Raw genomic sequence first — 70,741 nt, 5'->3', positions numbered from 1 at the left:
TCTGTTGAGGCCACTGATGGACATATTAGAGAGTGCCAGTCCCAAGACACAGCTCTGAGGGACAGGGCTTGTCACCAACCTTCACCTGGACACAGAGCCATTGACTGCAGCTCTCCTTTGCAGCAATTCCAGCCAGTTCCTTATCCACCAAATAGTCCAGCTTTCAAATCCATGTTTCTCCAATTTGGACATAAGGATGTTGTGTTTTAAAGGCCTGTTGTGAAAACACAGGGCTAACACACACACACACACACACTCACACACACAGGGTGGCCACCAAGCTGTGATAGATAGCATGAGGGGCATGCTTTCCTGGCCCCACAGCAGTGCTGTTTTGCAGAGTTTGGGTTCTTTAAATGAATTTTAAGCATCCAAAGTGATGGCACCTCTGGAAGGGCACAGCCAGGCTGAATGCCACAGGATTCCACAGTGCTCCACAGCAATTCTTGGCCCTACATGCTGCCTCCAAGTTAGTGGGTGCCTGGGTTGATTCCTTAGCCAGAATATTTGTCTCAGCAGTGTTCAAGAAAAAGAGGACTCCAAGCCAACTCCTACAACAATTAAAGTCTCCAGTATTATACCCAGTAGAATCCACACTGAAACCTCTGCCAAGCCTCATCCAAGTGCTGGCCTAGGAAAGCAAGGGAGACATTCCCTTAGACAGTTTGCAAAAGCTGCAGATTTATCAGAAGAGATGGGAAGTGTGGAGCATACCTTGACTGGCTCTCTCCATGCTGAGCTCCATCACGTGCTGAATTTAAACTGGGCTGGCCACAAACCTTTTGGATGTGAGTGTGGAAACCACTCCATGACAGTGGAAGTCCAGCCAGGGCTTTGGTAGGTTCTGTGTGGTATTTCTGGGACCTGGAGGAAATCATTAAAAACTGTGCTTTTCTACATATGTGCTAAAACCTGAGAAACAGAGCATCTCCATGCTGTAATAGCTGGAGTAATAATTTCATGTTCCAAATAACAAGGTTGTTCCTTCTCTTTCCCCAGAAGCAATGATCAGATACAGAGGTTGAAGGACCAGGAGATCCCCTTCAGCTCCTTTTTCTTGAGTTTGCCTTATATGCCCCTGGGGGAACAGACCCTGAATTAAATCTTTTTAGTGTCCTAGCACATGGCAACTCAGAAACCAGGAGGTTTCCAGGCAACTGCTCCATTCTTCTGAGAAAGCAGCATCTCCAACCTGCTTTGCCCCTAGAAATACTTCACTCAAACCATGCATGGATGGCAGAGATGTATCTGGATGTTCATAGAATAAATGACACAAACAGCTGACATAGCTTAAAGCCTGTTTTCACTATGGTGAGGTGAAATGAAGAGCTTTATTTACTTGCAAAAGAAGATATCTATTATCTATCTATATATATATAAATATATATATAGTTTCTTCCCCTGAATGGTGGAAAAAGTCACTTTCTTCCATAACTGCCTGGTAAGCATTGTGTTCCTCTGAAAACCATGCCCAGACTAAGTCAATTAGAGCCAAGTATTTCCCTTCTATGCAAATCTCTAACGTAGCCAAGAGCAGCTCAGTGTTTCCAAAGACAGAGACCAAGGGTGCTGCTGGCTCCTGCCCCCTGTATGATCCCAGAGCTGTGAGGGTGCCACGGGAGCCATGTGGAGGGGGACAGGAGGGTGCAGGCAGCAGGGAGATGGGGTTAGGGCAGGCAGAGAGCCCCAGTGGGTGAGCACACAGCTACCACTGCAGCACCTTTACAAAAAGTTCTCTGGTTCCTGAGCTGGCCCCATTTTGTGGGCACAAGGTCTTTTCCATATTTCAGGCACCATCTGCTAAGGCACAGCAGGCATCCCAATTTTACAGATGCAGATGCAGCAAACCCCATTACACCTAGACACAGATTTCCTGCAGGGTGGTGGGGAAAGGAGCCCTCACTCCCCCCACATTTTCACTGCTTGATGTGGTCCCTGTGTGCCACCACTGCATCCACATCAACTCACCCACATGGGATGGCTCAGCTGAGTTTGGCTTTTGCAGGAGCAGGTCAGAGGGCTCATTTGAGGATATCCAAACTATTTCAAACATACTGCCCCATTCCTTTGTGCTACAATGGCATAAGAAATGCTGCTCTTTTCTCTACACAGCACAGGAGATGCAGAGCCAGGAGTTTGAACACAGCTTTAACCATTGCTGTAGATGCAGCAGCTCTCCTGGCTTCCCTCGAGTCTCTGCCTCATCGTGTCTCATGCAGCCCCACTCAAAGCAGAGAGAAGGATAAACATCTCAGGCAGTCTGGAAAGGCTGGGTATCCCTCCCCTTTCCGCATGAGCGCCATGGACCTGTCTTCCAGGGTTTCACAGCTCTCCCTGGGCTCGGCTCTTGGTTTCATTGCTCCATGCTTGGCCTCTCCTCTGTCCTCCCCACGACTCCTCGCAGTCGGGGGTCACTGAAGCTGGAGCTGCCGAGCCTCCCCAAGACCCTATCCCTCATTCCCAAGCCATGAGTCACTTCCTCTCCTCAAACCTCACCTTTCAACTTCCATTTTTCATTTGCTTATGATTTTCTCTCCATCTCCATAGGGGTTTTTGCTCCACAGCGTTCAGCTGCAGCCCTGTTGGTGCAGGCAGGAGTGCTACTGGGGCTTCAGCAGCAAATGGAGAGGGGTGAAGACATCACACAAACACAAGGGGCTAAATCTTCCCTCCATGCAACACAGTGCCAGTTCCTGTGGGGATAACCTGACTTGCATCTGCTGAAAATCTAAGCTGTGTTGCTGCAATCACTTGAAGTTTCTTTTCTCTCAAGAAAACAACATCATCTCTCAAAAACAAAAAAACAAATCCATCTGAAAAAGAAAATAATTTTTTTTTTACATTATTTGAAACTGACACCTTTTTATGATATTTCATTGGTATTTTGTGTTGAAATTATTGTTATTTTTGGAAGCCATCAGAAATATGGCTTTTGGTAGGAAAATGTAATATCTGGCCAATAAAATAATTACTATCAATTACTACCAATTGCTATTCAAGTAGCACACTGAAAAATCACCTCTAATTTAAAAAGAAGTATGAAAATATAATAAGTGATAATTTAGTTTTACACATTTTCATTTTAAAAGAGGTTTTAAAAATCCCCTTCTGTCTATGAAGCATCACAAACTTTTCACTCATTGTAACACCATGCAGGCTGAGGTTTGGGTTTTGCCATCCTCAGCCCATGGCAGGCAGTAGCAAAGGGACTTCTGAACAGCAGGGTCTGTCTTGGACTTCTGGCTCAGTGGTCTCTGATGGACACATCCTTTATGGTTCTGTCTCACATAAGCATCTGTGGTTAAGCAATCCTTATTCTTTTACTGCATCAGCTATGAATAGGAAATCCTCTGTGGAAAAAGTGGCTGTTCAACCAAAATGGCCAGGCCTGGGATTTTAGGATGTGCAATAAGCTGTACCTGTGGTCAGAACAAAGTAAATTCAGTAGCCACTATGGCCCCTTTCAAAATGTCACTCCAACTTTGGCATCCTCCTCCCCTTGCACCCTCACTAATGCTCAGTGACAGTCAGTGCCATTTCCTCAAGGACCTGCCAGCTGAGCACTCTCCCTGCTCACTGAGGTGGTGTAATTGTCCAAACAATGTTCTTCTTCATGGAGTTTCCTATGAAGGTCCCCAGCCCCAGCCCAGACCTCTCCAGCCATTTCTTTTCTTCAAAAAAACCACTGGGCAGAGATATCTCTAGGAACTCATGAAACAGGTGTGGTAAATCCACAACCACCCCAGGAGAGAAGAGCATCCTTGTTAATTTATGCCACCTTCTGACAGCAAGCTCAGCCCCTCCAAGGGCTCAGGTCTGAGCCTGCCCAAATCCACCAGTCCTTGCCCAAAAATCCCAGGCTGTGCTGTGCTCTGGGCTTGCCTCTCTGGTTTACTGCTGGCTCATGTAAATCCCAGTTTTCTCCTCCTTCTTGTTACACAGAACTCAAATGCACCTTTCCAGCACCTTCCCTAATGCAAAGTCCAACACTTTGCCAGGGTTTGTCACTGCTGGAATAGTGACAGATGCAAACCAGGGAGGGAAGAGTGAGCCCTGCCAGGGACAGGGGACTGCCCTCCATGGATGGCCCCCCTCAATTGCTGGTGACCAGGGATGTGGCAAGGGGGGAATGTGGGTGTGCAGCCAACAAGGGACAGACAGGGCTTGGGAAGGTGCTCTGCACTCACCTCAGGGAAGCCTGGTGGTGCTAGAGGATCTTCCACATCCCCAGATCAGCGAGCCAGAGATGAATTACTGGGGACAGCTGACACAGGAGGCAAATGGCATCACACTGAGGCCCAACAAGGCCTGTGACTGTGCGCTGTGGGATCCTAAATATTTGGAGAGCAAAGGTCAGGAGAACGGGACACTTCTCAGGGATAATTTTCTTCCCACCCCGGCAGGGACATGGAACTGCTATGCCTGGAATGACCCTGGGTGTTAGCCAGAGGCAGCGCCCCCATGGGTCAGTGAGGTCCAGTGGTACCCGCAGGCAGCTCTGTGATCTCTGGGTTTTGGTGCCACCAGGGCCCAGCACGATGTGACCCTGTGCCTGCCCAGTGTGTGTGGCAGACCTGATGTGCTGCAGGCAGGAGAAAGGAGCCCTCTGACCAAGCCACATCCTCCTGGGGCACGGCAGGAGCTGTGCTGGTGGCTGATCCTCCTTGCCATGAAGGACTGTGTCCCCCGTGCCTGCTGGCCAGGCCCCCAGCTGTCTCCAAAATAAACACTTGGGCATGACAGCGCTGACATTTGCGTTCCACAAACAGGCGCTGGGAGAAGGAGGCTGTTCCTTCTTGCAGGCTGGTCACGAGGCACAGACAGCCTGCTCATGGCAGGGAGTCATGTGCCACACACCATCCGTCCCTCCCTGGAAAAAGCATCCCCCCACCACAGTCACAGCTTTTCCTGATGGCCCACGCCTGGCTGCTGGCTGTAGGCAGGTTGGTGAGCTGGGATTTCACCTGCTGGCTCTTTTCATGCTGGAAGAGGTTAAAAAGGCATCTGGAGGGAGGTTAGAAGGGTGGAGAAGTTGAGCGAAGGATTCTGCCATAGATGTGGACACAGAGGATCCCAAGGGTCACCACAGCTCAGCCCACCCACAGGAACAAGCATCTGTCAGTGCCCTGATGGAGAAGGGTGCATTGGGGCATCACAGGTGGCAGGGAGAGGTTTCAATAAGGACACCCACCTCAGGGTGCCCTCCAGTGCTTCAGCCTTTCTGACCTGTCTCAATTCCTATTCCCATTTGGGAATCACGTGAGACTGAGTACTAGCATCCCTGGGATTTCCCCTGGAGGGAGGGCTGGGGACAGAGGGCAGTCCCTGGGAATGTGGTGCCAGTCAATTTTATTCTGGGAGAGATGCCAAAGCTGAGCACAGCTCCCGAAACAGGGGCTTTCCTCACGACAGGCTGCCCTCCTGCTGCCCCTGCCCTTGGCTGGATGCTGTGGGGAAAGTGGGGAGAGATTGTACATCCCTGTTCTGTACCCCAAACCCCCCCTGCAGGGGGGAGAGGCATCAACACCCCACAGCCACAGTCCCAAACTCTCACACTGGAGCTGTGTGAGCATTGTTCTCATGCTCACTCATTACCCAGATAATTCAGCTCAGTGAGAAATGAAGGGATTTATTTTTCTGGTTATTGCTTCAGCCAGGTTAAGGCATCTGGAAACAACTCCCACATCTTCAAGCTGAATATTGAAGGACAAGTTGCAGTGACAAAAGGTCAGGCTGTTAAATTGCATGTCTGTAATTAACACTCCCTGCCCATTACAAAAATGATGAGGAATCACAGGGCGGACCAGGGAAACTGAGGCACAGAGCAGCAAAGCAGCATCCCCAGGAGCAGCTCATAGCTCTACCTCATCCCCAGCGCCATCCTGATCTCCCTTGATGGAAAGGCTGGATAGAACCCTGGCTGATCCAGACCCAGGTCCCATCCCCTGCAAAGCAGTTTTGGGGGATATTGAGGGCACACAGCCCCCAGGGTCTGTGCGAACGGTGTGGGTGAATTCCTCCAAGCTGCTGGATGCTTCTCGCAGCTGCAGAACAAATTCAATAACAATACTCTGAGCAATGCCTTTTTAATAGGCACGAGGTGAAAAGAACCCGACGAGTCAATATTTGCGGATGAAAACAAAATAAGCCGAGCTGTTAGCACAGAGGAATGCGAGGGCGGCCGGAGGCGGCTGGGGTAATTATTATTTCATCTGCCAGACAGCCGTGGTCCTGCCCGCTGCCTCCTTCCCCTGTGCCCACGCTGGCTGTGCCGCAGGGAGGGCAGGGGGAGCTGCGGACGGGGCAGAAAAAAGCAAATTTTGGTGCGGCTGGGGCTGGCTCAGCGCTGCCGGAGGGTGAGCGCTGCCCTGGCCCGAGGATTCAATGTCAGCGCCTGGAATGTGCTTAACACAACATTTTACAAGGGAACTTTAGTCAGGCATCTGCTCTGACAGAGCGGGTCACGATAAGGAGCCGGTGCATGGGAGCTGCGGGGACACAGCTCTTGTTTCAGCTGAGGAGGGCGAGCCTTGCAGAGGCGGTGCCAGGGCAGGCTGAGCGGGACAGGAGGAGCCGGGCTGCCCTGCTGTGGGTCTAGCTGTCCCGACAAGCATCACACGGGAGGGAAAGTGCCACAGTGACAAGCGGGGTCCTGCTTCACTCCTCCAGTTATTGCCTGTGGAGCCCTCCTCCAAACCTCCTGCAAGGTGAGATTTGGGAAACCTGCCCAAAAGCCACTGCCTGCCACATGCCCTTGTTAGCAGGAGTGCTGGTGCTTGGCTGTCCGTGGGTGGGAGCTTTCTCATGACACATCTCAGGCTTTGCTCCCTTGCCACGGGGTCTCTTGAGAGAGCAGCTTCCCCCTGAGCCAGCACTGTCAGGCCATGGCAAGAAGCATCCATCCCTAATCAGCAGGAGCAAGATGTGCCTGGAAATCACCCAGAAATCAGGTCAGTGAAACATTAGTCAGCTTTGCCTGTGACCTGAAAACAGCACTTCCCTCCATCTATTCCTGGAGCTATCCCTGTTCATTAGCCTTCTTGGCCCCTAGGCTTAAAAAAATCACCCAGTGTCATGACTCTTTAATAAGATGTCATCTTCAGCCATGACAAACACGAGCACTCAATAAATAATAGCCCTGCCATGTAATGTCATGCCTCTGCCATCTGTTGTAGCAATGACTGTGCCTCGCTCACCTGCCACCCTCTCCCGGCTGCTGTGTGTGAGCAGCAAGAGAGCCAGGCCAGGGCTGGGCCATCCACCCCTCTGACAGCTGCCAGGCTCAGCTCTGGGGTGGGCAGGGCAGCCAGCACTTCTGTGGGGCAGGGAACATGCTGGGACACAGGTGGAGATGTGTGATCCAGGGCGGGAGAGAGGGATCATGGCCCCCAGCACCTGTCTGCTATGGGAGATGCAAAGAGGCTTCCTCACTTTCCTCCCTCTCCTCATTCTCACCTTTTTTCTGAGTTCATTATTCTCCTTTTCCTTAATATCTTTCTCCTTCTCTCTGTTTTGCTTTCCTTTCCCCTCTCCTTTTCTATTTCCTTTAATCTCTGCCACACTCCCACATCTCTGTGCTGGTTTCCTGATGGCCTGTTTGAGCACAGTCTCTCTGCTTTTGCTGCAAACTCTCAGAGCAAAGCTGAAGGCATTTGAAAACTCACCTCAGCAGTTTTGGAATGATTTCCCTTGCCCTTCCCATCCTCTACCACTAACAAGCTTAAACCCTTTGTGCCTCAATTTACCTATCTGCAGATCTGGGATTAATGACCCAGGGCAAACCTGTTGTCATGGGGCAGGTTTTTCACACTGGTTGGCTGTGGACACTTAACTCTGCTCCCCAGCATAACACCTCTCCAAGCCACAAAGAGGAGGCTGCACTACAGAGCAGCTGCTGCTCCTCACTGCTCAAGCAGCTCCTGTTTCCCTTCTCCACACCCCATTCCCATTCCCATTCCCATTCCCACCCCTCGGTACAGCCCCTTCCCAGGGCTGGAGCGACACAGGCATCAGGTGGGAGTTGCAGAGCCAGGAGGCAATTGTTGGTACCAATTTAAAAAAATTTAAAACAATATATTAAATGGTACAGGTTCATGAAAGATGGTTCTGAGAGGGATTCAAGTGTGCAGTGCCCTGGGTCTGCCTTTCAAGATGCCTTTTTGCCCCCTCCCTTTCCTGTGAAACTTGGGTTACACCGAGTGCAGAAAGGATTGCAGGACGTGGCAGTGCTGTTTGCCATGAAAACTAATAGGGCCATGCCTGCTTTCATCAGGAGTGTAACCAGAGCCACGGATAATGTTTTAAAAGGCACAGCAGCTTCAAGTGCAAGCAGGGATTTATTAATGAAATCGAAACCACGCTCGAGGCTTTGCGAGTCTTATTTTAAGAGTCTGAAGGAGAAAGGAGCAGGCTGCCTGGCTGGGTGGGCAGGGAGGCAAGGTGGCCAGGGCTCTGACACTGAGCAGTGGTGACAAGCAGCAGTGACAAGGACTCACAGCCCTGCTGGGCTGCTGCTCCTACTGTGCCACAGGTTCTCTGCCCAACCCTGCTCGTGTCACTTGGCCTCTCTGTGCTCAGCCTGCACAAGGGTGTGAATCACCCCTACAACACCTTTAGAGAGAGATTGTACTTCTGAATAAATAAGGATCATGCTCCAAGGATGCCTCCTGTCTCTGCCTGTTTTTTGGGCCTCTAAAGGACCTAAGGAAGTAGCCAAGGGTTCCCACAGAATCAGAGGGCAGCTCTGGGACCTTTTGCCATTCTGGCACTGCTGTGGGACAGGACAGCCATGCATGTGGGGACAGAATGAGACAGGTTAAAAATGTCCCAGGAGATGGGTAGACCAAGCAAATAGATCTCCAGACTCCAAGGGTCCCTGGTCCTGCTACAGACACAAAGTCCATTCATGCTTGAGGCCCGTTTCAGCTACTTTGAAACAGAGGCAGAGCAGTGGCCACTGCTGGAAGGTTGAATTCCCAGTTTTGGCCAGCTTTCAGTGCTCCTGATGCTACTCAATAGATTTAAATAACTCCTGTGTGCTGATGGATGTGTTACCAGTCCTCAATCAGGCTGCAGGAGGCAGCAAACACAGTCTGCTCCTTCTGATTCAGGAGAGAGCTGAGTATGACCTACAAGTGCATCTGAAAGCTGAATTTGGTGCTAGGGGAAAAAGGGACTGTGCTCCTGAGAGCATGTCTTGGTTTAACTCCAGCAGACAACTAAGTACCATGAAGATTCTTGCTCAGTCCCCCTCACCCCAGTGGGGTAGGGATGAGAATTAGAAAAAAAAGTAAAATCCATGGGCTGAGAACAGTTTAATAACTGAAATTAGTTACAATATAATATTAAATAATTAATAATAGTAAGGGAGTTAACAAAAAGAGAGAGTACTAAAACCCAAGAAAAACAAGTGGTGCACAATACAATTGCTCAGCATCGCATCCCCAAGCAGTGGTAAGTGGCTCCTGGCCAGCTCCCCCTGTTTGTGTACCAAGTATGATGATCTATGGTATGGATTATCCCTTCAGTCACTTCGGGTCAGCTCCCCTGGCCATGCTCCCTCACAGCTTCTCGTGCACCTCCAAGCTGGCAGAGCATGGGAAAGAAAAAAGTCCTTGACTTAGGGTAAGCACTACTTAGCAACAGCTAAAACAGCAGTGTGTTATCAACATTATTCTCATACTAAATCCAAAACACAGCACTGTACCAGCTACTAGGAACAAAATTAACTCTATCCCAGCTGAAGCCAGGACAGAGCATGATATGGGTTTAGGGTCTATTTCTCCATCCTGAGGACAGTGTGGCTGGTTAGCAAGTGTGAATTGTGCAGAACAGATATTCCTGCATCTATTTATCTCCTTTTAAAGGAGGGAAAACCATGTAAAGTAACATTTCTGTTTGGAAAAAGCCTGTTGGAAAGGCTTTCTTAGCCTCAGATGCCCTTGCCATCTGCACACATAAGAAACCCTTCATAAGGTTCTCATTTCCTCTTTACCTTTTTTATATAGCCCATAATAAGATCCCTAATTTTAATGGACTGTATGGAACTCACTAGCAGGGAATGGCTCTAGCAGAGAGGCTTTAACCCTCTGTTTCAGCAGGATCAGCAATGGAGCTTTTGGTCCACTGCAGGTGCTGGTAGGATTTCTGCAGCCTCCTGCACCAAACCCTCCCTTCCTGCTGGGAGATGCTCAGATGGACATGGCCCATGTAGTGTTTGTGAGAACTTGCCCCTCTCCCTAAAATGAAGCTGTACAAGGAAAATTAGCAGTACTTTGCCAAGGTGGAAGATGTGGAGAAAGATGGGTTTATTCAGTTAAAGAAGACAATGGACCCACCATCCTCCTGGAAGCAAAAGGTACAGCAAGGGAAATTCTACCTAAATATTCAGAAAACAATTCCTGGTGAGACTAGTGACAAGAGAGTTATAAAAGCATGTGAAAGTGACTTCTCTGGACTGATCCTCTAGGGAAAAAAGGACCCTAAAGATATGACCCCAGGGGAATGCAAATGGTCACAGCAGGGCACCACACCAGACATGGGTCTGTGTTAAAACCCTCTCACTGGCTTGGTGAGATTCAGGGCAAAAGATGTTTTGTTTGGTACCCCTTGCTTGGGGCACTGCTCTACTTGGGTGTCAGGAGCTTGGCTGGGATCTCACTTGGGAAAAGGGAGCTGATGGAGCTGTTACAGCAGATGGGTGAAGGCAGTGCCAGGAAGCAGGATTCACAGAGCACGTGCCAGCAGATCTGGCTGGTTCCTGGGTTTCTGACAGCTCCTTTCTCCCAGAGCTCCTGGACAGGAGACAAAACGTGATTTCTTGCTCCTTCCACTCAAAGACGGCTGTGAAAGTCTGATTTATGCTGAACACTGGAAAAGAAGAAAGCTTGGCTGTAGAACCAAGTTCAGCTCCCAGCCAGGAGAACCTTGTATGGGATCAGCAAATTTTAACCATGCAAATCGAATTTGAATCCAAACAGAGCCCTGTTTCATGACTTCTGCCTCTCCTTTTCTCACTGCCCAGGGTCAAGCTACCTTTTTCCTGAACAAGCCCTCACATCCATTCATAAGATCAGGGATAGGCTGGGATGTTGTAGACAACTTTTTTCCTTTTTGTCTTTTCTCTTTTGTTTTTCCTTTTTTTTATTTAATTTTTTTTTTCCTGCTCTCCTGCAAGGCACAGCCAAACACGTCACAGCTCTGTCTTTCTCTGAGATGATTCCCAGCTGCCAAAATGCACTGGAAGAAGTCCACCTGTCTGTGAGCCTGTCACCAAAAGCTGTGTCTGAGCATGGCCTCATGCTGTGTGACCCCAGGCAGTCTGGAGGAGTGCTCGGGGCACTGGGGTGAAGGAATTTCTTGGCTCAGTTGCCAGCCATGAAGGTGAACAGGTGACCTTTATTACCCATGCCTTTGTTTCCCCAGGTGGATGCAGCAGGCCAAAGGCCACCATGTGTCCTTTTTCTCCAGACCCACCACCTCCTGGATGATCCTGAAAGTGGGTTATGGGAGTGATGTTTGGTTGCTGCTTGGGAAGTCTGCAGTCACAGTAACAACCTGGTTTACAAGGGAGGTACAAGAGGCCCTGAATGGGTCCTGGTGAACCTGGACATCTCCCTGGTCACACACAGACATGGGAGGAGAGGCCACAAATGCAAGCTGCAGAAGGGAAAGCTTGGATTAGGTATTGGGGAAAAATTTACCCTGAAGATGGTTCAACACAGAGGACCAGAGGTATGGGGGATCTCCATCCTTGGGGACATTCAGAACTTCACTGGACAAATCCCTGGGCTATCTGATCTAAGCTGAATTTGCTTTGGGGCTGTTGGACCGGACATCTTCAGAGGTTCCCAATAACTTGAATTATCCTGTAACCTACATCTGAAGCACTACCCAAGATTTTCTTGCATCATCTGGAGTTCAGTGATTCCATCTGGTTTTCTGTTTCTAAATCAGCAGGATCCTAATTCTCCCTTATGGTTTAATCCCTTAATTCATTTGCCGTAATCCTGTAGTATGTGGCTGGAGGAAAAAGAAACAGAAAAGCAAAGAAGAGAGAGAAATTCAACAAGTGCCCCTGAGATTAGTATATTACTCCTCTTCTTTCCTGTTTGCCTTCCTGCTGTTCTGCTTCCATGAAAATTTGTGGGATTTCATCCAAAGCTCCAGAATCTCCTCTCCAGCAGTGTCTAGGGATGGATGCTTAGAAAGAAAATATAAGAAACAGTGAGCACAGAATGTTTCTCTCCCTGCTACTCTCTGCCAACCTTGGGCAGCTGTAGCCTGAAGGACACCTGAAGTTTAAGGCCACATCCAGACTTGATCCCCTGGTAGTTACCACCTGAGAACCTGCCAGCAGAGCGAGAGCCATGACAGAGTTTTACAGGATAACCCTGGGAAAAGTATTTCCTCTTTATGTGAAACAGGCTGTCCAATTCTCTCACTGGACACCTCCCTGTGCCCTCTTACCTCACCAGTGCTGCAAAGTTCATTTGAAACGTGGCTTTCTGGGGAGCTGGATGGTGTGTCCAAATACCCTGTGTTTCTTCAGAGGTGGGAGTGAGCTCAGGCACAGCTTTATGGAGGAAAATCATCTACACACATACTCACTGCTTTTGTCTACCAATGAAGCACGTGGTGGTGGTAGGAATTCCCCCTCCATGGCATTTTGGGGTAGTCAAAGTTCATAGAGCTGCAAGAGGAGACAGAGGGGATGCCTCGCCTGCCCCCATGCTGACACCCAGGGCTGGCTTCGAAAAGATGTCAGTGGAGTTTGGAAAAGAAGCAGAAATATGTATTTCCCTAATAAGCTGAAAACTTCAATAAATGTTTTCCCTCAGTAGGATGTAGCTGAGGAATCTGGGGACCATTGCTGGAGCCAGCCTCTCTGAGAGGAGAAAGTGAAAAGCCAGTCCAAGTGCAACAAATGCCTGGACAATAAAGGGATCTGAAGGGGTTCAAGGGTAGGAGGGAGTTTTTTGTCTCTCTGTTGTTGTTTCTTGATTAATATTTACATGTCAGAACCAGCAAAGCACACCTCCAGATCACACACGGGATCTTTTTCTCCTTACTTGGGCAACAGAGCATGTGGGCAGGACAATTGTGCAAACAAAGATGTGTGCCAAGCCCACCGCACCGAAGGGAAGAAATAAAAATACCAGTTATTTAAAACACGTGTATTAACAGAGGGGCTGACCTCTCCCCTGCCTTCCTGCTCTGCTGAAATCCAGGAGGGAGATGGAAAACCTTCCTGGAGCATCAGACTGGCCCCAGCCCCCAGGGGTGAGGGGCTTTGCTGCACTGGCCCATGGACTCTCTGGGTCACCCACTGGCACCTGCTCCATCTCTCACTGTCCCTCCTGATGTCACAGGCACCTCCCCACCCCAGCAAGGTCCTGGGGAGCAGAACACAGCTGCAGGAGAAGCTGGCTGAAATTCCCAGCCCTTCTCTAGCAGGGAGAAGTACAGCTTTGGTTCAAACAGAGGGGCAAGGCAAGTGGCTGCAGTGCTGTGATACCTGTGAGATGCTTCTTGCATGTCCAAGCCTCATCTGCGTGTCATTACAGCATCTCCTGGTATGGTGACAGGATTCAGACAAATCAACTTCACACCAGCAAGGCTGTAGCTCTTTCTTCTTCTCATGCCCCTCTCTGCACCCTTCTCTCCTGCCTCCCCTCTTCAAATGCATCCAAAAGATTCCATCCCAAATGTTCCAAATTTAGGGATGAACAGCATTCCCAGCATTTTTGCTTTGTAAGAGGGATAGAGAGATACAGAATAGCTGTCACCCAGCTCCCTGCCATTGCCCAGATTTGCACCAGGTCTCCAAACCCTGAAGAGAAGTGCCAGATCCTGGCTGGGGGTCCTCCACTCCCTGAGCAATTACACCAACCTGATCTGGGTGAGCATCGGGTGAGGAGGATGTGGTGCCCTCGGGAAGACAATGGGAGTCAGAAGGCCAGAATGTCTTACCAACTTACTCGGAAGCAGAGCCAAACCCTTCAAATGAAAGCTCTTGAGAGAGAGGAGATGATCTCCCTCAAGCATCAGGCACATTCCAGCAGTTTAGAAACACCACTGTCCTCTCTCCACCAAACTCAGCCTCGCAGCACCGGCTGTGACACCAACCCCGGACCTGGTTCTGGCAGAGCTGAGCACCTGTGCTTGGTTCAGACAGGGGGAGCCGGGATCAGGCCTCAGGTGTGTGTTTCCAGAGGCACTTTCTGCTGCCATTTCTTGGTTCAGCCTTGGCAGGTTTGAACTCTGTGTTTTTCCCTATACAGACCAAAGAAGGGGTTAAACCGAGCTTACCTTTTCAGGATCAGGACAAGACAGTTACTTGGCTGGGAAGGGAGCAAGATCCAGCCCCCTTCTCTCCCCCTTCCATCCCATTCCTCTTGCCACCTTGCATGTCCCACTGCAAAGCTGCTCTGGCCGCTCAGTGGAGCTGTTAAAGCTGATGACAGGAGAGGGGACAACATCCTGCTGTCCTGCTCATCCCTCCCAGATCCTGACACCTGTCAAGGGCAGGAGGGAAGGAACTGAATACAGCTGATTTCCCCCCACCCTGCTGCAAGGCACCTAGGACTGAGGCCACTGGCTTTCAGTGAGATTCCAGGTCTGTGTTTCCCCTGTATCTACCTCCTGTTTAAAGTGGAGGAGGAATTGTCCCAAGTGATGTGCAGAATTGCTGGTTTTATTCTTCCAGTCCTGAGAACAAAAGGAGCATCCCAAGACAGAGCCTCGGGTCTGCTAAGGCAGTCAGATCCCAACCGGCGATCATGTTTTATCCACGGGAGGAGTTTTGGGATGGGCTCAGCAGAGACACCCAAAGCTACACAAGGGCCGGTGCTGTGGCTGGGCTCCCGGGAGAGCGGCTGGAAGGGGTGAGACGGGAGAATGGATTTGCCAGCTCTGCCTTCTCTCAGGACAGCGGCCAGCCCGCCCCGCGCCGGTTCCTGCCTCTGCCCCCGGCTTTTCCTAACGAGGTTTCCAGCTCGCCTGAAGCCCCGCGTTGCTTCCAGGACCGCAGCCGTGCAGGGCTGAACGGGACCGGGGAGGGAGGTGGGGATAGCCGCTCCCATCCCCCGGTTTCTCTCCTCCACGGTATTGGGGAGGGTTCGGGTTACACCAAACGAACGCGAAAGAGGGGCAAAACTGAGGAGGGGGTGCAGAAAATATCGTCAGTGACTCATGGAAAGGCGGGCGAGGGGGTTATAAACCCTGTGCCGAAGATACCTTTGAAAGGGTCGCCTTGGGGTTGCTTTCGGCGGTGGTCCCTGCGCCCTGTGCAGGAGTTTGTGATGGAAAGCCTGCAAAAGCCATTAGGACTTTTGTGCTGGGGCACTAGAAAAGCAACGCAGACACCACTCACTTTTCTAAATAAACATTAGTCTTAAAAAGTTTGCACTGCTGACCCCCGCAGCTCTGATTACTTGTAATTCTCTGAACCATATTTTAAGGCTTGTAACTATTTATATATATATATTTTTTTTTTTTTTTCGGGGAGGGGGCGGGTTTCGTTGGTTCCTTCCTGCAGCCATGCCACAGATGTACCGTGTGCTCCGGGGCCGGGGGGTCTCTGCCCACCCCCCAAAGCAGGTCCTTATAACACAGCCTTGCAGCCACAGCCCGTCTGCATACTCAACTCTCTCCACGCTACCCCCAATAAGCTTTTTCTTCTTCTGTTTCTTTTATTTCCTTTTTTATTTTTTTTTTCTCTTTTCTTTTAGTGGTTGGGACCACATTCGCGATCCCCATGAAGAGATGCTTTTCTCCTCTCAGTAAGGCGGTGCGGGATGCGGCCCCATTCCCACCGGGCTGCGCCCTGAAACATCCCCAGGAACCCTCCCCAACCCCCCAAAGAGCCACATCGAGGCAGCACGGCCGAGGCAGCTGCACCGAGGTATCATCAGCATAATTGGAAGGGTCACATGTTAAACCCTCGCTGTTGTTCGCGGTAATGTAGCTGTGTCCCCCGGTTGCACATTTACCGATTTCTCGCAAACCAACCATTGTCACAAGGTTCATTCCAGGAGGAGTGAGCCAATGGGTTGCCAAGGCAACTATAATGACATTAAAATAGAGGCGGCAGCCGCCTCCTCCCCTCTTCTCCCTCCTTTAAAAACCGGCAGCAATCCGGCAAAATTCGGCACCTTCCCGTCTGGCAGCCCGGGAAATAGCACGGGTACCCAGCGGAAAATAAAATGTGTCAGGCTGGAGGTTGGTTTGTATAAAACCTTCCCTAAAGCGGCTGGGGAAGCCCCGAAAGGCGGCGGAGTCCCCGCGCCCGCGGGAGGCGAAAATGACCAAAATGCGCGATTTCCAGGCGGGAGCTGGGCAGCGGCATCGAGCCGGGATCCATCCCTGCCCCGAGCACCCGGAGGGAGCGCGAAAAAGGTGCAAACCTAAGGGTTATAAAGCCTTAGAAAAGCACCTGCGGGTTGGGCGGTGAGAGCCTCTCCCTCGGCCCGGCCCCGCGCTGGAAATCCGCTTTGCACCACTTGGTTTTCCGGGAAACGTTCGTTTCCGATTAATTTGCCTTTATCATTTCTCATCGATTCTGTTGCGGTGCTTTCACGTATTTTTATTTTTCCCCACGAATTTTGGGGCCAAAAAAGATGTTTTAAAAAAGGACCCCTGCTTCCGATTATCACAAGACGTCCTTCCCTCTCGATGAATATTTCTCTGCTCTCTGACCCAGGCACATAAATAAATGCGACCAAAGAATATTGTGCGAAAGCAGAAAGAAAATTCTGCGAGTATCGATCATAATATCAGCTGGATCTGGAGGGAGGCTCCAATATGTCTAATTTTCGTATAACAGAGAGTACTGCCCGTTTTTCATCGTGGGCAGCTGATAGCTCCTGAAATCAAACCCTGCAGGATTTCAGTGACGCTTTCTGAATATTTTTCCCCATCTCTCAGTGAGGCCAGTAAACGAATAGATCCTATCAATTTCTCGCCTTTTTTTTTCCCCCATGTGAGCGCCTGGGCGAGGGTTTGCCGAGCGAAGACGGAGTGGAAAGACCCGACAGCTCCACTCAGAGCCGTGGTTTCATTACCTCCACCAAAATGTGCAACACCTGCCTGCGGTTCGGGTAAATCCCCACCCTGGAAAGAAAGGGAAACGTGCCCACTGTTGGCAGCGCCGAAAAATAAAAAAGAAAAAAAGGAGAGGGTAGAGGGGGGAGAATTCTGCACAACCCGAAGCGGCGCCGTCCGCAGCCGGCTCACAGGCGGTTTGCGGCCGCGGAGCGGCTTCCTCCGGCCGGCCCCGACGGCGGAGCTGCCGCAGCGACACTCGCCCCGCGCCGAGCGCCCGCCCGGAGACACGGGCACAGCGGAGGATGCTCCGAACCGCCCCTCGGAGCGCCCGCGGGGCGGGGAAGGGCCGGGGCTGCAGGGTCTGCGGGCACCGCTCGGCCCCGGCCTCCTGAGGGCTGCCCGACCCTCCGGAGCTGCTCCCTCCCCCGCACACAACCTCTGCCCGGGGCGTCCTATTGCCGCCGCCACCCACATCTCAGCAGGGATGGTGAGGGTGGCATGCGGGACCACCCCGCAGCTTGGCCAGAGGTTCCCCAGCCCTGGCTGCCGCTGGAAAACGCGCTCGGGCTCGGGCTCGGGCTGGGTCTGGGCTGCCCAGGGTGGGAGGTTGTGCCAGTCGCTGCTCCCGGGGGGACCCGAGGTGCGGTCTCCCCACAGAAGCTGCGGTGGGGAAAAGCAGCCGAGATGGTGAGAAAGGACCGGCCGGAGCCGCCGGAGAGACGGGGAGGAGGCCGCGGAGGGTGTCCCCTACAGCAGGGCCGAGAGGGGGTCCCTGTCCCCAGACACGTATCCAGCTCCCTGGGGAGCCCCGGCAGAGCAGAGGTTTCTGCAGGGACACAGCCTGGGCTCAGCTCGCTCCCGCTCCAGGGAGGCCAGAAATGTTCTTTTTGACGATCTCCTGAGCTAAAGAGCAGTGAAAAACGTCCCTCTGAAGCGACCCTTTGGCAGGGACTTATTGAAAGACATACACAAAGTAGGAGCATGCCTGAGGAGAGATAGCAGACTCGTGGGACAGGGGAGAAAACGAAATTAAAACCGAGTTAAAAAGATGGATAAAAGAGAGAGGAAGGTGGGAAACCGAAATTAGCCTCCTTGTGAAACGTGTCGGGCTTCTCCGGAGCAATTGCAGAAGGGAGGCCTTTCCACTAGGGTGGATAAATTTACTCGTGTCCCACATGACCGAGGGTGGGGGACCCGGGGCGGGGGGGAAAGAGAAAGGTCATGGGATTGGGATTTGGGTTGTAAGTCACAGAGGAGACGTGGATTTCAGTGCCGCGTTAGGTGGCAGCGGCCTCTGGTTTTGCAAGAAAAGTAATTAAATAGGAGAGGGGAAAGAAAAAAAAAAATTAAATAAGAAAAAAAAATTAAGTGCGGGGAAAGAAAAGAAAAGAGAATTTCAGAAATAATACGGTGAAACCTCAGGGGGTTAGAGGTGAAACGGTGCTTTGGGGGAGCGTCTCTGGGAGACTCTGCTCGCCATGGGAAGGGATTGCGCCCCGCATGTCCCAGAGCCGGCGGTGGGTGCTCGGTTCTGCATCCCGCCCGGCCCCGGCTCTCTCGGCCGAGCCCGGTGCGCTCCTCTTGTTGCCTTTGTGGCCACGTTTCTCTCCTGGAACGAGGAGATCGCAGGGGCTCTGCGGGCCGAAGCGAAGGGGTCGGCACTGATTCCCCAGCGGACTCCCCTCTCTCTCCCCTCGCCCCTACGCACCCCATCAGGACCTGCCGCGTAAGTGGGGGGCCGTCTGGCTGGACCCTGACATTTTTCAGCCCCATGCCCAGAGGGGGAAGTTTTCCTTCTCTGTTTAGTTTGTTTCAATTTAAAGGGTAACGGCGGCACCTCCATCCCGGCCCCCAGCAGGGCTCCGCTCCCACCCGGCTGTGGAGCTCCCCCACACCCGAGGTCTTGTCCTCTGTCCCCCCTTGTCCCTCTGGTGAGGGCTGATGGATGGACATTATGGGGGGCCCCCCAGCTAATCTCGTCCGGGTGGGGGGGAAAAATTCCCACGGACTTTGCAGGGAGTGCAGCTGGAATGAAAGGCGATCGTGTGCCCCGCAGAAGGCTCTCACTGCTGAAGAGTGATTTGCGAGGGCGGGGGGTGAGCGGGGGCTCATCCACGGCTTCCCGAGTGCTCTCCGCTCGCCTCCGGCGGCGAGGGAAAGTGAAGTATCTGGGAATTTTTGTGAGAGTGAAAGGAATCGCCGGTGTTGTTTCAAGCCGTTTCAAACCCGCGGTACTGACGAAAGAGGAATCTAATTTCACTTAAAAGGCGAGCTAAAGCAGGGAAAACGAAATATGAATGAAATGGATAAAGACGCCCCCGAAAAGCGCTTCTCTGCCACCCTGCGTCATGGAGTCCGAGCCTCGATAACCAGAAAGGATTTAGGGTAGGAGAAACACCACTAAACCGATCATTAGGCAGATCCCAAGGCGCCGACACAAAGTGTCTCACAGAGAAACTGACGGACAAACTCATTACACCCCTTGGGTTTCCTTCCCGACCTCTCATCGGGGAGACCGTGTCCTCGCAGGTTTCATCTGCAGTGGCAGGGAGGGATGAGCGCGGTTCACGCCATACCCATGTACCTAATTCACCCGGATCCAGGGAAAGGGATGTGGGCAGCCAGGGCGCTTGGGAAGTGAGGAATCCGCCAGGAAAGGCCGCGGGCTCCAGGCTGCTCGGTACCGGCTGCCCAGTGGGGCCGAGACCCTTCCCGGCCAAAGGAGGGGCGCGTCCCGGTACTGTCCACCCGAGGATATCTTTAGCGTCTGAATGATGAGGAAGGATTAGAAACGCACGGATAAAACCCTGCCTCGTGTAGGTTTTGTGCTGTCCTGGATCTCAGCATCACCTGTTATGCCACGGGCTTGCGGTGCCAATGTACATACCATTTAAGAAATTATTAAAGTGTGAATTGGCCCCGCACAGGCTCCCCCGATGCAGGGGGGAGCGGGCACCGGCACAGCTCAGCCCTGCAACCCCGCATGAGTCCCGCAGCGACCTCCCCGGTAAATGCACCGGTGGAAAGGGGGTGTGGGGCGTGTGCTCCAGGGTCCCCGGATCCAAAAACTCGCCCTGAGCTGCTCCGCAGCCCACCGGGCACAGGCAGGGGAAGCGCTGAGCCCGCAGAGGCGCCCGCCGGAATCGCTCCTGGGTCAAAGGAGGGGATACCCCCCCAAGCTGCGGCCGAGAGAGAAATTCCCGGAGCGGACACAGCTGGAAATCTCCTGGACAGAGTGGGAAACCGGCCCTCGACGAACCCCAGAAGAAGTGGGTGAGGCAGGAGAGACAGACACGGAGAGAAAAGGGAGAAAAAAAGAAAGGGAGAAAGACGAAAAGAAGGCGAAAGAGAGTCGAAGCAAAAGAAATCGACAGGGTAAGAGCAAAAGGAAGAGGAAAAGAAAAAGAGGAAGAGGGAGAAAGACGAAAAAGCAGACAGAGAGAAAAACCAAAATAAATTAAGATAGTTAAAGAGGGGGAAAGGGAAAAACCAAAACACAAAGAAATTTAACAGGTTGGGGAGACAGGAAAGAAGGAAAGAAAAGAAAGAAAAAGAAAGAAGGAAAGAAAAGAAAGAAAAGAAAGAAAGAAAGAAAAGAAAGGAAAGAAAGGAAAGAAAGGAAGAAAGGAAGAAAGGAAGAAAGGAAGAAAGGAAGAAAGGAAGAAAGGAAGAAAGGAAGAAAGGAAGAAAGGAAGAAAGGAAGAAAGGAAGAAAGAAAGAAAGAAAGAAAGAAAGAAAGAAAGAAAGAAAGAAAGAAAGAAAGAAAGAGAAAATGAAAGAAAGAGGAAAATACTTATAGAAAGAGTGAAAGAAGGAAAGAAAGAAAGAAAGAAGATGGGAAATTACAAAGGAGAAATAAAAAGTAAAAAAAGGAGCGGATGAGAAATAAAAGGCGACGAAGAGGAAGAAGGAGAGACGAGCCGTAGTCCAGGAGGTGAGGGGAGAGCGCGGGGCCCCTGCCCCTCTCCTCGCCTGGCAGACGGACACAGGGGCGAGCACAGGTCCCTGACCTACCGCGAACATCTCGAGATTTCAAAACCAACTTAATTTCCAAAGCAATTTTCCCGCTGCTGAGCCGGCTGCGACAGCTCTTCCTGCTCTCTCCAGATTGGAAAACGGGAAATTTTTTTAATTTTTTTTTTTTTTTTTTTTTTTTTTTTTTTTTAAATCTCGTTTCTCTACGTTCTGCTCGGGGAACGAAAGAAACGAAAGAGAGATGGGAAGAGAAAGAAGATGCTGGAGGGCAATGTTTTCAGGTCGGGCACTGGGGCACAGAGAGATTGGACGTTATTATTAAATCCTAAATTCACCGTGAAAACGGGAGTTTTGCGCAGTCACAGGGAAAGGCCAGGGCAGTCCTGGAGGAAGGATCAAACTATTGGAAAAGATGTTCTTGATGTCTCAAGGTGGTTTTTATAATCCAGGATGATTTATTTTTGTTCGGAGCTGCGAGAAAGTAGAAAGAGAAAACAAAAAAACTACCGGAGAAAGGAATAAGATCTTGACCTTTCCTAATTCTCCAAATCAGCAGTAATGGAAAGCAGAAGGTGCCGGGGAAGAGGCAGGAGGCGAGGGCCGGCCGGGCCGGGGTCCCGCACCCACAGCCCGCAGCGGGCGAGGGAAGGGCCACTCGCTTCCCTCCTCGGGATCCGCACCACTTAACACGGGCTTAGTTAAGCGAAAGCAGAAAAAGAAATTACACACACACAGCCCTCCCGCTGTGGTCCCGACGGGGATATTCCGGGGCAGGATCGTTTTATCCCGCCCCGACAAACCCGAGGAGAATCCCCCGTTTTCCGCCTCTCTCGGGCTGCGCACACACGGAAATCCGCCGCGGAGTAACCGCGCAGAGAGCGGCGCGGTTTTGCTACAACCCTTTCATCTGACATATAGAAAGCAGAGGAGTGGGGGCACATTAAAAAAAAAAAAAAAAAGAACTCCATGAATGCGTGACCAAATCCAAAGCAAGGCAGGGGAATCCGCATGCCCACGGACCTACTCGGAAACAGCCGCCGATCCGAAAGGGAGAAGGGAAAAAAAAACCCTCAAACGCGCAGAAAAGGATCGGGCTCCTGGAGGGCTTTGCCCGGGGTTTAGCACTGACAAAACAACCCCCGAAAGCAGCTCCGAGAACCTGGGCTACGGAGCCTACACACGGGAGGGGAGGAAAAGGGAAATGCCAAGTCGCCTTTTTGGCCAGGGACTCCCAAGCAGCGACTGCAACAGCTAATTATTTTCCTTTCAGTGCTCGGTTATTGCTGGTGTCCTCCTCGCCTCCCCTCCAATAAATAAATAAAACCCTCCTTTAGGCAGCGAGGCGTGAAAAATGATCCTCGCTGAACGCTTAAAAATAACGTCCCGTGAAGATCGGGGCCGCGGAGCCAGCCAGCCCCGTAATTAGGGGCCATTATCCGGCCCGCCTAGCCGAGGCAAAATTTCTCGTGAAACCCCCGAACCGAGCCATGGCAGGGCATTCCAGAGCCAGGGGAGACCCCCGGATCGTTCCCCGCCGCCCCCCATTCCGGCGGACGGGGAGAGCCGGTCCCCGGGGCGCTCCCCCGAACCTCCCCGAGCCACGCAGACACTTGCAGGCAGCGTGAGACCCATCGGGGCACGGAACGAGCTGCGGTGCTACAGGGAAATTCAGGGAATGGGGGAAATTCTAATTTTACAGACGCTTGGAACGCTTCCCCCCAAAATAAAACCTCGACGGCGCTTGCACTCGCAGCCCTCGCAGGTCCGAGGCCGACCCTTCCTGCGTGGGTACCACGACTCCCGCTTCAGGAGGGGAATCCCCCCGCTCCCAAAGTCAGTTCAGTTCAATCCTGTCCGACGACCGCGGTTTAAAAATTCACAATGACTCCGCAAGGCAAAAGGAGATGAACGGAGCCGGGGAAAGGTGTCCCGGTCCCAGACACCCCCCCGACCCCCCTCTCCTGAGCGTGTGGGGGCAGGGGGCTCTCCGGGGAAACACCGCTTCCCTGCAGAGGACCCCCCTCCATCCCTTCCAGCCCTGAGACCACCAACTTGGAGATCCCACTGCAGCAGCGGCACTGCAGGGGCCACACGCCTCCTCCATCCCTACGGGCATCCACTGCCATTTCTTATCCGCTCCTGGCACCCTTGGCTCCTTTTCCTCCTGCGCTTCACAAACAAACAAGCCAAAAATTATTAAAAATCGCTACTTTATATTAAAATAACCAGCCCCCCTTCTGCCAGGCACACAACCACCACCCAGCCTCGCTGCACATCGCTTTCTTCCCTCGGATCCCGTCTCCTCAAAGCAGGCTCGGTTTTTAAAAGAGGCTGAACAAAGATAGCCCCGAGAGCAGCTATCAGCGCATTTTAACTTCATCAAAGACTTCAGGGGAGAGGGAGAGGAGGGGTCTGGCACCTTCTAGTAATGAGCTTGTCAGGAACACCCCTGCCAGAGCAATTGAACAATTTGCACACAAGCAAAAGAAAAGGAGAGTGGAGGGAGGGAGGAAGGGGAAATGCTACAAAAGCCCCTTCAATTTCCAACCATGTGCTTGGCAATCTGGAAAATAGATTCATTGGCCTCCTCTTTTCTCCCATGTCGAGTCTTGTAGCCCCTTTTGTAGGAGCTGGACATGAAAGGGAGACAACCAAGTGCCGGACACGAAGATCGCTTTTCAAAAGCAAATGTGTGTGAAGGCGAGATGTGAGACCGCTCGCTGCGGGGAGGCGGCACGTTCAGGAACAACATCAACAAACTGCGCGGAGGTTCGAGGTGGCACAGACAGGGGCAGCGGAGGGGGGATAAAAAAGGGATGGGTGGGAGAAGAGAAAAGAAAAGCCGATCCCCCCCTGCTCCCCGGCGCACACGGCCCGGCTCCTGCTCCTGCCTGAGCCCCGCACAAAGCCCCGCTGCCCGGGGACCGGCTCCGTCCCTGCTCCCTGCCTCGTACGACTCAGCTTTTTTTTTTCCTTTTCTCCTTCAGCTGACTGCCCGGTCAGAAAGGCCTCGATTCTTTCGATCAGGGTCCCTGCCAACAAACAAACCAAAGAGCCACGTTTGGTTCCTGAAATAAATAAATTTGAGGTGGGGGCGGCGAGGCGGGGAGAAGTTTGGAAGAGAAGGGAGCGCTTTAAGATGTTTATTTACTTTGTAAGTTGTTGCAAAATTTAGGCAGAGATCAAGTTTCATTCGGTCATTCAAATACTGCAGGCCCAAGGGGGACGTGTATGCGGGGGGGAAACCCTCCAACTTATTTTCTCATGTGTCAACTTTTCCAAACAAAATAAAAGGAGGTGGGGGAGGAGGGGGTGAATACGGGAGAACCTTTTTTCCCGGCCGCCACCTCCTTCCCCGTGAAAACACGCGGGGTATTTTTTGGAGTTTTTTTGGAGGGAGGAAAAATTTTTTTTTTTTCCCTGGGAGACACCAAAATCCAAGAACTAAAAAATAAAATTAACAACAACCGAAAATAAAAAAATTCTCCGGGGATTTTTTTGCTTGCCGGCCCGTGGACCTACAGCAGGGACCGCCAGGGTGGCCCGGGCCCGCAGCGCTGGGCAGGGGCGGCGCGGAGCAGCCCCGCGCAGGATGCGCCCCCGGCCGCGGAGGGGCCGCTCAGCCCCTGCCCAACACCCGGCAATCGCCGGCCCGAGGCCGGGAGCCTCTCGCTTCCCCGAGGCCCGAGCGGGGCTCTCGGCTCTCAGCGTGACAAAGGACATCGCAAAGAACGATTTGGATTGTTATTTGTTTTTTAACCAGGTCACAAACATTTATTAATTTACACCAACGGTGGACAAAATTCTGTTGCCTTTTCCACATCAAATTATTCACAGATTCTCTCAATAAAATAGATATGACGGATGCACAACCAGTGAAGAGTTAACTGGACTCCGCTCATTAGCTCCCGAATAATCTATATACAAATAATTACCAATACACCAAAAAACCCACGCACGGAGGGGGTGGGAAAACGGGGATTAAAAAAAAAAAATAGTATGGGAATTCTCCAAACTTCCTGACTGATCCGATTTGCTTTTAAACGTGCATTTGAATGTCTAATTGGGAAAAGGGAAAAAAAAAAAAAAAAAAAAAAAAAAGAGAGAGAAAAAAGAAAAAAAAATAAACCGCAGTCCTGAGTTTCACCGACTTTTCTTCTTCTTAAAAACAAAGAAACCTTAAACAGTGCCTTTTAAAACCAAGCCCGAAGCTTCAAAGAAACTAAAAATAAGATCGGACCATTAAAACATTTTCTTTGAGAGCAGGGGAGAGACAGACACACACGGCAAAGCCACCCGGCACAGAGACTTGCAGGAACGAAACCGGCTCGCTGCTACCGGGGCCGTCCGCGACTCCCCTGGCCGCTTTCCCAGGCGATCTGGGGGGACCCCCGCGGAAAACCCGCACCTCTCAAAGGAAACATTTCCGACCCTAAGACCGTTTCGTTCTTCACATGCCCCCCCTCCGCCCCTCACAAGACGTTGCGTGTTCAACCAGCCCAGGTCCCAGCTTATGTTACGGCCACTTTATAAATACGCTTTGGCGCTTGTAGGACCAAATCGTGTTATTCTTTCCCTCCTCCCGCCCTCCCGATTTATTGTTTTTTTTTTTTTTTTTCCCGAGCAAAGGGAGACAAACAAATCTGGATGCCACTGAGGCTGGAAATTAAGTAAAAATTAAAAAAAAAAAAAAAAAAAAAAAAAAAAGGAAATATTTCCTACCTTAAAACACAACAGGAGGAGATGGGGGGGGAGACACGGGGAGAGGGAAGGGGAGCAGTTTCGGAGGAGTGGGGGAGAGCTGGAAAGGGGCCGTTTGCTTCGCGACTCTCCCCCCCATCCCCCTCCCCTTACCCAGTCCCCAGCACACTTTAAAAATGACAGCTGCTGAGGGTTGTGATTTTACTGGAAAAGTTCTGGGCCGGCTGGAGGAGCGGCTCGTGTGCCAGGCTGACCTGGGGCTGTGCCGGGGCCAAGGCGGGGCTGAGCACGGCCAGGACCTGCGCCGGGGGGCCCGCCTGGCCGGCGGGGTAGGGCGCGGCGGGCGCGACGCTGGGGTTGGTGCTGGGCGGCGGGGGCACGGCCCCCCCGATGATGTTGTCTATGGAAAAAGAGGGCCGGGAGGGGTGGTTGGTGCCGCCGCTGCCGCCGCCGCCGCCGGCGGGCGAGGGGTCCGGCTTGAGGGTCTGGAGGAGGGCGGCGGGCAGGGCGGTGGGGCTCAGCTGGGGGTGGTAGAAGGACTTCCTGCAGTTCAGCTCGCCGCCCAGGAAGGAGGGCAGCCCCGAGGCGGCGGAGAAGACGGAGGCTGCGGCGGGAGGCGGCGGAGCCGGTAACGGGCAGTGCGGCGCCGGGAAGGGGAAGGCGCCCGCGGCGCCGCCGCCTCCGCCGCCGGGATGGTGGTGGTGGTGGTGGGGGTAACCCTGCAGCTGCAGGCCGTAGTTGTAGCCGTAGGGTCCGTAGGCGAAGCCGGGCAGGAAGGCGGCGGGGTCGGCGGCCCCGGCCCGCAGCAGCAGCTCGGGGTGCGGCGGGTGCAGCTGCTGCTGCCGCTTGAAGCGCTTCCTCCGGCGCAGGAAGCTCCCGTTGTCGAACATGTCGGCGGACTCGGGGTCCAGCGTCCAGTAGTTGCCCTTGCCCGGGTTGCCGGGCTCCCGGGGAATCTTGACGAAGCAGTCGTTGAGGGAGAGGTTGTGGCGGATGCTGTTCTGCCAGGCGGGGAACTTCTCCCGGTAGTACGGGAAGCGCCCGCTGATGAACTCGCAGATCTCGCTCAGCGTCAGCCGCTTCTTGGGGCTCTGTAGGATGGCCATGGTGATGAGGGCGATGTAGGAGTAGGGCGGCTTCACCAGCGGGTTCTTCCCCCCCGCGCCGCCGCCGCCGCCCGCGGGCGCCTTCTCTCCGGGCGCGGCGCCGCGGGCGCAGGCGGGCTCCGAGCCGCCGCCGGGGGACAGCCGCTCCGGGGACCCCCCCATGCGCGCCTTGGCGGCCCCGCTCCGCGGCAGCGCCAGCCCCAGCGGATCGCCGCCGTCCTCCTCGTCCTCCTCCTCCTCGTCCTCGTCCTCCTCCTCCTCGCTGTACTTGCCCCCATCCTGGGGCGGGCCCACCACGTCGATATCCGCGTCCTCCACCTCGGAGAGCGGCTCTTCCTCCGGGGAGCGCTCGGACATGATCCCGCAGCCGCCGCCGCCGCTGCTGCCCAAAGTCATTGTTGTGCGGCCGGGGCGGCCGGGGCCGGGCTCCCCCCCCCACCTAGCGGCGGCTCCCGGGATGGGCCCGGGGCCGTGCCGGAGGGCTGCGCCCGCCGCTGGGATCCGCGCCCCGGCGCCGCTGCGCTCCGCTCCGCGCCCCGCTCGCCGCGCCGCTGCTGGCGGGGCCGCGCTGCTGCCTGCGGGGTGGTGGCTGCGGAGGGAGGGGCGGCGGAGGGGGCGCGGGGCGGGGGCGGGGGGACGGGGCGCCCGTGGGCTGGGCAGGGCGCTTGGGAGCAGCGATAATAAATAATGGTGATAATGATAATAAAAGGAGAGAAACTGGAGGGGGAAATAAAAAAAGCGGGGGGGAAGCAAGGTTAAAAAAAAGAAAAGTGAGGTTTGCGACGGCTCCTTCTCTGGTTGGGGGGAGGGAGGGGGAGGGGGAAGGGAGGGGCAGGGGAAGAGGGAGGGGGGAGGGCAGAAGTGGGGAAGGCGGCTCCCCCCTCCCCACCCCTCCCGAGCTGGGACCCGGTGGAAACGCTCCCACACTGCGCCGGCTGCCAGCGCTCCCCAGGCCTTTATACGGCCGCCCCGGCATCACGTGGCGGCCGCCGCAGCCCCCAGGGGCACGGTGAGGGACTGCCCGGCCCGGCCCGGCCCCGGGGAGCGTGTCCCCCGCCCGAGATGCTTTCGAGGAAAGGCGATGCCTGCTCCCCTGGCGCTCGGATGCCCCGGGCTTCGTCTGGAGCCGGCTGCTATAGGAGGGGGGCGATGGACGCTGGATAAAGCCCCTCCCCGCCCCAGGCGCCCCGCGGTGCCGGGGGCTCTCAGACCCCATTCCTGCGCGATGCGACATTCGCCTTCCTCGGCCCGGGGGTCCGCGGAGGGTCCCTTCTCCCCCCGAGGGCTGCCCGTCCCCGATGCTGGGGGATGAACTGCAGACCTCGCCGACAGGGACCCTCACTCCGCCAGGACCGAGCCTTCGGCCCCCTTGAGGGGATGTGCGAATTTGGGGATCCCCGCTCCCCTTCTCCGCGCGCTTACGTCACCGACACGTCACCGAGGCAGGAGCACCCAGCCTGGAAACCCGCCTCCTCCGAGGCTCCCGCGGAAGGGATGCTGCGCCCGGCAGGTGCGGGCCGGAGGGCGAGGAGCAGCGCTCTGCCGAGCCGCTCCCCACGAGAGAAATAACCAAAGCAAAGGCTGTGCCTGTCCGCGGGCTGCTGGGACCGCGCCCGAGTCCTGCATCTCCGCCCGACGCGGCCGGCCCGGCCGGGTACCACTTTCCGAGGCGGCCCACCCACAGCCAGGCCCCTGGAGCCCTTCGGAAAGGGGAATATCCTGCGGCCTCGGGATCCCCTGAGTGCCGCTCTCCTGCCTCCGCTGCCCTGTCGGCTGGCAGGAGGGGGTGGTGGGCAGCAGGCACCCACCTTGTCGCGGGCTGCAAGCGAAGCGGCAGAATTTTCTTCTAAACAGAGGCACACGAGGTCCCCGGGAGCCTCCGCAGTGTCCCCGCGGGTGGCAGAGCCCCGCAGCCCCCCTTGCAGCTGCCCTGGCGCAGTCCGCATCTGAAGCTGCCCAGCCCATGTCCCATAGGTGGCTGTGACAACAAGTTGTCCCCATCTCTATCGCGGACACTTTAAACCACGCTCGCACGGTTAGGTTTTGGTTTGGTTTGTTGTTTTTTTCCCTTGGAAGCTCTGCAAACACGTATCTGCTTTCCCATGGGAGGATGCTTGGGGAGGGAGGAAGGGGATGGGTTCCTCCAAGGGGATACCATGAGGAGATGTCCCCCCGCCAGGGCTACGTTCGGCAGTGTGAGAATCCGCGGTGATGAATTGCCAGTCCCTGCCGTTAACAGGTGCGAGCATTTGGTGATAAAATCTCCAGCACTAATACTGGGGAGCCGGGCCAAACAGCTGCGCGGCCCCGCTTCCAAATGCCGGTCACAATTACTCAAGCCCTAACGACTCGGTGCACAGGCTCGGCGAATTCGGGGAGACCCCGACGAGAGGACAGAAGCGGACGTCTCCGTCCGCACATCTCCAGTGGAAGCAAAGATTTCAGAGCCGGAGCCTCTGCGCGGAGTCGGTCGCATCCTCTTTCCTCCAGCGCGGATATCGGGGAGAATTTCTCGATCGGAGGGGAAAAGTAGACGAGAAAACTGTGCTGAGAGTTTCTCGGGAAGGTGGGAAGTCTGTCCCGCGGGCGCGTGTCAGCTCTGGGGGAGCTTTCCTGAGGTTTCGCTTTTATACTTCTCCGATCCTCCTGACCTGTGTCTCCCTCTCATATGTTTGCGTGTATATCTATATTTGACTATACCAATATTTATTTTATTTATTTTCCCAATATTTTTTTCCATATATACATGTATGTATAGTTGTCTAACACGGAGAAATGCCTCGGAGATGCCGCATCTTTCCTACCAACATTGTTTAAACTCTCATTTCATGAGCCCGGTGGAAAGGCGATGGGAAGAACAAATGGAAGAGAGCGGAGAGGGAAAAGACTCGAGCCGCCTTCCATTTTTATTAAGTAAAATAATAGTTATGCCTCCCCTACATAAACGAAAGTGTCATAAAAAATTCCGAAGCAGCTGCCAGAGATTTCGACCACACACACAACGGGGCGATTGAATTTCCACTTGGTGCATTTCATGGCAGCGAGGAACCGCCGGGAGCTGCGTCTTGTGCCTCTGCAGGGCGGCGAAGGGGAGGGCGGGGGTGGGGGGCAGCAAAATGACGCGCTGCGAGCGGCCGGGGGCAGGGGACAGCGCCCGGGGGATGCTCCGGGGGAGAAGATGCTCGGCCGCCCCCCGCCCGCTGGCAGGGCGGCTGCCTCCCGATCGCTCCGTCTGCAGGCTGGTCCCGCACGGCTCGAAGTGAAACAGATGTGGGTGTCTGCTGCCTGCCCACCCCTGCGCCTCTCCCCCTGTCTGGAGAGGTGGGCAGACCTCGGGGGGAGCCCCCGGCGGCGAGGAACTCGGGGGGAGCCGCTTGCTGCTCTACTGATGGTCATGGGGACCCAGAGGAGGTGGAAAATGTACGGGGGAGGCAGAAGGGTTGATGCGAGGCGCTGCTGATGGGATGCGGCCGGTGCCTGGTCCTGCTCCCGCCTGGACCTGGGTCTCCCGCTCAGCATCGCGCACCCCGAGCGCCGCAGCTCGAGAGGCAGCGCGTCCCCATCACCCGGCACCGACACGATTTCTGCCTGCTTCAAGGCACAGTATGGTCCCCGTTTAAGTCGGGGATGACCCACAGTGGAACGAGAGTGAATGATTCCCTCTCTCTCCGTCTCCGAACGGCTTCTGTTCGCCCAGTCGGTCTCAGCCTCGGCTTTGCCACTCATGATCGGCTGCAGAAACAAATCAAAACGAGAAAAAGTACCTAAACTACACCCGTCCCGAGATGATTTAGAAAAGGGAAAACCTGGAATGAAACAAACCAGATGGTCGGATCCCAGAAACGGTGCGCACACACACACACACACACACACACACAAAAAAACTCCCGGCCGTGCATCCACACGCGGAGCGACGGGCGCGTTTTAATGTGCGCCGGGCTAAGAAATTATGAGGTCTCTCGAAAGAAAAACCCTATTGATCTACCCGAAAAGATCGCTTTGCCATCGTCCCACTGAGCCCGGGCAAGCTAGGCTGGGAGGGAAGCATTTTTCCTTGGGCAGATTTTTAATTTTTTTGCTCTCCTCTCTGCAGTATTTCCTTACAGACAGCGTCGCTTCCCGTTTGAACTCAATTCTGCTTTATATTTCACATTAAATTGAGGAATCAAACGTGCGTGGGGATGAGTGCTGCTGGAGTGGAGAGAGGCTCCAGAAAGTCTCAAAAGTAGTGGGAAAAAAAAAAAAAAAAAAAAAAAGGCCATCAACGGATCATTATGATTTTTTTTTTTCTTATTTAAATTGATTTTCACTGTCTTTCCTGCCTGTCTCAATGAGGTGTTTGACCCAGGCGTGTGAGGTCGGTTTTTGATGCCCTGCTGACGGCTTCAGCAGGTGGATCCCCACGGCCGAAGTTTTCCCCGGCTGTCCCAGTGCCTCCTCCCGGGTCGGAGCTCCTGAAAGCCGCAAAACTGGCCACAAAGACCAGGCACCCTTTTTTATTTTTTTCTCACAGGGAAAAACTCTTTTTTTCCCTGATCCTCTTTTCCCTTGACCAGACCGTTGTTCGTGGGGGTGTAGTCGGAGGGCAGGACACGAAGCCCGAAGCGCCGCAGGGCGCGATCGCTGCTCCTGCCCTGGCGCCGCTCATGCCCACGCCTTAGGGAGCCGGTCCTTCCCGGAGCATCTCCTGGCTCGGGGTTTAGCGGGGGGGAACCCCGGGAAATGAACCCTTGGGAATTGTGGAAAGTTCAGCTCCAGCCCAGCCAATGTTGCTCCCAGACCCTTCCAGATGATCTGTTTGGTTTGTGATCCATAATCGTTCTTGTTGCTTCTGCCGAGCAGCATCTAAATTCGTTTATTCTGATGAGAACTGCATCTATAAGTCCCCCAAGGCTCAGTGATGGATTTTTCTTTATTACCTCGTTATCAAGCTTGGCTGACCTCTAACTTCTCTGAAAACATGAACAAGACAGACCTGCTGCTGCCTGGGCTGCCCCAGGGGGCTCTTTTTCCACTTATGTGATTTCCTTTGATATTATTTCTCTTCTTTCCATATCCAAGGCTCAGACCTTCAGTGCTCCCTGCAGTTCAACTCTTTTTCCAGCCCCGCACTGCCAGCTCCCAGCTCGCAAAGATCAGTTTGCAGCCTGCACACCACGAGCTCCCAGCACAGGGAGGTCAGTGGGAATGGTGGTGGCAGATAGTGAGAGATATATGAAATCCCCAGGTTGGAAACCACCGGAGCCGAGTGCCAATATCCATCCCTGCAGCGTTCAGATGTTGGACAGCTCGGGTTTGTTGACTTGACTTTTCAAATGTAGGTGTCTCAAAATCCACACCAAAAAAGGTCTGGATTTCAATGAAGGCTTTTCCCAGGAACCCTATGTGCAGGGCTGAGTACCCACGAAACTTTGGAGCACAATTTTCCCTGTCTTTTCTCCTCCCCAGACAAGTGGGAAATATGTTAAAAACACATTTATTTAAGTGCTATGATCTGAGTTTAGGACCTTCGTTTCATACCATTCTTCAGTGATCTGACATGAAAAGAGATACACACACTTACATGACTCAGAGGAACACAGCATTTTCAAGCCATAAACCACCAGGTGCACTTTTGAGACTCACCAAAGCCAGCTCTCCTGATTGCCATAAAAAACACATTAGCCAAAGGCTGATGTATGTGGAAGGCAATTATGCTCTGGCACATGGCAATGTGTATAGAACAGCCTGGTAACTGTGCCTACCACACAAGGAAAAATATCCCTGTGAAAATAAGCCTGCTAAATCACTTCATTCTTTCCAAAATCCTCTGAAAATAGAAGGAAGGATTTTTAGGGGTTTCCTGGGAGGTGAGGGATATATGTGGGAGCGAATCAGATTTTCCAAAAGTGGGTGCACCAGTACAAGAACCTAAATAAATGGCCAGATCCACAAGGATTTAGAAACTCATGATGAGGTTTCTGAGTCCAGGTTTTCCATGTTAGCATCTGATCATGCCAAACTTGTCCAGGAAATCCCTGAAGCTGAGTTTTCTGCCTTCAGCAGTTCAGCAGCTCATGCCCACCTCACACACTGAGATCACTAAAGTCCACTTCTGCCAAAAGTGCCAGTTGAGGGCCTTCAACTTGGGTGCCAGAAGGAATACAGAGAGGGCCTTCAAAGGAGGAAATGACAGAGAAGGTGGAAAATTACTGGCTTGATCAGTATAAAAACTTTTAGCTTTTTTTTTTCCCCCATGTAGAAGAAGGTAGGAGTCCGTGAGGAAGTATCCAGCAATCTCCAGCTGGGGATCAGATCTAGGTCCATCCGATATATCCTTCTGAAAAATCAGCCCTGCATGTACATGCTGATACCTTTGGAGCTGCCTAACAAAGAACTTCATAAATATATTTTGTCTCCTGACCTTATATAAGATTGCACAGAAATATAGCACAGGGCTCCTTTTCCCTGTTCCCATCTCAAGAAGGAGTTGAATAAAGAGAGAGAAAAATTTGCAACCCAAAGTATGGGAAGAGATGTGAGGCATCTCACACATGTAGAGAGCAGAGGCAGAACCAAACCCCTTAACCCTCTCCCTTTATCTACTGAAGGACTGTCAGGGGGAAAAATTATTAAACTGTACCACTTTAATATTGTGGCTGAATCTGCACAGAAGGGTGAATCTCATCTCCAGACAGGTGTGAAATTCTGTTCCTTTCTTCAAACCACCAGAAGAAATTGCTACCCTGAGCTGCACAGGGGCAAGAGAGGGGAAACCTTGTCAACACACTGATTAAAATTAATCCAGCCATTCTGGGGATGTTGAGGCTTCACATACACACACATCCCCACTTCTTTCACTTACTGCAGGTAAGCCTCTGCTTATTCTTTCTGGGAAGAGGAAAATGGATCACTCACATGGAAGAAGCAACACTGAGGGCTGATGAAGGAAAAGCTGATATTTCACATCTGGCTTTATGTTACTTGGAAATTTCTATGATTTCTTCAAGATGGATATTTAGCATCACCCAGCTAACTGGATCCCAGCAGTGCTCAACATGAAATGCCTTTTCTTATTACCATTTTCCAGGCTTTTGTATAGTCTAGCTATTGAGCATTCAAATTGTGATGTAAGAGGACATAAGTTATCTGTTCCCTGGAAACACATCACTGGGGTCCTGCAGGGATGCAGGCTGGTGGGCTTCCCTCCCAGTGCAGAGATAAGCGTGCCATCTAGAGGAAATCCCTTTTATTGCCAGCACTGGCAACTGAAAATTATCCAATAAAGCATAATTAACCTCTGGCTCCAGAGAAAATCCTCCACCCGTGCCCTGCTGCTCTGAGCTGCTGCACAGGCACGCTGTGGCAGGCTGGTGATGCACTGAGGCATTGGGGTGGTTTGGGAAGGTCCTGAGTGCTTAGGGACTGCTTGAATCTGTTTCCTAGAGGGACCCCATTCAGAGGTTTCCTCCCAAATTTGCCCTGAACCGGGACACACACCCTATATGGGTGTAAAGGAAAAGTGCTACCTACTCCCCAGCAGGTAGCTGTCTTGTAAATATGGGAATCTTTGCAAAAAACAAAAACAGAGATGGAGAAAGAACAGGGAAAATCTCACAGTAGAGAAACCTTATTCTGCAGGAAAAGCAGCTGCATGCCTAAGCAGGGATTATTTGGAGAAGAGCTGTTATTGCATTGATTTGTTCATATTCTGCAAGATTTATATATATCTGCATTTCATCACTTTTACTGAAAATTATCCTCATTTTCCATACCATCTAAGAGGCTCTCCAAGACATTGTTCTTTGGTACACTCAATCAAGCCTGAACTCCAGCAACACTCGCAGCACTTTTTAGGTTTTGATGGTGATTTTTTTTCCATTTTGCAACCTCCTCACCTTCTACCCACACCTGTGGACTCTCAGGCTCCACTCATGGCTTGGAGATGCTGCTCAGTTATTCTCTCCCCCAGCTCCATGGCAGGGAGGGGAGGTGTGGATGTTGCCGTGGCTCACAGCAGGTTTTTGTCACTCACATGGAGCAAAGGGTTTCATGGCAGTGCCCTGGGAGTTTGTGCACTTTATACATCTCTTATTTCCTGTCATTACTGAGAAGAGCCTAGTTGCAATAAAAATCTGGGCTCCAATCCTACAAACACTTATGCCTGAGCTTAACTCTAAGCACGTGAGCCGTCAAAGGGGACTATTCATGTGCTTAAAATTTAAGCATGTTCTTAAGCGCCTGTAGGCCTGGAGTCTGTCAGTGGAGGGATTTGTGCCTTAAGCCCATATTCTGGGTCATTCTCCTTTTCATGTCTTCTCTGCCATCTCAGAAGATGCTTCAACAGGGAATTTTCAAGTTCTTCAATAAACTTTGTCTTCCAGAGCAGACTGGATTCTTGCCTATTCTATGGGGCAATTCTCCTCTGTTGCCTCCCCTCCCCCTGTGAGCGATAATCCTGTGCTATTTCATGCTTGGCCAGACAATTAAGCCCTCTTGCTGCTTGGCTCTGTCTTTGTTATGTATAATTGTTCCAAATAATTAGCCACTATTGCACGCTATTCTGAAACTACTTTGTATTGCAATTATACTTAGAGGGTGAGCATCAGCTCGGGGAGAATCCAAGCAGCAGACAGCCTGGAAAGAAAGGGCTTCGAGCCGGGGGAGGATGGATACGTGCTTAAACCAACACTGGGGAAAACCTAACAATAAGTAACCAGGGAGGAGCAAACGCTGCTTGGAGAGGCTCTGTGGCTGGTGGGGTCTGGGCAGGAGAGCTGAGGGTGGCCCCAGGGTGTGGGTGTCACCTGGCTGCCACCTCGTGGGTGCTGCCCCCAGTGCAGCAGCCAGAACCACACCCTGCTCCCATCGCTGCCATGGTGACCTGGCAGGAGCATCTTGACCAAGTGGCCAGTTTAGCCATCTCTAGGGAGCACAAAGCTCTGCTGGGGTGTGTTTGGGGTCTGGCAAGAAAATGTTCCCTCCTAATTGTGTCTTTGGGATGGCAAAACTTGTGATTTCTTGAGGGTGAAGGGTCTGGTTGAGATTGGTTTGGCAGCCTCCTGCTTTCCTATGGGTAAACACATCTCTGTTACAGAGGAGTGCTGGATGGAATGCTCTTGGGAGGGAGTTAGAGCTTCATATAAGCATCTTTCTGAAACTGAAAATGATGAGGCACAGCAGAGTCCCCTCAGCAATACTCAGACTCCTGTCTTTCAAGCATAGGACATCTGGAAAAGGTATAACCAAGACATGAGTCGGCCTGACCTGCACAGGTAAACTAATTTCTCTTCTGAAACCCATGGCCTGCTCTGAGTGAAGAGCCAGGGTGGTCAGTGAGCTTGGACAATTTTGTGCTTTTTGAGGTCCATTTGCTCCAGCCAGATTAGATCACTTGAAACCTCCTGGAAATCTACAGATTTGATTTGGCTCCCAACACCTGATTAGCAGGAGAGTTCTAAAACCAAGATAAGATGATCCTGGTGCAGATGGAAAGCACCCAAAATGTCTGAGACCATCAGGCCCATTCTCTGCAGAGGTCATACCTTGCTGCCTTTGGCTCAGCAGTTCTGATGCAAATAGAAAATTAACTTTTCCCAGGCACACATGCAAGTGGCTCAGGTGCACTTTTTCTCCATGCAGCACCCCAAGCTGCCAGAAACCAGAGCTGTTTGCTGGTGCTGGGATGGCACAGTTGATTCATTACATTCCTAAACCCAACTGCTGCAGTGTAACCAGTTCAGCAACCACAGTACAAAGGCTGTGAAATGACTGCACCCCAGGTCTCCCCCAAGAGCTTGTAGGTGTTGTGCTGCCAGTGCTCAGGCTCTGCTGATTTGCCTGGCACTTTGGGTGTGTTAAGAGCCAGGCCAGCCCCAGCTCTGCCATTCAACCACCGTGTAGCACATTTCAAACACAAAGTCAGGCTGCCAAGCAGGCTGGCTGCTGCAGAGGAGTGATCTGTCATCACCAACCCCTCCCCTTCCATCCAGGGCATTGATTCTCTGTGCTTCCACTCATTTCCCTATTTTCACTCCAGGGAGAAGAGCTGCTGGGACAGCCAACACAGCCCAATCCTGTATCCTGTGCCCAGCCATGGCTTAGGAGAGGGGTAAAAGAAGGTATAGCCAGAGAAATCTTTGTCACTGTGAGGCTAGGAAGTGGCAAAAGAATACAGCAACATGACTTGTCTTCCAAGCAGCAAGAAGGAGCGAGCAGTTTATTGAAAAGCCATGGCATATATATAAGGGAGATCACAAAAAACAAGGTAGAAAAGACTCACTGGTCAAAGAAGGCAACCCCTCTGAAAACATTCTTTCTGCAAAATATCAAGAGACACTCACACAACTCAGTGATCAACACCAGGTGTCTATCTGTGTTTTCTTTCTACCTTTCCTTGTTTTGTCTCTGAGAAAGATTCCCCCAGCCTAGGAAAGATTCAGGCTGGAGCTGCGAAAAGTCAACAACCTGAGAAAAAACCAGATTAGGTTCCCCACGAGCCTTCAGCAGTGTCCACAAATCTTCTCTTAAAAAAAAAAAAAAAATCTTCCCACAAATAATATCTTCCCTTAAAGGTGTTTTAAGCCAGCAGGTTGTATCCAGCCCAGCGTGTTTCATAACCACCCTCCCCGCTGTCCTGATGCCTGCCAGCCGTGAGCAGGACCTCAAGGGCCGGGATGCTGCCGGTACGTGCTGAGCATCCCCCCGGGAGCCGGGAGCCGCTTCCCAGGGCTTTCCACTGGAGGTCAGTGTTGGCCTGAGCACGCTGCTGTCACTCGGGCCATCTCGCCCCTGCCACCCCCGGAGTGAAGCGGCGGAGGGCAGCGCAGCGTTTATCTCGCCCTGTACAAACACAGCAGCTCCATCAGCTGCTCCTGTCCTCACAGGAACTTTGCGAATGTAAAGGATCTAAACAAACCACAGCAGCAGTGGTGATCGGTCCCCGACACCCCGAGACGTAGCTCAGAGCTCGGGCAGTGCTGACTCCCAGATCCTAATTTGTTAAAAACTCATTGTTACCTGGCAAAGCCAATCTCAGCCGGTCCCACTGCACTCACTGCCCATCTCCCCATCAGTGTCTGACTTTACCAACTCAGTCTTGACCTCCAAGAAACACTTGTTGTCTTCAAGCTGTGTATTTGCAAAGGGCAACGTATTGCATAGAATAACAGCAAGTGATGTGTAACATTTCCAGCACCTAACACTACCAGAGGGACTGATAAGTTCTTCAGGTAATGTGCTTCAACTAAAATTCAGCCAGTGCTGTGTTTGCTTGTAGCAGGGTGCAAAACACTATTTATACCTTGGGAATATAATCTGGAAAGAGCGTTTCTTACTGCTTGTTTGAACCTGTTGGGGGCAGCAGGAAGGTGGTACAAGCATGAAACGTGCAGAATGCTGTTGTACACAGACAGACACAGCAGCACAGTTGGTTCTCCCTGCATAGCCAGAGTCTCCCAGTGAAAAGTCAACATATTTTCAAAGTGGCAGCTCATTTTGGCTGTGTTTTTCTGAATGTGCAGGGTTTTCTGGAATCAGCCTGATTTGCAAAGTTATTCGCTGAGAAGTCAGAGAAGATAGCCCAGCCACCACTAAATCTCTTTGGTGCTCGGGTTCAATTCCTCTTCCCCCATCAGCATCTCACAGGCTCGAGACAGGGCTCTCCCCACCACAGGCAAGTCCAGAGTACCTCTTGCCATCACCCTGAGCTATGACATTCTTTCCACAATCCCAGAGAGCACAGAAAGTTTTGCCTCTGTCTTTTGTGTGAGCTCGAGATTGTTACAACTGTCATTACATAATATTCCCTAAACTCCCTAAATAAAGAAGGGAGGATTTCAAAGGAGACTTGGTTTCACAACTGAAATCTGAGTGATAATTACTCCTGTTTCATTGAAATCCCTCTTATTCACTAAACAGGGACATTGAAAAGACACTAAAACAGATGAAGAGCTCAGGTATAAACTTTACAAAGCTTAAAACTACTCTGTCCCAGCAAGGCTCATGCTTTACATGACACCTTAATCCTACTCATTTGCTAGATTCACCCTAACTGTAAACAAAGCTTTGAAATGGAAGCTTAAAAGCCTCATTGAGATACATTAACTTAACCAAGAAGACACTCTTAAGGCATTAGTTTAATGACAATCACAATACAAGTTGCCAGAGTTTTGTGCATGTGAGGATTAATATCTACAGGAAAAAGAAGAAAAGGGGTTTGTTTCCCTTTTCCCAGCTGTTTGGCAGTGTAAGGCCCGTGGTGAGGGTGGTTTATTGATGCTTGCAGGGGCTCTGGGCTGGGGCACAGCAGGGAAGATGGACAGCCCAGTGCTGCCCAGCAGAGGTTGTGTCAACCCACCAGGATAGGTCATCCGCTCTCTCCAAGCCAGGTTTTTGGGGAGTCAGTCCCCCGTGGTGACTCACTTCACACCAGAGCCTGAAGAGACCCCTCTTGCAAAGGCACAGGGCTGGGGGGGATCTCTTGCAGACACATCCCTAAATCTGGAGCTGGATGCCACTCTCAGAAAGCCCCATAGCAAGAGGGCACAGGCAGCTGGGGACAGGAGCAAGTGACAGCCCAGCCCCTTTCATCCCAGCCCTCATGGCTCCACCAGCACCTGAGTTAACACTCAGGAACATGGAAAGCCCTTTTCAACACCAGCTCCCTGCTGTGCAAGTCTCTGAGGTGACTGGGGACTCAGCTTGGTCTGAGTTGTCGTGGCTTGGCCAGCTCTTCCCAGGGCATCCCATCCAGGCAGAACCACAGCATCTCCTGCCCACCCCCTACAGCCAAAACTGTTTTTATTTCATGTCAGCACCTGGTTCTGCCCTGCCTCAGCAGCCCTCCTGCTCAGGGTGCAAACCCAGTGGAGTCACAGCCCCAGCAGCTGGCAGAGCCAATGCTTCTGGCACATGTCTGGCTCTGACACCCTGGGTACTTAGGCAAGATTTGAAAAGTTCTTTTGTTAGCAAAACATTGCAGGATCGGGCCCTGGGAATGAATGTGAGCTATGACAAATGTCCTTTCTGCTGACTGTCCTTGCAAGGGATTATTTCAGCACCCCCTAAGTGATATCTGCAGGCAGTATGTCACAGGCAGGCATGGGCACGTTGCAAATTTCCATTAGACAGAAGATGTCTGCCTATGGATATTGTGTGGAGAGAGCCAGAGTATTTCAAGAGATAAGTTCTTTCTCAATGCCCTTCCTGAGCAGGGTTATTATTGGGGGAAAAGCGGAGAAGCTGCTGCTGGGACCAGTGTGAAAGCTGAAAGGGTGAAGATGGAGGGACCAGAGAGGAGATTCAGCACTCAGCAACTCAGCTGAAGATGGAGTTTTTATAGATAGATGGAGGCCAAATTTTAAGGAAACCAAGAAGAAAAAAGCATTTTCTTCCCTCTGCTCTTGTAATAAACTCACTCTCCTTTTCTGTGGAGCACATAGAATGAAAGACTGAAAAGCCACAAGGTCCCAAGCTGTGGACAAAAGCTGATTCTATGAGTACCTGCCAGGACACGAGAGCTGGGGAATGAGATGCTGTTTTACACCAAAGATCAGATGATTTCCAACTCCTTAGAGAGGAAAATGCTATAGGGACTACAGAAAATTGCTCTGCTTCAGAAGACACCCTTGAAAAAAAGGAGAGAAATCCTAGCTTGACACTTTTACCTGAAGAATGTTTAAATAAAAAAAACAAAGTCTTGGGGTGGGGAATTCTTCCTTCAAACTTTGTCAGTTGTCTGGCTGGGAGTCTTGCAAATAAATAACAGCAGCCTAGCCAGTGAACAGGTTAGAACTTTAATTGATTTTGTTGCTAGGAAGAAAAACTGTGATCTCCTAATTTGATGGGCTAAATCAGAATTTCACCTGCAATGGATTCCTTGGAGGGAAGACACATTTTCTCTATGCAAATGGAAACTATCAAGTCCAGTAAGAGCTGCATGGGATTCTTGTAGGAATTACCATTTGGTTTTAAGAAAATCACAATAAAATAGAGAGCTTTAAGAAGCATCACTAAAAATGTAAGATGTGGCGGTGTCACAACAGCAGCATGAAACAGTCTCCCACCAGTTCCAAAACTATAATTTCCTCTTGCCAAGATCCATCCAGAGCCAGAGGAACAGCAGCACTGGTCATGTTGGAAGAAAAAGCTTTATTTTAAAAAAGACCTTTCTAACAATAAAAGTAATTTTTAAAAATAGTAAAAAGAAGTAGTCAAGTTGGGGTTTCTTTTCCTACAGGGAAAGGAAATGATAAACATCTTAAATATTCATTTAAAATCCAGTGAACATGTTTAGTGGTTTGGGGGAGGGGGTTTGATAACTTTCATTCCAGTTACTCGGGAGGCACTCAGAGAAGAGAGGAGAAAGCCCATTTGAGAGAGTTCCTGCACGTTCCACCTCCTGAGTGCGCTCCTGCTCGCCCTGGGGTGCCCCGGGGTGCGCTGCTGCAGGGGGCACAAGGGCAAGAGTGGGAAGCCCTGCCCGGCAGATGCAGCCAGAAAACACCTTTTCCGGAAAGGAATGGAGCAGATAAACAGATCACCTTGCCTCCGTTTCAGAATAAGCTGAGAGAGAGGAGCTGAGCCCTCCCACACTGCGTGTCTGCACACAGCCGGGCCCGGGGACCCCCGGCTCCAGCCCAGCTGGCCCCAGGGCAGGGAGAAGCCCGCTTGTCCAGAGCCGCTGGTGGAGCCCGGGCTGTGCCCCATCACATGTACCGCTCCAGGCCCGCGGGGAAGTTGGGCTGCCGCATGTACGTGTTGCTGGAGCCGAACTGGCCGAGGGGCGAGGCGGAGAGCCCCAGCAGCTGCTCGCCGTGCTCGGCACAGGCCGGGGGCCGCATGGCCGGCAGCGCCAGTCTGTTGGGAGCCCCGTAGAGCTGCGGGCTGCCGGGCGAGTAGCTGCCCTGAGCCACGGGCAGGTGCGGGGGCGAGGCGGCGTAGGGGTACGCCAGGGAGTTGGGGCCGGCCCGGCTCAGCAGGCCGGGGCTGACGGGCTGTGCCTGGAAGCAGGGAGGCTCGGAGCTGCCGGCGGAGCAGGCGGGAGCCAGCTCGGCCGCGGGCAAGCCCAGCGATGGGTGGCCCAGCTCGGAGGGCGGCGAGGGCTGCAGGGCCTGCTGCCCGCTGATGAGGCTGTCGATGCTGAACATCCTGGGGTGCTGCGCCGGCGGCGCTGCCCCGGCCGCGTACGGGTGGAAGACGCTGCCGGAGAGCTGCGGGCCGTAGCCGGGCGAGCACAGCGCGTTGGGGTAGGGCGCTGCGGGCGCCGCGGGGCGGCCGGCGGGCGGCGGCGTGAAGGCGCTGGAGTTCTGCATGTAGCCGGGGTAGGTGGTGATGTCGGTGCGCTTGAAGCGCTTCCTCCGGCGCAGGAAGCTCCCGTTGTCGAACATGTCCTCGGCAGCCGGATCCAGTGTCCAGTAGTTGCCCTTGCCGGGATGTCCGGGCTCCCGGGGGATCTTGACGAAGCAGTCGTTGAGGGTGAGGTTGTGGCGGATGCTGTTCTGCCACTTCTTTGGGTTCTCCCGGTAGAAGGGGAACCGCTCGGTGATGAACTTGTAGATGCCGCCCAAGGTGAGCTTCCTCTCGGCGGCGTTGGCGATGGCCATGGCGATGAGGGCGATGTAGGAGTACGGGGGCTTGCCCCGCTGCACCGGCCGCTTCCTGCGGCGGCCCCCGGCGGGCGGCGGCGGCTCCTCGGGCGGCGGCGGCGGGGCCGGGCTGCTCCCGGCGCCCCGCGGCTCCGGCTTCACCGGCGGCGCCTGCGGAGAGCCCCGCGCCGGCCCGGGGGAGCCGGGGCTGGCCACGGCCGCGGGGCTGGCAGCCGGCAGCGTGCACATGCCTCGCAGGCAGGGGAAGCCGGCCGCGTTCATATACGGCCCTCGCCTTCCTCCTCCTCCTCCTCGGAGGATGGGGGGGGGGGGGGGAGAAAGAGCCCCCCCGAGGGGAGGGGAAGGGGAGAGGGAGGGGAAGGGGAGGGGGGCAGGCTCGGCGGCAGCTCCCTGCGATGGGAAGGTCGGTCCCGGGCCGCTTGGCAATATATAGGGCGGTCGCCCCCCCGGAGGGGTGTGCGGTGCCGGCCTGCCCGGCCCCTCTCCCCCGGCGGGAGGAGGAGGCCCCCGGGGAGGGGTCCCGGCTCCCACGGCTAAATCCCCCAGCCTCTCCTGGGGTTCCTTCCGTAGCCATGCCCCCGAGCCGTCCCTCCCCCGGGGGTCCCGGGCCAGCGCTGCGGCCTCTTCTCCTCCCGGCCCTTCTCCGCCAGCGCTTCGCGTCGCTCGCAACTGGTGCTTCCTCCCGGGAGAAAAACCAAACGAAACGAGTCCCGACGGCCAGCCCGGGGCGAGCTTGGTGCCGCTGCCACCCCGCAGCAGTAGAGCAGGTAACCTCCCTCCGCCACCCCTTCTGCGCTTGGATTTCGTTGTCTTCTTCCCCCGTGAAAAGCGCTCAGAGGTGGCCCCAACGCAGTGCCGGCAAGTGCCAGGGGCTCTCTCCGGTACCAAGACCCTCGGTTCAGTCACTTTGCAGCTTGGTGAGACCGCCTAGGTAAGGAAATCCTGGGAAAATGTCTTTTTTTTCTTTTTCCCAGGAAAAAGGTAAATGGTCCGCAGAGCTCATGGCTGCCCGGAGTGTGGGCAAAGGATGTGGAACAGGGACAGCACTTTGGGGATGGACGGGTAAAATAAGATCTCTTTATACTGCCGACTATGAGGCTGAAGGAAGACACCTGTCTCAGAATTCCCTTCTGGGTTTCAAGAACCCAGTTCTCCAGAGCGAGTTGGCTGGGCAGAACTGCAGTTTCTCATCCTCGGCATTATCACTAAGAGCGCTGCTGGCTGCTTGAGCAGCATCAAAACAACTGTGAGCTTCCACACTGTGCTCACCCATTGCTCCTGAGAGTCACCTCTAAGCCAAATGCCCGCCCAAGGAGCCCCTGGCCCAGGGCAGAGAAGGAAGCCACTGCTTAAGGGTGGGCTGGACAAGCTGGGGGGAACTTTCATAACCAGCTCACAGCTTTAGGCATAGCTTTGTGTCCATGTCCTGGGGACACAGATGGAAAAGTACCATGAATGCAGTGGCAGATCCCTTAATATGTCCCACTGGAGTGAAACTTGAAGTCTTCAACTTTGCAATTTGAGCAGAGCACAATGAAAGGCTTTTTCCACAGAGGCAAGCAGGTGAGCTCGACTGAGTCCTATCATCCTCCTACCTCCTTTTCTGAACTAAAAAGTCACCCAGTCTTTACCCCTTTCCTTTAAGCATTTGCTAGTGGTTTTAAATTCACCACCCAGGTTCTCTCTCACCGGTGCTCATACCCCTTCTTGTGCCTGCATGTGTTTTTGTTCATGCTTTATTTTTCCTGCAGATATTTGTGGCTCTTCTTTCACTCTCCAGGGCTCAGGCAGGAAATTGTGAGTCCAGTCCAGATCTGACACGGACCAGTGCTATTTCAGCTAACTGCCTCAGTTTCCCTTCTGCCAAATGAGGGTAACGGGAATGTTGATGCTGGCTGGAGGACAGGGAGCAGGTGGAAAAGGGTGAAACAGCCTTGGAGAAAGGCACCTTTCTCCAGACACAGATCCTCAGGGAAGAAAGCAAATAAAAGGCATGGCTGGGACCATTCATTCATCTTATGAGAGCTAAGGGGAAAAAGAATGGAAAATTCTTATTTCTCCCGACACACACATTTAAATCAAGAAAGTATCTGAATGGATGTGGTTAATGTCATCCAGAGGATCTGACTTTTCCACTCACTGGAGAGATATCCAAGAAGGGAGTCACTAAAGATCACTCTAGACTGCACAAAGAAAGTTACCCACCTGGGGGAGATGGAAACCTTCAGCTTTGCAAACATTAGCTGGTGAGATTTTCATGTTGGTGCAAGGATTTTAATGTATTCTGATCTGGCAAGAATGGGGTTGGGGCGGGGGATAGGGTTATGGAGTACCAAAGAGGAACAGCTTTTCTCAATCATATAAACAGCCCTTATCTATCACTCACTTTCTTCCACTTGTTTGGTTTTTTGATTGTGGTTTTTTTTTTTGCAGTTTTTTGTTTGTTTAATTTATTCTTAACAAGTGAAAATGAGATGAAAAAGAAAACCCACCAGTATGGCAGATCTGGAACTGCCTGTACCTGAGATCAGACCTAGTAAAGGAAGAGACATCTTGTCTGGAGAATGAGCTGTGAAGACCCAACTGCTCTAAGTGTTTATAGTCCCAGGCCCTGCTCTCATGTCATCTTACACACAGAGGGAGAAGCCCTGGCCCCGTGTGGGGCTGTGGGCTGGCTCAGACTCCAGCTGGTGAGCAGTTACTTAAAAGCTGATGGGACCATTCAAACTGCTCTCAACTTCAGTATGTTGAGCTTTAGCTTTGAAAGATAGATAAAACAGCAGGACAGAGGTGGGCAGGAGCACACAGACAGGAAGCTGTGTTTTACCATAGAACAAGGAAGGCCAGAACACACAGACTCTGATTCCCACATATGCTTTCTCACTCAGGCTGCTCTTTGGCCCAGATCTATTATTAAAAAGTGGAAGACAATAATAAAGGTGGCTACCAAACAAATATGATCTGGAATTCTCTTTAAAATGAGGTGATGAGAAGGGAATAAATCACATTTACTAAGCAAGTGTAAGTTTTGCCAGCATCTGCTGCCTTCTGCATCAGTTCATCCTGAGCACACAGAGAGATTTCAACCTCCAGCTCCTGAACCATTTTGCATTGGAGCTGCAGCTTCCTCTAGAAATGTTGTACACACAACTCATGTTATAGCACGGGTAAGCTTGGTTCAGTGCAGAGGAATGGGGCTGTGCACCCTCAGCCAGTTTCTGTTTTAAGCCCCCCATGCACCCAGGCAGGCATTGCATCTGTGGTACCTAGGCCTCATGTCCAAGCTACATTTGGCAACCACATGGGTCAGAAAAATGTGCATTTTCTTCCCCCAAAACAAAACAATCTTGTGCTAAGCCACATGCAGTATGGGGGTACCTGGGTGGAAGGTTCATGATCCTGTTGTAGCCATGCTGAGAGACCTGTCCTGAGTAAAACAGTTGCCTGGATGCCTGCACTGGGCACAGTTGCATTTGGATCATACCTATTTCCAGAGCTCTCTGACTGCTTGTGAAGCAGTCATCTGTTTCTCAGTCCCCCCAGGATGTGCAGGGAAAAAGAGGAGTTGGAGCCTTGCTTTCTCTCCCTAGAAATCCCACAGTGACCCATCCAAGGCAGCCTCCAGCCTCAGAGCCAGCAGTGGCCCCTGGGGGATGCTTCAATGACACAAAGCCTGCTGATGATGCTCTTAGGATGGCCCTGAATGATTCCTTCACTTACCAACAACCAAATGTTCAGGTAATTCCTTGGCTGAAAGCTGTAGGAACAGCACTGCCCTGATGTAACACTTGAGCCCATTCCCACCCTCTGCTGTGTATCCATGTCTGAATCCATCCACTCCAAATTCCCAGATGGAGACCCTTGAAAGAGTCTTGAGACAGTCTCCCACCACAGGTACACTTTAGGGAAGGCTTTGCTATCAGAAGGTGAATGACACTGCCCACAGAATCATGGAATGGGTCAGGCTGGAAACCATTGTGGTCATCTGGTCTCACCACCCTGTCCAAGCAGAATCATCCCAGAGCACAGGATTACATCCAGACAATTCCTGAATATCTCCAGTGAGAGACCACACCATCTCTGGGCAACCTGTTTGGTGCCCATCTACTCACACAGTAAAGAAGTTTTTCCTCATGTTCAGGTGGAAGTGGGGCCACCAAGGTGCTCAGGACCAGCAGCCACACCAAAACCAGCCCAGGACACCAGGCAATGGCTGGGGTCAAAGGAGCCAGGACTAAACACCCTTCCTGACCTATTCCTTTTCTTCAAGATGCAGGAAACTGATAACCAAAGCAAGTACATTGTTCCTGAGACATGACTCTTTGAGTCACTTATGTATTTGTGGACAACTGCACAGACAAAATAATTTATTCACAAAAGTATAGGTAAAAGTATGTACAAAAACTGTGGATCAGCAAGGAAAAAAATTCTAGAGAAAGAAACTTTTGAAGTATTCTTCACCTTTGTGGGCAAGTTTTGGGTTTTTTCCCCACTACAACCAGTCTAGATTTCCTTTCCTGAGTTCATTTTGATGTAGTATTTTTTAAGTTTTATTTTATTTCTACAGAAAAAAAGAGGATAGGAGGAAAAAAACCCTCCTTTTTTGTTGTCTGTTTATAAAAAATAATTTCCTAACAGAAGCATATTTTTGTTTAAATTTGAAATTTGAAAGAAAACAGAAAAGATTACAAGGGACTTAAGCTATTGAAACCCATAGGGGACAAATTTTGGTATGGAGTTTTGAGATTTCATTTCTATAAACCTTGCTGCTTTTTTTGCTCAAGACAAAACTCAATATTTGGGGTGAATAAATATTTCATTTTCCCTCTTCTGGAACAAAATACTCCTTAAATTTCTTCACCAGATCCATTCCTCATGCCAGAACCTAAGCCATGTGCAGGTCCAGGCTGAGCTGATCCCTTTCCCTTCTCAGCTGTCCTGCTTGGTGGCTTCAAGACACTGAGAAGAGCAAAGTGTGGTTCATGCACAGGGTTAGTAAATAATATTTAATTATTTGGCTTTATAAATCAATATTAAATACTATAGAAACCTTCATTATTGTGGTACAACTACAGCATTTGTCAAAAAACTCTTGGTGAACCCGTCCTGCCAACCTGTGGTTTCAAGCAGAGCACATATCCATCTCAGGATCACAAAATGAACAGAAACTGGCAGGAAAACTTAGTCTGGACAGGGGCACTGCAGCAGAAGTGTTTTGTGCATTGCCACACTATTTCCCTCCTCCTGATCCCATTTATCATCCCAAACCTTTCCCACACTGGGAAGTTCTGCCTCTTCCCAGTGCTTCCTAGCTGCCATGTGAAAGGTTTTTCTCCTGCCCAAACCCTGTTCCCAGCCAGCTCCCCAAGCCTGCTGAGGCTCAGGTTTGTCAATGAAGTCAAGGAACATCTGCCCAACTGCCCCAGATGCTGCACACCAGAGCTCCCAGGTGAGGACTTCATTTGCAAAACTTTCCCTTTTCCTTGTTTATTTGCTACTCCCTTATAACTACCACACCAATTAGCTGAAAGCCTGGGCAGATGGTTAAAATCCCACTTTGCTGGTTCACTATCCACTCCCTTTTTCCTCTGTTTAATTTTCCTGCCAGCAGTGATTTCATTGACTCCAACCACAATAGCCTCTTCCCTCCCCTCAGGCCAGGAGCACACCTCTGTCATGAAAAATTTCCCTCCTGTCTTGTACCTTCAGCCTGATCTGCCTGCAGCCTGACCTGCAGGTTGTTTTTCTTCTCACCACTTAAAAATGCTTTTGAAACAAAGATTCCTAATCCCCCCAGCCCAGCCAGGCACCTTTGGGAAGCCCCTCCTGGGTGGTGCAGGGGGAACACAAAGCTCAGCAGGAGGGACAGGGCACCCCATAACTGGTGGGACCAGGTGAGTGGAGGCTGTGTAGGAAACAGGGTCTCATGAGGTGGTGGGGATGGAGCAGGACACAGACATGAAGCCATGAGATGGGGATCTGAGTGGGAAGAAGAGCAGAGATATTCACACCTGGCCACTGCCCTGCCCTTCAGTCCCAAATGGAAAGGGTTCACATGTCTGTGTTGGTGGAGAAGCTGGCTGAGGTTGTGACAGCATTTTCTGCCTTTAAGACCACTCCACAAATGGCCAAAATCTAACATTCTGTGCAATGACTTCAAAGGGCATCTGGTACAGGAAAAGAGTCTCCAGCCATGACAGGCTGGTGTTCATCACATCATTTCCTAGTGAGGAGGGGAGAGAGGTGATTCAGGCTCAAATCAGACCGGACAAGTATGAATCACAGCATTTGCCTCACATTCCTTCCAGCCAAAACCATCCTTTCCTGTGGCTGCTTGGGGCTGCAAGAATCAATACAGGCATTTCTTTAACTGGGGGGTCCACATAAGTTTAGTTAATTTATTTCCAGCTACCACTGTTGAAATGCTGTGGACACTGGAGTCCTCCAGCTGAGATGGGAATCTGTCTCACAGGCAGCATTTGATGCAGGGAGGAAACAGCATCCTGGTGGTGATCTCAGGGTCCATTTTTAGACGGTTGGCAATGAGGCCAACTCCATCTGGTAGTGCCAGATTTGGATTGGAGATGGATTTGGTTTTGAAACACGGCTTGGATTCTGGTTACCCAAGAGGACAGGTGCAAAAACAGGCACTGACCTCCCTCATCAGCTGAGCAGGAAGCAGAGCTCTGCCTTCACATCATCTCAGCCTCAAGGAGGGCCCTTGAGCAAGGACTGGAGACTTGACAATATCAGAAACAAAAACTCTTCTTTAAAAAATGTCCAGTACAGTGTGCCTTTGGGGAAAGGTCAGAAATTATTCTGCCCATTTCTTAATGCAAGTAGTGCATGAAGGACTGACTCATCTGAAGCAAAGCAGCAAGGCAGTGACATCATCACAACCACCATTCAAATACTTCTGATGAACAAAAATCTTACATCTACTTTGCAGATGCATCTGACTGGTATCTCTGGAAGCTTTTCCCCCATACATTGTTATATATCACATACATTTAGTTTTTGTTTGCATGAAGAAGATTTTCATGATTCTGTAGGATGGAGCTGGTAGATTAACCTTCACAATTTAGCTTTTGAATAGAAATGGGTGAATAACAGGCTATTCAAGTTTTCTGAATGAAAAACCTGTGGTAAAAGAGAAGATCTCTATTTTTCCACTGCAGCAAGAACTTCAGCATTTAATCTCACCTTTTTCTCTGTCTGATCCATTTGATGGGCTTAAGGAGAAGTGTCAGAGTTGAGGAGGCAATCTGTGATGTATGACTGAGACCTGGGATCTGGAATGTCAGGGGAAGAGAGGGATTTCTCTCCCAGGGATGACCAAGAATATGCTTTGTCCTTGTAGAATAAATGTTGAGTTAAATACCTGAGCAGAGCTTCGTGTTGGGGGCCTGGCTGGGAGGGAGGTGCATCCTCTAGTGCTATGGGAAGAAATCCTCTTCAAAATAACATAAAATTATCAACTAGAAAACTACAACTGGAGGTCTCCAGGACATAACAGGACAGATAGAGATTCATGCAGCAGAACAAGTTGGGAGGCAAAATTTACGTCACTTGCTTCCTTTTCCTTTCTCAGCCATTTTGCTATAGAAGACTATACAGTCTTCTTTGGAAGATGATTAGAGGACTGAATATAATCCATTTCCTGTACACCAAACTTGGAATGTACAAACTTTGCACACATTTTCTTGCCTTGTGTTTTTCTCAGCAGGCATGACAAATCTTCATAGACCTAAAGGATTAAAAAGGGGCAGCTTGTCCCCCACCTCACAGGGAGGGAAACCGAGGCAGAGTAAAATAGAGAAAATCTGGCCCAAATCTGGGATTGGCTCAAAAGAAAAAAAAATAGGATCTGGTCATCATTTTTCCAGCATAAGGAGTCTGGGAGAGTTTGTAAAAGTTAAAAATCCAGCTTCCATCCAAACCAACAAGAACTGGGCACTTACTCCCTGCCATAAAGTTCCTAAAGAAAAATAAAAAATCATCAGTGATGAAAAGAGTTCTAAGAGGTTCAAACACATTCAGGTGGAGTGGAAGTCAAAAGAGCTGTCTCAAGTCCCAGATGAGCAGCACAGCAACACAGATATTTGAGATATGTACTTATCCACCAGGATGAAGGAGTTATAGGGTGCCATCAGCATGGCAGATCCCACCAGATGGTTCAGCAGCTTCAGCCACAGAATCAGGCTTTGCAAACAGGTCCTAATGGCTTTGCCTTGTAGCCCCACAAAATCCAGAGGCTGATGTCTGCCACGGTCTTGTTCTTCCACAGCTTAGTCCACCCCTAAGGAAAAGGGACTCAGATGCAGCCTTCAGCCATCAACATAATCCCAGAGGATAAAAGATGAGCAGAGAACTGAAGGCTGCTTCAGCAGTGGGATGTCTGTGCTGTAAATGTGCTGTGAGACCAAGGCTGGCCTTCTTCCCAGGGCTGCCAACCCTTGTGTTGTCATCACAGATTTCTCGGGGTGGGAAGGATTTGTTCCCATTCAGTTGTTTTGGTTTCTTTACTCCTTGCACAACTGAGGAGTCAAGATTGCAAAGGATAACCTGAAAACTGTGTTCTTTTATGCACATTCCTAGAGGTCAAAGAAGATCATCTGTTGCTGATGGTGGTGAGAGCTGGCAGATGGGGTAAAATGCTCTCTTTGGTTTTAATCCAGTCTCAAGAATTTGGCTGGCCTAAGAGCTAAGGCTGAGGTGGCTCAGGTCCCCCATATCAGCTGCATCATCAACACATCCCAGTGCTGAGCAGATCCCACAGAAGGGATGTCAGCACTGGCTGGACAATGGTCCTTGGCCTCTGAAGATAGGAAGTCACCTTTTCCTTACAGACCCATCAAGAGCTTCCCCAGTTTGCTCTCTCCAGGAGCAAATCAGAGCACACACCCTCCATCATTGCCATTGCCAGCTGCTGTCGTGGGGCCACCAGCCAAGAGCCAGGCTTGGGATCACTGCACCAAAATCCATTAACCTAATTACTGCTTGTGTTCCCAGGTGGGTGGAGAGGGACTGCAGCAAGGAGAGCAAACATGCCACAGCAGCAGGAGGTACCTCTGCACAGCCAGTGCCAGGACTTGAAAGGAGATTCTGCTTCTTCCCTTTTTCCCCGGCACACACTCAAATTACAAACCTGCCAACCCCCTGCTCAGCAAAGGCCTCATTCTGCAAACAGAAACTCGATGCCCCAGAGGGTCTCACAGGCCTTGTTCAGGTTGATGCTTGTGAAGAAACTCCCCCATTCCAGGGAAAAACAGTGGCAACTGCAGCCATGGGTTAAGCCTGCCATGGGATGCTCTACACAGGATCCAGACCTCAGCCCCACACAGCTGGGGACTGGAACAGAACATATTCCAAGGGGACAGAAACAGAGCAGCCTGGTGTGCTTGACCAGCTTCAGAGCATCACTGCCCAAATATCCCTGCACAGGAGGATATGACAGCAATTTCTCCTCAATGGCCTTCATTGGATGTCCCCACAGCAACATGTGGTCATTACAGGCAGGGTGATTCCCACAGGCTCAATGAGAGACCAGACTACATCCCACCTCCCTTCTGACTCAGACCAAATGGCTTCTAGATTCTCCACAAGGCAACCAAAATCCCAAACAGAAAGGCAGGGACCAGAAGGGTACCAGAAGGGCCAGAACAACCAGTTTACATCTATGTGGAAAGGGTGAAACGTGCTAGTTTCAATCTTCTGGTTGGGGAGATGGATTTAAGAGCTCTAAACAGTGCTTGGGTCTGTTAGCTTGGATGAGAGAAGAGCCAGACCAGTGCTGAGCATGTTCTTTCCTCCCAGGATAAGACCCAACATGGATGCAAAGTCATCATTCCCCTCATGTACCTGGGGAACTCCCCGCATTTAAGCAGCAGGGCAGAAAAGATTCTTGGGATGTGGGAAACCAATGGAGAGCAATTTCTCCTGTGGGACATCTTTGCATAATTGCACCTAAAAAACCACTCTACCAGCAGATAGCTGCTGGCCATGGCTCAGCAGTTACCTCAATATGAGGAGTCAGTAACAGCAAAGGTTGGATTTACACCTGTGGAACAACATCCCACCATCCCACTGTGCCACATACTGAAAACAGAGATAAGTTTCATCACCTCAGAGGTGTGTACAAGGGTTCTCTCATTAACCTGTCTATCCAAAACAGGACATGAAGATGCCTGATGCCTCACTGTTTATTGAATCACACCCAAACTCTGGGAAGCAACAGGAAAACACAGCAAGGAACCACTGCCAGCCTACACCAACAGCAGCAGAGCAGAGAGCAGCAGTCATATCCCCACCAGCCCTGGGCTTCACGTGTCACTGATTGACTCAAGTTTTAATTATGCCCCAATATCTCCATGTCTCCCAAAACACAAAGCTTTCAGCCAGGCAGTTCCTGCCAGCCAAAATTTCATAAAGAGCAGCGAGTGACTAAGACAGCCCAACCTTCAAGTCAGATGCTAACAGCTTTGGACAAGTGTGGGATTTTTACACCCCTATCTGCAGGAAAATCTGATGTTTAGTGCCCTGACTGTGAGCAGGTCACTCTTAAACCCCTGAACATCCCAGGCAAAAAAAAAAAAAAAAAAAAAAGGCAGAAAAAGAAAAAAAAAAAGCGCCGGAGGGGAATTGTACTGGCTCTAATCCCTTCTGCCATTCTGCATATTCATGGAACATTGTCATAACACATCAGCAGGACAAAAGGTCTGTCGGCACCTCCTCCTCATTCCTTTGATAAACCACGAGACAAATGCTGAGTAAACACTTGGAATCCATTCACTGCACTATTCTCATCGGGATGAGAAAGGGCTCCTCTTTCTTGCAGGCCCAGAGCTGCTCAGCCTAATAAAGTACGGCCCACGGCCCGTGAAAAGAGAGGCCTATGGATGATGAAAACATGGATTATCTCATTTCACCCTCCTTGTATCAGACCCTGCTCACATTCTGAGTGCACTTGGTCTGACACGCAATTACACACATAAAAAAATTATAATAATAAAATTTTTTAAAAAAGAAAAAAAGCCAAGTGAAGGGGGTGCTTAACAAGTAGGGGGAACTGTCCATGAAATTTCACAGATGACCTTTTCCTGGTGGGAAAGTAATTTGTTTCTGTCCCAGCCATCACCAAGAGTTCTCATTGATATCATCATTCCCCTGAATATTGCAGTTGGTGGGAGAAGGGACAATACTGAGGACAAGGCTTTGCAGGTCACTATGGCCAGATTCATGCTGGCACTGAGCACCCAGGAATGGCTCCCTGGCCATGCTGCTGCTGCCTCAGCTCTCTGCCTGCCAGTGGGAACAGGCAGAGAGCACCATTCTCCTCACACAACTGGAAACCAAGAGTCCTGAGGTCAGACAAGCACCTGGAGAAGGAGGGATGACTTCTGTGCCTGAGGAGGGATAAAAGCACCTTGGTGGTTTTTGGGATCCCACAATGTGGGAACCCACAAAGCCCAAGCAGGCTGGGGAATGGGGTCTCCTGTGGTGGAGGACAAACTCCAGTCTGGAGTCCCTTCAGTCGGGCTTGGACCCCACCAGAGTCAAGAGCAGGCTGGTGAGGCTGGGAGAAGCACAGCAACTTCAGCCTTTTTTCACACCCCACAGGTAGGCAGAGAGACCAGGGACACATTGCCAGATAACTAATAATGGCCCTAAAGCCAGCATAAAAATTCTCCCTACCTTTAGTCATTCAGTTATCTGACCCAGTTACTCAGGACATCGATGACCAAAGTTGACCCCAAGTGCTTTCCAACACCTTCAGCTGCCTCCTCTGTTGCCCAGGTTTCCAGAGGCTGAGCTAAAAAAGCCTGCAATAAAACAAAGAAAATAATTTAATAACCCAAAACAGCAAGAAACTGGTTCTTTTGAAAGCAATCATCTGAAATAAATATTTTCCATTTAAATATAATCCTTTATTTAAGAATATGAGCAATTTTCAAAGGGAAAATAAAATTCAGAGATGGTACATGGGGAGCAAGCACACTTAGTGCAATTGTGCCCATAATGAAAAACAAGACATAGTTATGAATTACTGCCAAATTATGAAGAAACAATAAATAGACTGCTGATTAACTAGGGTCTCTTTGTTAAATAAATGGCTCATAATCCTGTCCACTAACTGCAGGGTGAACATGTAAATAGCGTATTCAATGCTTTTGTCTCTGGAAAATCCTTAAGTTCACCCTTTAAGTTTCAAACAGCCAGCAAAAAGCATAAGCGGTTGTTCCCCGACCTGGCACATGAGCCGTGAACGTCGCTATTCAAATATTTGCGTTTTACAAGGTGTTTGTTACAAAACCTCCCGGAGCACTCGGGGCGGTCTCCAGGCGCTCGCTCAGCCCGGCCAGGGATGCTGGCTGTTTGTTTTCCCCGAGAGGCTGACTCCTCTCCCCAAGCAACAGAGAAGCAAAAAGCAAGTGTGAAACTTGCAGGGCTTCCAAGAGGCTGCTTGCTTTGCTGCCCCAAAGCAATTTCTGGGCTACACGGCATTTGCACGTGTGATAGCCACATTTCTCTGCCTAGGATGGGTGATGAGCAGGCTGCTGCCTGCCACCTACAAACACCTACACCTGACCCGCAGAGCAACACTGCTTCGTTAAAATATTGGGCTAATGCAGTGATTTCCTTTTTTAGATCATGCTTTTATTTCCCCAGCTGCTGCATTATTAAAAAAATAATAATAATAAATTCAGCAATGCTGTTAAACCCAGGTCCTCTGAGATTACTTAGGCACATAACTCCCATTCACATCCAAATGATCTCAGGCATCTTTGGGATATGAGCCCCAGAGAACTCATCACTTGATATTTCTCACAGACAAGTCTCCAGGCAGTTTCTCTTCCTGCCCAGCAGCGGCTCCAGCCTGCAGGGCTTTGGGGCTCTGAACTCAATCCCATGGGATAAACATTGGTTCTGAGCACGCAGAGATGCTGAGCAGTCTCCCCCTGCTCGTGCAGCCACAGGTACCTGACACCCTCAGCTCCCTGCTCCACCAGCTGGGGGACAGGTCAGTTTTGAAGGGCAGCAGAAACAGCCCTCAGCCTGTTCTGAGCAGCACCAAGCCCCACAGCTCCTGCAGGGTTCCCCAGGGCTGGGATGTGGGCAGCTGTGCTACAAACAAGGCTTATTTAAAGCCCAATCCAGGGATGCTCTTACTTTGCAGAGTAGGAGGCTTCATACATCTCATTCCAACCCGTTGACTTTTAGGGCTGACTCTTACCCCTGAGAGCTGCTGGACCCTGGGGAAGGGCCAGAATCCGGCCCCAAAGACTGACAGGGAGTTTTTCCATCAATTCCTGCAGAAATAGCTTTGGCACCTATGGCATCCTGTCACCAGCACTCAGGTTAGAACATCCAGCCTTAAATCGACAGCGTTCCTCTCCAAACCCAATAAGTAATTGTGGGATTCGCTAATAGGGCTTGTCAAAATCAATTGGGGTTAAACACCTTTAGCTACAATAACAGTCATCTGACCCCGGGCTCCAGAAACCGCCGGGCTCAGAGGAACCCCGAGGGGTTATTCCTGGCTTCCCATTGCTTTGAGACAGATAAAAGAGCAGACGATGCAGAGCTGAGTAATCCGTTCAGCCCATCCCAGCCATGCACTGAAGTGACAGCTCCCAGAGTTTCTGCAGAGCTGGCTCCTCCTGGGAATTGTGTGTGCAGGGACCAATTTGTTCAACAAAACCTGGGCAACCAGAGTTTTCTTAAATTCAATTGCCTGAAGGAGAAGGCAAATAGCATTTAAGCGGAGGAAAGTGCATTAAAACCACATCTTTGATACAATGGCTGATACACCCCATGCTGCCAACGCCTGAAATGATAATATTTTTTTTCTTAAATAAATAGCTCAGCAGCAGGATCCCAGCCTCCCCCAGCACAGGGAGGCTTCACGCTGCAGCAGCCACATTTCCAGCCCTCCAGGCCAAACTGCTGCAATGCTTCCCCTCTTTGCTGGGCTCATTACTGAGGGTGGACTGGTTCAGGAGGGACCAACAGCAGTGCTTGTGCTGTGCTGAGGAGCCACACATCCAGAGGGCAATTCCAGCTTATGTTTCCCCACCAGTTCCCAGGAGCAAAGTGTAGGAACACCAGTTGGTATGGACACCCTTCCCAGGTTGGTACAAAGGTCCTTTCCTGCTCATGTGAATTCTCTGCCTTCAGAGAGCTGCCAGAACTTGACACAGAGGAAGGCCAATCAGGGTGGGTCTGGAAGAGAAAGAAACATTCAGGATTTGGGGCACTTGCATAACCCAGTGAGCTTCTTGCTCTTTCTCCAGTTGTGAGATGCACTACCACATCCTACTCCTCCATGGCAGCTTTTCATCTGTGCCTTCCTCCCTTCTCTGCCTGGGCAGTGTCTGTGGCCATGGGCACATGGGGGGACCTCAGGAGAGGCTCCTTGGGGTCCTGAGACCCTGAGCTAGACAGAAACAATGCAGAGGAAAGAGACAGAAGGCTCCATGGCTGATTGTACCTTAGAGCAGCAGCTGACTTTATACTTAAGCACAACACGTGATATTTCAATAAAGTCAATCCTATAATGAGGGATTTCAAATTGTCCTATCTCTGTCCCAGAATTTTTATGAAACTGTGACTGTCAAAGAAAGCATCCCTTTCCTCCATAAATTGCAGAGGAATCTGCTTTAAAGCCTCTTCCTCCCTGAAGATTTCAGTTTCTGCTGTATGGGGAATCCTGACAAGGTTGTCTTCTGTCACGCTAGACAGGCATTTTAACTTCTTACCTTGGCTGGGGACCAAAAATCCAATGCCAAGGTGGAAATATGTAATACAGTGAGCAAATAATTACCCCAACATTCCCAAACAAGCATGTGTGAGGGGAGAGGGAGGGCTGAGGTGAAATCTGATCAGTAGAAATGCAGGGAGTGATACCAGGGAATACCAGCAGGGAAAATGGGATAAAATAGATAAAATCTTCCCTACAAGACCAGGAAAGGGTTCCACCTGCAAGGGATGTCACACCATGGACATCTGTGTTGTTACAGCTCCAGATTTCACCCAAGCCACTTTCTGCCATGAGCCCAACCCCATCTACAGGGTGTTCCTTTTCTGCCCATCCTTGGGGTGCAGGAGGAGGGCAGCTCCTGAGCTTAGTCCTCTCCTGTGCCTACACAAGCACAGATGAAGAACTGCTATCCTCAGCCTTTTCCTGAGTCACTGCAGCATGGGAAGGAAGGAGCTGGTAGGTACCAGGGAAAGGGGCTACCAACCACAGCTGGGACAGATGCCAGCTCACACGTGTCATATTTTACAATACAAAAGTGAGTCCACATGGTCCAACACATTTGTGGTGCCAGCTGCAAGACCCCTTTGCAGGAAAATCAACCTGCACCTTCACCTGGGCTCAGTTCTACCAAAACCTCAAAAATATTAAATGTGAAAGGAAATTCAGAGCGAGCTGAAGGGCACTGCATTGTTCCACTCAAAGGAGATTCCACTTTCTAAAGAAAGTCCAAACCAACTGTCATCAGCCAGGGGGCACAGTGTCCCTCAGAGCAATGGCTGGTGCCACATAGGAGGTATTCAGTCTAAATTAACTCTCCCCCTAATACCTGAGCAAACATTTTCAGCTTGAGACTTAATATCCCTGGACATGTCTGCTGTCTCCCAGGTGAATCCCCAGATAAACAAGGTCAGCTCAGCCCTAATGCGGCTGTAAAAAGCTGTCAGTCAGCCCAGGAGGTCTGGTTGCAAGGTCAAACCAGTTCTGAAGGTTGCTGGGGCCAAACCTGGCCTGTCACTCATTTTAAGTGCAGGAAGGTTTGTTTTCTCATTACCATGTCAGGTATCCCAAATTTAGGATTAGCTGTTGGCCGCCACAACATTGTACTTTCAGAAAAAAATAAATAAACACATGCACACACACATCCCTGGCCCTAAATAAATCTGTGCTGAGCCTGCCTGCAGCTGGGAGGTGAAAAGAAATCTGTCCTTCAGGAAAAGGGAAAGGGGACTTTCCCACACATTGTGACAGTTTCTGGCACAAAAGAGCACCTAAAGCACAGAGAAACATCCTTCAGTTAAAATACCTTGTTGAATAAAGGCATTTCCACTGCTGAAAAGCCTCTTTGTCCAGCAGATGAAGAGAAAGGCAGGGCACCCTCTGTTTCCAGAGGGAACACATGGAACCTGTCCTAGTTGTGCATGGGATGAGTCCTTGGTGCCATGTGTGAGATGAATACATCATCTTCCCCAAATACCTCCAGCTATTCAAGAGTGGGGAGCAGTTTGCATCCTTTCTCCCAGCTGCACATCCCTTGTGACCAGATGAAGCTCTAGGAACAAGATCCAAACCAAACAAGCTGCCAGAGTCCAATCCAACCTTGGCTTGGTCCTCCCACTGCCCTTGTGGTACCAGCAGCAGAGCACAGGTACAACACTCTCAGCCTGGGAGATGAAAGGGAATCTACAGACCTGGTAATGAGGGAAAACAGCCTCCCTGGTGCTCCCCTACCCACAACACTTTAAGGGGAAAAGTTGTCTCTGTGAAGTAGATATTATGGAAATAATTCCGTAGGGAAACATATATTAAAGAGGCTCTTAAGGAACCTTTTCCCTTCCAGAAAAGCACCAGCCTCCATCATAAAAGTTTTTGCCTCTCACCAGAGCCTACATTAATTTGCTTCAGCCCTTCACCTTCTGATGCCTTAAACATAAGTTGATCCATGGCTGGTTTATCCCTTGCTGGGCGAACCAACAGGACTCCTGAACATCCTTCCTTCTTCCCCTTGGTGTTCAGCCACAGTGCTGCTCCTGCTGGGGCTTAAATCAGTTTTCCTGCTGCTGGGCTGGGCATGGACTGTCCAGGGCAGCCCAAGGCATGTGCCAGGGACTCTGTCTGCAGCTCAAGAGGAGGAGAATTTTTCAGGCTGTGTCTCAGGAGGGGAGGATGGGGAGCAGGGAGTTGGTCCAGCCTCTCAGAAAGAAAAAGCAAAGACAAATAAACTTCTCACAGGAGGAATTACCAGACTGTGCACAAAGAGGCAAACCTGAAGAGACTTGTGCCAGGAATGCTTGGAGTGAGACAGGCTGATGACTGACAGCAGCACCCTCCCTCTGCAGCAGGCTGTGGCAAAGAGCAGGAGAGGTGGGTTCAACTCAGCCCCTGGTGTCTCCACACATCAGTGGAGGTTTGATGTCTCACTCCTCATCTTGCATCTTCATGCTCCAGCCATCCATGAAGACTAAGGAACCAGGTGAGCTTGAATGTGATACCACAAAGAGAGGTATCAACCCTCACCTCCACACCAGTCAGATGCAGCAGAGGTGTCCCAAACCCCACTGAGAGCCCAACCAGTGTCCCAAGGGTGTAGAGAGGGTAGGTTGTCTCTTAGGGGGACACATCTTTGTTCCCCATGGCTGTCAAAAGACCCTCTTCACCTCTAGCTGTGCTAGTAAGTACTTATGCCAACACATCCATGTCTGAGGATTGGACAGCAGGATGATTTATGGAGAGAGATCATCTGAATGATGTACATTCATCTACAGCTCTGCAAAGCCTTGTCTCCCAAAGCAGAGCCAGACTGAGAAGTTAACTTCCCAAATGCCTGCAGCTCCAGGCTACAGTTCACTGCCACACCCCCAAAAGGGATTAGTTTTTAACCCAGACCATTTGGGTATCCAGCTAAACACTCAGCCCTATAAAACACTTACAGCCACACAGCCTAAGGGATGGGGAACTGGGGCATAGCTAGAAGAGCAACTGGGCCAGGAAAAGCTCATTTTCAGCCAAAGTGAGTGAATCATCTGTGACTTCAGTAAAATTGAGTTGACACCATCTGCTGCCCATCCTGGAGCAAACTTCTAAAATGATATCTCATGGTGAAGGAAACCTCCAGAAAGCAAAGACAACAAAAGCCTGTGGAATGCCAAGGGTGATCATCCATCACCTGCAGGGCTAGGGCATTTCCCCAAGAGTCTTCTCTTCCACACTGCCCCTCAGAGGGACATCCCACAGCCAGTTAACAATATCCTAAATTGTAATTTTTATGTTCTTTCCATTTTCAAGGCACATTAATTTCAAAACAAAGACACAAGACACTGTCCTTAAACATCCCCAATATTTCAAGTTCAACTTTGTTTCAACATCCCTAAAATTGCGCTTTTTCAACAATTAAACAATTCATCTTTTTCAGATCCACTCAGGACCTCATCTAGATACACATCAATCTTCTGGATCTCAAAGCCAAGGAGAAAATAGGCATTTCTTTCCTCTGGTCCTACAAAACAATACTGCCACAGTATTTGCCACCACTTCTAACCCAGGCTATCAATGCATTCAGACACTAGGTTTTCCTCATGTTGCAACTCATTGATTCTCAGTCTCATCCCATTACATCATGCTCTCAACATCCTAAAAAAATAACAAAACTCTTCCCCAGACAAACCCCAACTCAGCCACCTAGTCAAAAGTCTACTTCTTGCTGATGGCCTCAGAGAGGTCTCAGGAGCTGCTGTCTCTGAGGGGATCAGTGCATCCATTGAAGAAGGGGAATGATCCATTCATTCACCCATTCCTTAACCTTATTCATTCCATCTTGCATGTGGTGCTGCCCTTCCTCTTCTTTCCTCACCTCCCCACTCCTCAGGGCTTGCAGCTGAATCAAGATCCACTCTCCAGCAATTGCTGGAGCTGGTCTGATATGCTGCAGTGGTAGAGAAGCTTTGGCCCAACACCAGCTCTCTTCCCTTTCCCAAACCATGTCATTCCCATTCTGGAGCAGAGCATGATGAATGTTTTCACCACTATCAACACAAACATACAATGCAATGCAAATACTCTCACAGTTTACAAAACATATTCCTTCCCTCTCCTCCTGCTTTGCCTGCTTGAATTCAGAGATGGCCAGCAACTATTAAACACATCAATGTAAATGTTAGTAGATTGCTTCTAATAGGAAACAAAAATGTTTTGAGCAGAGCTAATTGCCGGGAAATAAGGTCATTCCAATATTTCAGCAGGGGGTTATAAATCTCTTGGTTCCTGCCTCCTTCCAGCATTAAGGTTTTACAGATGTTGCTGTCAGAAGGAGAAGAATGATTTCAGATGCTTGTTTCCACTGTACATTAAAAAAAGAAGGGCATAAATGTGTGCAGCAAATTGCTGGGCAAGTTTTCTACAAGAGAAAAAACCCACACAAATCTCAGACAACAAAATATAGAAAATCTGCATTGGGACTCCTAAAAACCTTATAATGATACAAAATGCTGAACACACTGACAACTGGCAAAACTTTAACACGTAATTCAAGCCAGCCAGTTGCACTGACTGCCAAATTGCTTGTTCCAGTCCTCTGCTCTTTTTTTACTCTTCTGCACCACCAAATTGTCACAGTACACGGAGGAGCTCTCTAGACCCAGAAGAAGAATGTGAACCATTCCATTTTTTCCTGAGCTGGAATAGGAGGATGAGAAGAGTCTAAGCAGCCAATACAGAGGAGAGCTGCTTTCTTGAAAAGCTAGACCTAGACCCAAATTCAAATGCTAAAAGGGCGGGGAGAAGGAAGAAAGCTTGTATTAAGTATGAGATGATGATTAGGGAAGAAAAGAGAACTCGATGGCTGTCTCCAAGCTGTCTTGCCAAGGTAGTTCATCATTTGCATCACTGCATGAGAAATATCCATGAAAGCGGCTGGCTCAGCTCCTTTCCTCTGGCACAGAGTGGCTGATGAGCACCCAGACAGCTCCAGAACTGGGGTGGAGCTCCCCACCCCAGCCTGACACCCCATGGTACGTGCTGTACATGGACACACAGTGTGGTCTCTTTGGAAACCATTCCCCATGCAGAAATACCTTGATAATAAAAAAAAAAAATAAAAAAGGAAAGCAAGACCTACAAAAATAAAGCTCTCAGCTGCACAATCAATTTGCTTCCTGGAAAAACTGGGGGATCAAGGAGAGGACCAAAGACAGACCACCACATACAAGGTTAGCTCCTGCAGAAAGGCACCCATTTAGTTCCTCATCATGGTTTTAATTGGGATAATGTAGGCATTACAGAGGACAATGCTCTGGCTCCTGCTTAGCACCACCAAAAGATCTGGGTCATGTCCCCCGTCAAGCAGATGTCCACACTGTCAGCAGTGCCTGCACCCAGCATCCAAGCCAGGCACCTGCATAGTGGGTTATGGATGTCCACATCCAAAACTGCCACCACAAAAGCCAAGGAAGCTGAAGTCCTGATGAGGAGATATACACAGAAGTGCACAGCTTTGCTCAGCTGTAACTCAATGAGCTGATTTAACTTTCACAGGTGTCACCATCACACGTTGCAGTGTGCTAAGGTGACCTTTTTTTCCACCAAGGCACAATCCACTCATTCTCCTTCAGCTTCACTTCCTTTAACTCCTCAACACCATCCAAAGGAGGGGAGGGCTCTGCATCCCCCATGCCCAGCATCCCCAGTGGTCTCCTTGAGGCTCAGTGGCTTCCCCTTCAAGGTATCAGGTTTGCTCTGAACACGGCCAACTTGAGCCATGGGACCAGGACCTCTCACAAGAGGCATTTGGGCTGCTTTATTTTTCCAATTCAGCAGAAACTGTGACTCTCCTGCTAAGAAGCCTGGAACCCACTTTGAAGACTATGGGCCTGTTCCAGATTTACACTGTTTTTCCTTAGGCTCAGAGATCACCACTGAGTTGTCTCTCATTCTGCTTTTGGCACTTTCTTCCATTTTAAAATGCAACCATACTCCCTCCCCCAAAATAAACCAACAAAATCAACATATCCAGACAAGGGACCATCCAGTTCAGCTCCTTTAACACTCCCAGGACAGCAGTACAACTTCTCCAGCCATGATGGGATTACATTTCGGACATGATTTCCACTAGACACAAGTGGCACCGCTTAAAAAAATAAACCAAGCCAGAAAAAACCCACAGGGACAGAAGAACAGGAGTCCAATATCTCTCTCACTCAAGTAGAGGGATTCATGGCTCCCTCAGAAACCAGACAACAACCATATATGAAGAAGCAGCTGTGTGTCCATCTCAAATCTCTCAATGCTCATGCATGGCTGGACCCCAGGGGCTGTATTCGTGTTCTCATTTTCTATCCAATGGCTACTCTACAGTACCCATGAGTAGGGTTATGTTTAGGCCAGCTGGACCTGATACTGCATTTGGAGAAGACAAGGATGCTGAGATGACCCATTTCAGGATCAGCCTGTTAATCACAGAGGTCAGCATGGCTTCCCCAGGCAGCAGGTCAGCACCTCCTGAGCCATGGGCTCAGGAAACCCAGAGAGAAGGAGATACCCCAGCAGCTCCACAGAGGACACAGCCCCAGCCCCGTGCAGGGGAGGGGGGCGGGTGGCACAGCTGCCAGGTGTGCACTCCAGGGTGCCCATTTTGGGAAGGCTCCCCCCTCCCTGGCTGTAAATACCAGCCCTGACCACAGGATCCCAGCAGCTCCCCACGTTCTTCCAGCAGATGTGCCAAGACAAGCTGATGTGAGGCTCCGTAATCAGAGGTTTGTTGGTCTCCTGGGACCAGTGAAAGCCCAGACTGGGGACTGAACCACTGACTCAAGTGCACAAGCAACTGAGCTCTGCAAGGGCCACAAGCAACTGTGGAATGATTTAGGAGATGAGACCTTGAATTTGCCAATTATTTATCTTCTTGATGACTCAGACAAGCAGTTTCACTGTCCAATCCTTAGGGGAAAACATATGGAACTAATCAGGCTAAGCCAAAATAAAAAAGGAAAAGATCAAATTAACATAAAATAAATTGAATGATGCACACAATACCAAACCTGATTTTTCTTTCCAAATAGGCACTGTATCTGAGATGCTTGTTCTTGCTCATTTATTATTCTTTAGCTTTTAAAGGGCAACACATGGCAGCAGAAGTCATTTTTACAAGCACAACAAAACATAATCTCTTCACAAAGAAAGGCAATAGCTGTTTATTCAGCAGGCCCCTCCTATTCATGACGTTGCCATCTGAAAATAAGAATGTCATTGAAAATAATAATAAAACAAGACATTTTTGTGATTAACTTAGAGACCGATTTCATTATTAAACCAGCGAATATGAGCAAGGTTTTTTGGTAATAGGAACCATGAGTTTGTTGCCTGTTTATGCAGGCAAAGGAGGAGACAAAATGCTGTGATGTTTAATGTTGGCTGGGACATTTGGAGGCTGTTACCTCTTGTGCCCCAGAACCTTTGGGAAAGTCACTACAGTACCACTTACCAGGAGCTAGATGCCTAGTTCTGGCTGAGGTCCATATTTTGGGATCTTCTAGAATTTGGGACCTGTGATGGAACACAGTGATGTCCAGAGCCTCACCCTTTCAAAGCCAGGAGCTATGGTATATTAATCTCTAGTTTCAAAGGTGTGCATGCAGATAAAAATTCAAACTTTTCTTAGAAGTTATAGACAACAATGAAATTTCATTTTGGGGGATGGAGACTCAAGTTATCAACCACATTAAAACAACACGCTTAGAAATAAAACTGAAAACTATTGCACCCAGCATCAGAAAGGACATAGATAATGTTGAGCCAGCTTAAAGCAGAGACTCATTCCAGCCAGCTCCTCTAAAGCCTTCCATCCCTTCCCAGCACAGGTGACTCAAAGCCCCTTCCCTGGGACCTCAATGCTTGACTTCAAGCCAGAGGCTCCTGCTTGCCTGCCCATTTCACTGCCTCCTCCTCAACACAGCCTCCCAGATAACATCAGCCCAAGGTGATTATGTCCTTCCCAGGCCAGCAAGCCAGATTTTCTGAATGACCTGCCCAGATCACTTCTCATCAGCCTCATGCATTGGTTGGTGCCAGAGCTCTTCCTCTACACAAGTCACCAGCTATTGTCCTGGAGCCAGACAGTTTTTCCCTCCTTGTGTTCACTGAGAGGCTGAGAATTTCGTGGTTGGAGCCATTCATTTCACCCACGCTCCAACGATTTGTGTCCCCACCCCATCATCAGGTCACTCAAACTTGCCCTTCCACTGTGCTCTTCCTGTTTGCCTTCTCTTCTCCACTGCACTTTGATTGACATGGTTAAAGATAGCCCTGTCAAGTAGGCTGTGGGCTGGGGCCAAAAAGGGAAAAGACCACACTCAGCAGGGAAAGGTACCTGCTGTGAAAGCTTATTTCATCCCTGTCAGAGGGATTATGTTTCACCTGGTATGTATCATCTCCCCATTCAACCAGCCCAATGCTCTGAAGCCAGGCCTCAGCAGAGAACATCCCAATGCTGGTCCATCCCTAAAAGCTTCCTGGCAGCTGCTAGTGCATTTGATGGGTTACTTATGATGGGTATTTCAAGCAGTTTCAAGGTTGTGTTTTCTATCAGGGAGCAGCAAGAGCCCAATTTCTGCCTGCCTAGCTCTCACTGACAAGGAGAGGGGTCACCCCCAGAGTGTGGGGAACCTGCAGCCACCCCGGGTGCCTGTCACTCCTCCCCTCCCTACCAACAGCTGCCCACTCTGAGACACCACAGTGGCCTCAACAGGCCTGCAAGCCTTCCCATCTGCCCCACTTTCACTTAAACAAGGCTTTCATCAGGAATTCACCTTCACTGGAGTCACAAGGCAAAGGAAATCAAGCAAATTCTACACAGCAAGTGACAGCACACCTTAAAACAGAGCCACAGCCTCATGCAGCATCTTTCCTTTCAGTAAAGAGAGACAATCAGCATTCAGGCCGACTTAAAAGATTGAGCAGGATGATGACAGCTCCCATTTCAGGGAGAAAGGCAGAGGGAAAGGGGATTTGGTTTCAGACTAAACCCTTGCGGCAGGCTCCCATCAGCACACACCCAAGGTCACACGTGGGAGGCAGCTTCTTTAAAATAATGGGAGAGTTTGGGGCTTTATTTACCTCCAAAAAGGCTTTTTAATTCTTCTGGTGGTGACTCCACGCCCAGGGACCTCGTGGGAAGCTGGCAATGTCACCCCTAAAGAAGCAGGTTTTGGGGAGCAGTGTCTGTGTGTGAGGATGGGGTGAACAGAGCCCAGGTGGGGGTCCCAAGTCCCCGTGGACGCTCACCTGATGAGCCCCATCCACACAGGGTTTCACACCTACAATACACAGCCCAATAGTGCCCTGCCACAAGGCAGGGTCAGGCTGACTGCCAGCAGCAGCAGAACTCCTCCCTTTCACAGCCATGTTGTAATGGACACCCAATTTGAGGCACACAAAGAGCCCATATCTCTGGCACACACCATCACAAGACAAAAGCACAAAGGATCAAGGCCAGGAGATTTCTGGGGAGCAGAGGGTCTGTCACTGCCCAGGCACAGCAACACCCAACAGGTCCACAGCAGCATCCCAGCACTGGGACAAACAGTTCTCATTTGTCTTATGCCTCTCAGATGTTACAAACATCTTTTTTTGCAGCAGAAAAGGGAAAATGGCATCAGCTGTTCAGGAAACAGAGAACAGGGCTGGTGGGTCATGGTTGTTTTGTCTCACCTGCAGAGGAAGGGTCGGGATTTACTCATGCAGCTCATTTAGCCCATTACCTAGACTTGGTTCTCACTTAAAACCAGCCAAGAAATACCAGCTCCTCAACACCACACATGCTGCTGATCTGTGGGCAGGGCAGGCAGACCTTACCACCAGTCTGATAAACCAGGGCAGCTCCTCCAGCAAGCAAGGTTCACTGACTTGCTACAGGTGTGTGATAACTCATTTAACCCTCAGTGTTTCTTTTACTTGTTGGTCTTTACCCGTTTTCTCCATTTAAATTAAAGCCTGCAGTACAAAGACAGCAAGGAAAGTTTTCCCACTGCATAGAGCTAGCTGTGCTTCCTAAAAGCTTTCAATACTGGAATCAGATGGAGTAGGGTATGATTTTTTTTTTTTTTCTTTGAAATAAAGCTTCAAGAGATGATACAGAAATCTGAGTCCACTTAAAAAGAGAAAAAACCCCAAACCATCTTTCTTAGTCCTTGTGGTTATTGGAAAAAAGAAACAAGACTAAAGAAAAAACAAACAAAACAAACAAACAAAAAAAAAAAAAAAAAAAAACAAAAAACAAACAAACAAAAAACAACAAACAAAAAAAAAAAAAAAAACCAAAAGGAAACAAAGAAAACAAAAAAAAACCAAAAAACAACCAAAACCAAGCTTCAGATGATTTCTAACTGGATTTCGTGCTCCCTGAGTGCCTGGCAGGCTTTCCAGTCATGAAGGTTTTGGGGCACCGAAGTCCCTTTCCCTAAGTAACTCCTCGGTAACTTAGGTGCTTTGGGGCATTTACTGGTGGGGAAAAGGGACCAGGAACACAGGAAAGACCTAAGCTTAATAGGGACCTCTACCTAAGGGATCCCAAGGTTTTGAGCTCCAGTGAGTACTCTGCCTCCAATAATGCCCTATGGAAGGGAACTCCTCAGCCAAACGTCCTTGGCACTGGACAAAAACACCCCAGCACCTTCCCCGCAGACAGCCCAAAGGATCCAGCAACAACCAAACCGAGAGCTCTCACCTCTGCTCCTTCCCGGATCCCAAAGCTGGGGCTGCCGGACCAGTGCTTTCTTCACCGTGTGTGATAGCCTATCAGCAATTCCGCACCGACTTCTAGGCAGCAGTAGGAGCCCAGTTAGTAAATGCCTGTCCTCACCCGTCTGGGCTGGGTTCGCTGCTGGAACCAATTAGAACAATTAGCAGCACACCAGCGTTTGTGCTAAGGACTCTCACATGTGGGTGTTTGCCAAGGACCTTTCCCATTTCTTGCCCGTCAGTATCTCCTCTCGGTTTGTGGGGGCTCTAATCTCCCCACTTTTACCCCTTTCCCCCAGAGCTCACATTGTTAAGGGACTGCGCAGTTCAGCGAGGGAACAGCAGCGTAGATAAGGCAGGAGTTAATGAATTGCTCATGATGGAAGAATAACAACTGAGCTAATTAAGGGTCTTCATATGCCTCCTCCAACCTTCATTAGCTGCTGTGGTGACCCTGTGCCTGCTCAGACCTACTCGCTCTCCCAAAGAGACCCAAAATCTCCCTTCTCCAGAGCACTCTCTATCACAATGTCAGTTAATGGATAAATCATTTTCCCCTAATTTTCGAAATTAAGGCTATGACTTTTAATTATTATTATTAATGCTACTGTCACTCGTGCCTTATCATTTTCATTAACTGACATTTTTAACTTTTTAAAACACATGTCATCTGAAATAAAATTATCTACTCTTACTCTGCGGTGCAGATGGACTTCAGCAGGCTGGACATGACTGCTGACAGATATCACATCCTTCAAGGACAACTGGACATCCAAGCTAGGTTTGGTTCTCAAACTCTGTCCACAACTATGATAAATTTTTCTTGAGGCACTTCTCTACCAGACTCAGCACATACTCTAAAAATTGCATTGATGAATTTCCGAGAAAAAAAATACCTTCTCCTCCCAGTCCTTTGGAAAAACAGCATAATTATCATCCTCCTGACTTAAACACCTGGACTAACTTTGGCGGCAATGATTCCGGGCTCCTTGAAGACATGCAGTGAATTCTTCTAAACCCCAGTAAGCTTGCCCTTCTTAAGGGACCTTGTCCTGTGAGCTGTGGTGAACTAAGAGCCAGTTTGGTCAAACTGGAGCAGTTGCTCTTTGCAAAGGCTATTTCTCCTTTTGCCAGACATGTACAATGTACTTCTGCCACATTTGAGAGTCCCTTTGTACATTGATCTCCTCACATGTAATACAGGCTGTTAAGAAAATGGGAACACATCTAAGCAGGGAGGAATAGATCTGCCACAGAGGGGCTTCAAATTCCATAGTGCTGAGCCCCCAGCAGTGCTGCTCTGCTGTCTATCTGGGAAGTGTCACAAGACCCAGATGTCACTGCAATAGCAGAGGTGCTGAGCCTACCTAGGGGTGGCTGCTGGTACCAGCCCTGCTCATGCCCCACAGACAGAATTACTGGCCATGCCCCAGGACAAAGTGTTGTCAAAACAAAGTCTAACCCTGCTGGCACCTCCAAGCTTCTCATTTCTGCTCTGCACCAGCCAAGATGCCAACCTCATTCTGTCTCTTCCCATTCCCATACCCTGAGGTCCTTTTGGGAAAGCATGGGCTTGTTATTGCTGAAGGATACTCAGGTAGCATCTGCACAGCCACGTTTGAAGAGTAAACTAGTCCATGCTTTTACATCAGAGTCATTTGGAAGGAATAATAGGATAGAAGAGCAACCAGAAGATTTTGACAAAAAACATGTATCAACAGACAAGCAATTAAGGATTTGACTGTGTTGCTACCATCTTTTCTCTCTAAAATCTTCCTGTGGAAAGGAATCAGATGCAATGCACCCGTGAAAGGGAATCAGGTGTTCACCACTCAGGTTTTCCCAGCAGCTTCACTTTTAGTGTCCCCTCTGCTATCCCAGGGTAGACCTCACTTCTGAGGCACTCTGGTATTGAGACACACCAGGAATACTTCTCTGCCATGGTACCAGGCATCAAACTCCTTCAGTAGTGGCAAACTCTCACTCACGATTATCTCAGAAAATTACCTTTTGTTCCATGCTGTCACGAATGTAGTTGCACAGAGCAGGCAAAATAATTAAGCTGTCTCCATCTAGTTGTCCTCATTAGATACAATTAAATAAAATTACTTTTAAAAAAAGAGGCACGGCAATGACTGTTGTTAAGTTACCAATATAGAAGATCCATCTCAGTACAACAAAAAACTAATAAAAAAAATCTATGTCTTTATAAGGATTATTTTTCTAAGTTGCACCGCTAGAAATAGTCAGGCTTTTAAACTAAAAATCGAGTCTCAGTCTATTGGCAGTACTGTGCATCCCACGAACGCCACTTCCAAGCTGCATCCTGCTCTCCATGAGCCTTGCACCCCTCCTTGTGGTGCATCGAAGCAACTGCCGTGTGAGCAAAACCCTCTCTGCTGCACTTTGGCTCCCAAAAAAGAACACAGAGACATCCATCATCTCTGGCACCAAGCACCACCTTCTCCATGTTGTGAACGTCTTCGAGCTACAGATATAAACAACTTCTGCTTCTTACTAGGAGTCAACTCTAAGCACACGTTTCAAACATCATTAAACTGGAGGGAGTAGAAATGTGTGACATATTGAAACAGTTACACTTCTCAATCTTAATGTTTGTTTAAAGGTTACTTTTGGATGAAAGCTGGTTAGAGAATAAATAACAGATGCTGAAAGCATCCATTATGTATTTTTGCAATTAGCAGAAAATCTTGGTACTTTTCTTAAAGAACATACATAATTTTGTGGGATGTTTATTGCTGGAAGCAATCTGCTTTTGCTGGCAAGAGCAGCATCCAAGAGCCCAGGGAAGCTTCACAAGGAGTAACACATTAAGCCAA

The 70,741-nt window shown here is 50.4% G+C and overlaps 2 protein-coding genes and 1 long non-coding RNA gene across 3 annotated transcripts; all 3 read right to left on the bottom strand.

Annotated features, from left to right (window-relative positions):
* Positions 1-25,156: 25,156 nt before the first annotated feature.
* FOXD2 (forkhead box D2) lies at positions 25,157-27,349 on the bottom strand. Its single transcript, XM_056497322.1, is given in 3 exon segments — positions 25,157-26,393; positions 26,395-26,438; positions 26,441-27,349. Coding segments are annotated over 3 exon segments (1,329 nt in total). The 5' UTR covers positions 27,225-27,349; the 3' UTR covers positions 25,157-25,892.
* Positions 27,350-29,715: 2,366 nt separating this feature from the next.
* Positions 29,716-68,607, bottom strand: LOC130256070 (uncharacterized). Its single transcript, XR_008841052.1, has 3 exons — positions 67,888-68,607; positions 54,110-54,237; positions 29,716-30,560 (listed from the first exon to the last, which is right to left on the bottom strand). It is a non-coding gene; the product is annotated as an uncharacterized LOC130256070 (long non-coding RNA).
* Positions 40,579-43,481, bottom strand: FOXE3 (forkhead box E3). The gene has a single exon (XM_056497323.1). The coding sequence runs from the start codon at positions 42,674-42,676 to the stop codon at positions 41,516-41,518; it is 1,161 nt and encodes a 386-aa protein (XP_056353298.1). The 5' UTR covers positions 42,677-43,481; the 3' UTR covers positions 40,579-41,515.
* Positions 68,608-70,741: the final 2,134 nt, after the last annotated feature.

This window comes from Oenanthe melanoleuca, chromosome 8 (assembly GCF_029582105.1).
Source record: "Oenanthe melanoleuca isolate GR-GAL-2019-014 chromosome 8, OMel1.0, whole genome shotgun sequence".
In the NCBI taxonomy this organism is placed as follows: domain Eukaryota; kingdom Metazoa; phylum Chordata; class Aves; order Passeriformes; family Muscicapidae; genus Oenanthe; species Oenanthe melanoleuca.
This window is presented reverse-complemented; position numbering and strand designations above follow the sequence as displayed.

What these genes read in the sequence shown, in the direction of transcription:
- FOXE3 (XM_056497323.1), bottom strand. Translation starts at nt 42,676, where the DNA reads ATGAACGCGGCCGGCTTCCCCTGCCTGCGAGGCATGTGCACGCTGCCG.